Source organism: Nannobrachium achirus (assembly GCF_963921795.1).
Source record: "Nannobrachium achirus genome assembly, chromosome: 1".
Lineage (NCBI taxonomy): Eukaryota > Metazoa > Chordata > Actinopteri > Myctophiformes > Myctophidae > Nannobrachium > Nannobrachium achirus.
Window position 1 is genome coordinate 43,333,700 of NC_137810.1, and position 72,089 is coordinate 43,405,788.

At 43.0% G+C, this 72,089-nt stretch overlaps 1 protein-coding gene and 1 pseudogene across 2 annotated transcripts; one reads left to right on the forward strand and one right to left on the reverse strand.

The window, feature by feature from the left end:
* Positions 1-18,539: 18,539 nt before the first annotated feature.
* LOC308288017 (V-type proton ATPase subunit D-like) lies at positions 18,540-19,286 on the reverse strand (the record flags this gene model as incomplete). The annotated part of the gene is made up of 1 exon (XM_080729363.1): positions 18,540-19,286. The coding sequence occupies one exon, from the start codon at positions 19,284-19,286 to the stop codon at positions 18,540-18,542; it is 747 nt and encodes a 248-aa protein (XP_080585489.1).
* A 3,666-nt stretch (positions 19,287-22,952) lies between these two features.
* Positions 22,953-33,187, forward strand: LOC308288029 (fructose-bisphosphate aldolase B-like; annotated as a pseudogene). Its single transcript has 3 exons — positions 22,953-23,115; positions 23,315-24,088; positions 33,123-33,187. The product of its transcript is annotated as a fructose-bisphosphate aldolase B-like (transcript).
* Positions 33,188-72,089: the final 38,902 nt, after the last annotated feature.

The following is a 72,089-nucleotide window of genomic DNA, read 5'->3' on the forward strand; positions in this document are numbered from 1 at the left end:
ATTTTTATTGCGTACCCCTTCCCCATCTCCTCCCCCCTGTGACAAGCCCTCGAGTTGGTCTCACATTTCATCATCATCATCATCATCATCATCATCATGGTCATTATCATCATATCATCATCATAGCTTGTAAAATAAATTCCAAACAGATTTACGTCCCCTCGCCCCGATGAGGAGAGGCATGAAAAAAAGGATGGGGGAAAAAAAGCAGATGCTCCATTTTTCAAATAAGAAACGGAAGACGAGAAAGAAAGTGGCAAGGCGGCTTGTCAGCGAGCGCCCGCTAATCTATGACGGTGGGGGATTTGAATAAGTCCTCGCCCCACCCCCCTCCTCTCTCTCTCTCCTCCCCTCCCTCCCCCTCAATCCCTCGCTTATCCACCCGCACTCCCAGTCGCCTCTTCCCTTCACACATACACACTCACACACCCACCGTCTTCACCGACTTGGAGAGCCCCCCCACCCGGCCGCTCTCTCTCTAAGTGAGATTAATTTCAACATCATAAATAACTCCTAGCAGAATAGGGGCCCCTTCCGGAGTGCCAGAATCTTCGCCATGTCGTCAAAAACAAATGTATTCATCTGAAGCCGACCGTTTCATCTGGTGACAACACTTCCCCCCTGTTCTTAATCCAATGTTTTTTTTCAGCTGTTGTTTATTTCAAGCAGAACGCTAACAAGGTGCGGAGTGGAGCAGGATCGTATTATTGTGACATAACGTATCTTCTCTCTCACTCCATGAGAGCGCTTAAACTGCGAGGAAGGAAAGGAGGCATTGTGAAAGACTGATAGCATTGAATGAATGAAGAGCTCATTCTTCAATCCTCTTTCTTAACCATCCATCCCCCATCAGCTGCAGTCCACCATTTTGACAATCTCCACTACGGTATATTGTACAGTGGTTCTTAACCTGTGTTTTGGGGGGTCCCCAGGGGGTCCCCAGATGACAGTGAAGTGAAAAAGACTTTTAATACCTTTTGAAACCTAAAGAAAGAAAGAAAGAAAGAAAGAAAGAAAGACCATATCTGTATCAAAAGTAATCAACAAATGTTACTATGAAAACTGGTCAAAAATTGGCCAAACCGTGAAATTATACTATATAAGAAGCAAACATTGTGAAAATAGACGATATACAAGCTCTCACTTTTAGATCGTCAATTTCCACAATATTTATACTGTATGTGGAACCGAGTCAAACTAAGTGAATGCCTCAACTCCTACAATTCCAAGTGCTTGTCAGGGTGGGGGTCCCCAGTTCAAATATGACTATTAACACCTTCTAAGCCAAGGGGAGCCCCTTAATGTTAAAACTAGGGATGCCCCGATCAGGGTTTTTTTGCTCCCGATCCGATACCGATCAAATATTATTGCTTCCGATTCGATCCCGATCTTTCCCGATCCGATCTTTTGGCAAGGCATTAAGAAAAAAAAATTCTATTCATTCTATCACTTAGTGCAGCACTGAATCAACAAATTAAAAACAAAGCTTATGAGTAGTGTATAGTGATATAGGCCTACTAGTGCAGTGTTTCTCAATCATTGTGCAGCGGACCTTTGGTGTGGCCTTTGAAATTTGGCAGTGAAGTCACGATTTAAGGACTTTTAAAACCTGTTTAATATCTCAAAAAATAAAATAAAATAGACCATTACAGCATCAAAAATAATCAACAAACTATATAAAAACTGGTAAAACATTGGCCATTTTTAAAGTTGAAACAAAATAAGTTAAGAACCTGTAGCATCTAGTTGACAGTGCAGAGAGACATAATTAATTGCCTTCCTTTGATCCATTAACAAGGGGCCAATTACTACTTATTGGCATCAGCTGCCAGCTGGACACAGAGTCTGACACAATCACCTTCCCTCTGCAGTGCTCTGTCTGTCTCATTTCTCCAAAAGCCCTTGAATATGATTGAAAATGATTAAGGATTACTGTGATTATGGTAAGCTTACATTTCATATCGCATTCACCTTACCTGTAACTTTCAGTACTCCCAGAAAATATTTTTTTGAAAAAAAAAAAAAAAAAAAAAAAAACTTTTTTTTTTCCCCGATATTTTTTTCCCGATCTCCGATCTTATAAAAACGGCCATATCGGCGGCCGATCCGATCACGTGATCGGGATCGGGCAACACTAGTTAAAACCGTACTATATCGCACATCCCCCCAGGGACTCTCAGCCACGTCGTACATTCCCGGACTTTGTCTTTAAAACCGGAATAAAAGCTTTTGATCCGAAAATCGGCGATCGTCTAACCTTCCCTAGTCACCACTCGTGCACTGATAGCTCATGCAGACCGTGCATGAAGCAGAGGTGACGTCAGCGCCTCTCCTTCTCCAAGGCACCTTCCACCCATCCGTTTACTGTCTACACACTCGAGCTCCTCCTGCAGCCATGCTTGGGGCTATGCTAGCGAAACTTTTCAGTTCTGTTCTTCAGTCACACATGGACTATTTGCGGGGACATTTACGTGAAAGGATCGCGCACGCGAAACGCACGGGGACATCGACGATCGGCCAAAACCCCCATTCTATCCCAACGGAAATCGAGAAAATCATGGTGAGTTACTGGCCTGGGGGGAAAAAAAAAAGAAAAAACAGCGGCGCTGTTCAAGATGGAGGGGCTGCGGGGTCATGTTTATAAACATAATATTATGTCTCAGATCACAATACAATAATAGAAATGTCACGGCTAATCTACCAACCACCATTCTATTTCGGACGTCAACGTGTTAAGGGAGGTCGCGGCCTAAAAAGTTTGTAAATATCTACTATAGTAGGGTATGTGTATTATATACAGTGTGGGATATTTCACTGCCACTGAGTGTGTATGTACCGTACATTGTCAGTCACTGTACACAGAGTGCACAACTGCACATGCATAATATACAGTATGTAGTCAATCAACAGTGAATACAATTAGTGCTGTGCTGTGCTGTGCTGTGCTGTGCTGTGCCGTACCTTGGGACCTAGTGCACTTGTATACCGTGTGACTAAATGGATGTCTCTCAATTATTCAGACGCATTTCATATCAGCTTCTTTTTTTATTAAGCTGTGAGTCAGGATGAAAATTGGGTCATGGGGGTGGGAGGGAAAGGGATTTGTCAGAAGGAGTGTGGGATTTCAGCACCTTTTGACAAGAACTCGGGATACAAAAAAAGTGATGACAAAGTCAAGATTCTTACAGCTACCCTCTCAACCCCCTCCAGGAGGTAAATGTGTTTGAAACCGTGTAAAAAAAAAATGTGTAAAATTACAGAATGGGTTTTGTATCTTCACTGTTGGGTCGGGTGGAAACCTTGTATGTCCAAAACCCTTCCTTTTTAATTATTATTTTATCTTTGTTTTGTCTTTGTCTTTTAAGTAGCGAAAATAGCCAGTCTACAAGGTCGTTGTGACCTTGTAGATCTGCTATTTTCACTACTTGTGTGCAACACTCAGGTTTCTGCCTGATGGCAACGAGGTGACTGTACAGTTTTTACTTTTTTTCTGGTTATATCCGTTATTACAGGCAGGTATTATGCTTGTATTGGATTGAATTGATAGGATATCATTTGAATATGGCGCGCAAAGTCTTAATTTAATATAGTGATAGTGGCGGATCCAGGTGTTGCTATTGATCAAACATTTTGAGTGGATGGTAAAAAAAAGAGTAACAGTTTGATCTACCAGTGGTGTGTTTGAGTTGGTTTCTGTTGAGTACAATAGGTCATAGGCCTACTGTAATATCTCAAGCAGCAACAGCATCCTACTGTACAATAACCTATGTAGCTTATACTTGTAAGCAGACTAGCCCAATCCATTCAAGAGTTTTCAGTGATAGCAAAAATCATAGCGAGTAGGGGTGTAACGACGATACATTTTAATAGCGATTCGATACATATCACGATACATGGTTGACGATACGATACATGGACGATATTGGTTCATTCATGGCGATACGATACGATTCGATTCAATGATTTAAAATCGATTTAGTAACTATTTAGCAAAGACATTAAATCTGTGTGAAAGGTGTGGATAGTGCAGGTTTTTAAGGGAAACATGTATTATTATGGATATAAATAAATAAAAGTAAACAGAGTGATTATCTGCCAAATACATGGACATTGTACATTGACAAACCTCCTTGACATGAACCCAGAGATTACACACATTTATCGATAGACCAGTGTAGCTATATGGAAAGGAAAAGTAATTAAACCCCTCCTTTTCAATTTTTCTTCTTAAAAATACTAAATACAATGCCCAAGTAGGTAGTATCGATACAATCGATTCTTTGCACTGGCGATTCGATACGATACAAAATAAAACGATACGATTCGATTTTAGCTGTTTTCATTTCGATATACTTCGATTTTTTAAGTTAAAAACGATATTTCGATACAGTTACTATATCGTTACACCCCTAATAGCGAGTGTTAATTGTAAGCGCTCCATTATTCATTTCACAGCATCCTCATGTTATGAGGCCCAATATGCAAGAAGGCCACAGCTCATTGGCTACATTATGATTATTTGATGATAATCACCTGATATGTCATTACAATCACCTGTTGGTTACGATACAATACACATGTATTTATGAATCGCTGGGAGCAATTCCAATGTTTTGTCTATTCATTAAAACAAGAACAAGAGAGAATCTGTCCACACAGACATAATAAATAATAAAGACCACAGACTCATTGAGATGAAAACAATACCAGCCACGCTGTCTCGGCTTGGTAATAATCAGACACATACACACAGAGACATACGGTTATAAAAGCTGTTTGGGACTAGAGATTATAATTATATGTAGGAGTTATAATCCCCCATGTCAGACATTTGGGCACATTGAGGCTTTCATATGCCAAGCTCCACAAAGAGCGCATTTGGCTCTTTGTTTACCAGGCTGGATGGATGGCCTCTGGGATGATACTGACTGGTAGAGTGCGGTGCAGGCTGCTTCCAATGGGGATGCAACTGAAACTGGGAGTAAAGTAGAGTTCTCAACAGGCCTGAAAATTAAGGCCCGGCCCCAACTGGGCCCTAACTGGGCCCGGCCTGAGACCCGCCCCGACTAGTTAGAATTAGAGTTCTCAAATTCTGCCGAACCCGACCATACCCGAACCCGACCCGACATTTAGGGTAGGGTAGGGCCTAAAATGTATGCTAATTAGTCAGGCTGGGTAGGGCCTCGGGCTCAATGAAAAAAAAAAATAATATATATATATATATATATATATATATATATATATATTTTATTACTATTACTCTGTGATAGAGTAATGAGAACTCGACCATACCCGAACCCGACCCGACATTTAGGGTTGGGCCTAAAATGTATGGTAACTTGTCGGGCCAGGTAGGGCCTCGGGCCGACGCAGTTAGGGCCCAGTTAGGGCCGGGCCTTAATTTTCAGGCCCGTTGAGAACTCTAGTTAGAATACATTTTTAGGCCCTACCTGGCCCAGAACTCTAGAGTAAAGGCTTTTGGACGGACATCTTGGATTTCGGGGGCCTCCATCTTTTGCGTGGCCAGCGCTATTTTTGAAAAGAGTGGGATTTGAAGAGTATATGTGCCAAATTTCATGCTTGTATCACAAAGTGAACGATTCCCTGCTTAGCTAAATAGAGACAAGGACTGGCAGACACAAGATATTTGCAAGTGTGACCCGCGTCACGGCAACCACACTTGCATCTTCCAATTGCAACTTTCTAGTACTAAACAGCATGATGGCCTCCTCATTGTCAGGCGTTTGTGGCACACGAGCAGGATAAAAAAGGAACACATTATCAAGGATGAACGTAGACATAAAAGGAAGTACATCAAGGTAAAGCAGCCCCCCTCCCCCCATACCCCCGAGCCTCATTACATGCTCTACATGCATTACACCCTTTTTTTTTTACCATGTCCATGATGAAATACCATGATTTACTGTAGACATCCGCTGTGTGTGCTGCGTCCGTAACAACTTGGCTGTTTTTCGCACCCGCAACTAACGACTTTTATTAAGTAGACCTGCTGGCATAACACTTCTGTCATCTGTGGCGCGGAGACGAAGAAAGGTATCCGTATCGTTTTTTTAAGGAGCCCTGACTTATACACAGATCAAAGTGTTGGAGAGATTTAAAGAAAGTGCTTTTATTCAGATTAGCGGCAGTCAAGTCTACAGCTCTTAATCCCATATGAATGCCACCCAGTAAATTGAGATGTGATGTGATTTGATCTGCGGCGCTTTCTTGGGGTGATTATATACACTATTTCATGCATGAGATTTCTCCCAGAATGCACTGCTAGTTGCGCGAGTGTGTGTGTGTGTGTGTGTGTGTGTGTGTGTGTGTGTGTGTGTGTGTGTGTGTGTGTGTGTGTGTGTGTGTGTGTGTGTGTGTGTGTGTGTGTGTGTGTGTGTGTGTGTGTGTGTGTGCGTGTGTGTGTGTGTCTTTGTCTGTGTGTGTGAATCTGTTTTGCTGCACTGTGACATCTGCTTTCTCCCTTGCACGCGCACGAGCACACACAAGCACACACACAAACATTGTACTGTATATGATGGAGCCATACGTACACACATTCAGAGGCTACATTGACTCACACGCACACTCGCATGCACACACACACACACACACACACACACACACACACACACACACACACACACACACACACACACACACACACACACACAGATTCATTACGTCATTGGATTACGAAACGTATTAATACATTACTCGCTTCTTAAGAAGAGCTTCGACCAACAAATAAACAAACTGGGGAGAAAAATTAGACCCTGCAACCGTTGCAAGTCTAAACAGGACTGACCTTCCTTCCTTCCTCCCCTCGCTCTCCCTGCCTACTCGCCCGGGCTGCTGCTGCCTCGGCTAAGCGCCGCTCATGTTCGGGTCTTCAATTTATTCGTCCGTTCGGCCTTGTTTACCCGTTAAGAGGATGAGAATGAACTGCCAAAACGCGTTCTATTCATAAGCCTGTTTATATGTGTAACCCCGGGGGCTGTTTGCATCCAGGATGTGACAATCAGCTGAACGGGGGGGCCTGCGTCTTCATAAGCGGGTGTGAAGTGCATTTAATCAACCCGCGCTATCGCGCTCAGGTTAGGAAAGGAAATTACAGCTATTTGGGATGGGTGCAGTGACATTATTGGCCATGTTGTCCCTGTCAGAGAGCTATCGTACCACTGTAAGGCTACAAATAAATATCGTCGTTGTCGGGTGAAAACCTTGTATGTCCAAAACCGTTTGTAGATCTGCTGTTTTCACTACTTTTGTGCGACGGACTTGTACGATGAAGCAGGGCTTTACTTTGCGAAAGAACGTACACATTTGAAACTTGGAGATACGAGGTTTCCGCCCTACAACGACGATATATTCCTGTACAGGTGCCACTGAGGCAAATCTTTTTGTACATCAAAAATACCCCTTTCCACTACACCAGTTTTGGTGTAGGTCTGCTTATTATATGTAACCTTATCTTGGGCTTGTAAATATTGGTTTTATTTTTGGGGACTGGTGGTTTCTAAAGTGTATCTTATTTTGGCCTTGCTTCCTAATGTTGTTTAAACCAGTTGTTCTCAAACATTTTCATGACAAGGACCCCCAAAGTAACCATCTGAAAATATTTTGTGGCAGGAGGCAAGAGTTGTGTTGTTTCAAAAATATTCCAAATCTTTCTCCAGATGTTTTTTGTAAATAGTCGATCTACATGCAACGCGACTAAAGTCACTTCATTAATGACTTTAGTCAGCTGCAGAAATTTGCTTTTGTAAGGCTGACCCCTGCTGTTGTCGTCTAGCCAAAAGAGGAGCACAATAGGTCAAAAGCAAGGCAAGTTTATTTGTATAGCACATTGACAAGTGCCTTAGCCACATAATCGGGAGTCATCAATCTGTCTGTACACAGACAAATGTGTCTATTGCGCAATTGTTTCAGATATTATGATTTATATACTTTTATTAAGCTGTGCTCCTGGAACAGGAGCTATAGCTCCAACATCCGACTTTGTCCAGCCAAAATCCAATGGGAAAATGCGTTAAAAAATGTCCGTAGCCTATAAAACACAAGTCTGGCACGAACAGCTCAAAGTGTGTTGTCCGGTCAAAAAACGGGGGTAAAAACTCAAAAATGTCCGGGGCCAAAGTTTGTTGTACACCACGGTCCCATGGCCAAGCTTCGCAGGACACGCTGTGATTGGCTAGCGGGACGCTTGATGAAATTAACTCATAAATACCGCCACTCACTTCATATTAGTTGTGATTTTTCATTATGCTTTTCTTATTTTGTTCATGTAATGAGCAATGAAATCACCCAATAAGACCCATGCTGCACTGATGCCTGTATATAGCCACTTCAGCCAGTATAAAGGGAATAGTGGCTTACATGCCAGTCTCCAGGTGTTCTTCAGAAGAGGTGGGACACATTCGGTTAATTAAAGCAGAAATACTATGGTTATAAAAAGGAGTAGCACATACACATACAACGTATACATTTAAGTCTATATGCCACAGACAGACTGGATTTAATCTTAGGTGGAATATAGTCCCCCAGAGAGAGAGAGAGAGAGAGAGAGAGAGAGAGAGAGAGAGAGAGAGAGAGCATCAGACAGAGGGAGGAGGCCTGGTTCCACCCACATCCAACCAGATGGAGCTGATAGAGGTGAAGCTGATGGAGCGGGCTTCCACTCTAGACAGGATATTAGAATGGACGTTTCCTTATTTCCCTCTGCCACGGGCATGGCCTTTCCCCGCTCGTCTTCTCAGGGAGGACAGAGGGAGAGAGACAGGCAGAGAGAGCAGAGAGAGAGATAAAGATGTGAGCCGGGCTGACAGTCCCCTGGAAGGTCGGGGCTTTACATCTAAGGCTAATTCTGCGTGCGTTTGCTTGCGCAGGCGTGACTGTGGGTGTGTGTTTGTCTTTTTGACGGTTTACAGGTCACATTAAGGTTCAAGGTTTTATTTGTCGCATACGGTTGATACTTACGTACAGTGAAATGCTAGGTTGCATTTACTGTACCCCCAGCTATACCGAGCAACAGATTATAGGAAAGGAGAAGGAAGCAGAAAATAATAGAGATGATGTGGATGATGATAATAATACTGAATTAATATGTACATTTCTTTTTGGAAAATGTAGACCGTGTTATGTTTGATATTTATGCTTGATATATTATTATTAATATTATTGTCGTTGTCGGGTGGAAACCTTGTATGTCCAAAACTGTTCATTTTGTATTCATTATTTTAAAAGCGATCTAAACTAGTGAAAATAGCCGATCTACAAGCACACAACGCCTCGCACCGCGAGGCGTTGTGTGCTTGTAGATCTGCTATTTTCACTAGCTTTGTGCGACAGTCTTGTATATTGAGGCAGGGCTTTACTTACACACAAAATACATACACATTTGAAACTTGGAGATACGAGGTTTCTGCCCGACAGTGATGATATATATATTTTTAAATGGTATCCATAGTTGGGGTCCCATTGCTCTGAAGGATGGACGGTGTGTGGAAATGCGGGACTATAGCATATAACAATATAAATAACAGCGGTAACAGCAGCTTCGATAACGGCAAGCAGCAGTAGCAGCACGCTTTGTCACCGAAACATCAAAATATGATGGAGTACGACTCGGAGATGGGACAGAACAATCAGTACACATCTACACAGAACAAATAGCTACGCTCTTTCTCATATCGTTTTCATTGGTTTTGTGAATCCTGCGCACGCCACACTAAGAGCCTCATCCACACCGAACTACCAGACTGGAGCTGTCCAAATGAGAGCAAATGTGGATGGATGGGTTTGAATCACCTCCAAAAGCACACACACACACACACACACACACACACACACATACGCACACGCACACGCACACGCGCACACACACACACACACACACACACACACACACACACACACACACACACACATTGTCATCCTTATCACCATCGATCTTGATTTGAGGCTAGCGTTCGACTGTCTTTCATTTCACAACGCACACGCACACACTCACTCACGCATGCATGCAGGCACGCAAACACACACACACACACACACACACACACACACACACACACACACACACACACACACACACACACACACCCTGAAGCGACGCTGCGGTCCCTCTGGGAGGGGGGACAGACAGACAGAGAGATAGAGAGAGGGAGAGACAGACAGAAAGAACCGGGGCAAGATGAACAGAGAGATAGAAAGAATGGAAGACGGATAGATTGAACGAGAGCAAGACAGAGAGAGAGAGAGAGAGACGTCTCAGCGGCGAGCACCCAGTGCGGTCACACACACATTTATTATTTGTGCAGTCGGCGAGGACATTTCACAGCTGTGTTTGCCTTGGCCCCCAGCGAGAGTATTAGGTGGCAGGGGCCGAGGGTTGCAGATGTGATTACCCATTCACACATCCACCACCACCTCCTTGTCACACCCCCCCACCCCCACCCCACCCCAACCCAGCCCTTACCCTTCTAAAAAAACCAGTTTTTAATACCTCCTCTGACACCATTAATCAACTCCCCCCCCCCCCCCCCACCCCACAAACTCCCAGCATGCCTTTCCCCCCAGGATCGTCATAATTCACGGCGCTCGACTCAAAAGTCTGCCTTATTCGAGTGGCCGTTTTTTCCCCTTAACTACGCGTCATGACAGCTCCCCAATTAGGTGGTCTTGTGGGTGAAGTCAGTGCGCCGTGACTCTGGGAACACGTCCAACAGTGCGGGTCAGTATGGGTAGGGGGGTACGGGGAGGGAAGTGTTGGATGGAAAGACTGACAGGGTTTGGCATTTATTTACGACCCAGTTGGCATCGGATAGAGTGTCTTTGTGCACGGCGCTCGGCCGGGCCCATATGCTCTGAACGCAGTATAGGAACCATACAGTGCCAGCTCCGGCACACACAAACGACCGCCTTGGCTCACGTAGCCGCTGCGCCCGAGGGAGGATTTGGGGGAACGGCTGGGAAGTGGCGGCCGTGTGAAGGGGAGAGTGTTGGGAGGGGGGCTATAGGGGAGGAACGTGGGCTGATGATATCCTTTTAAAATCTGAGCTTTATGAATGATTTCCCCACAGTATAGGGGTTTTGTGGGGCTTAATTTTTATGACACGCGTGCACGACTGCATGTTAATAGAAACACACACACACACACACACACACACACACACACACACACACACACACACACACACTTTAATCGTTTGTTTCACAGGCTTTTTGAGATGATAGTTCCCTATTGGAGTTTTGTGATGGTTTTTGATTTTGGATATCAAAACGTTTGAGTGCTGGTACAGCATTAAAGTCTCCTTTTAATGTTATAAATCAGTGTTTCTCAAATTGGATTCCAGGGACTCTGTGGGTTCCTTTAGGGGGTTCTAAATGGACCCATACAAGTCTGTAACTCTGACAGTGTACAAATGGAACCGAATGGACCCATATAGGGTCCATTCGGTTCCATTTGTACACTGTCAGAGTTAAGGGGAGACCTTGAAATGTAAAAGCTTGAGAAACACATCTATTCCTGTCTCTTTCTCCTACCGTGCATTTGAACATTCCTCCCAACTTCCCCGTTGCTTATCATTGCACATGTGACAGCTGCGTTTTCTATCAAATTCTTTCGAATGATGAAAATGATAAAAAAAAGAACAGCATGACGCATGATCTGTACGTGATATCGTGCGTCTTGCTCACATTGCAAAACCCCACACGGTATAGTTTTGGAGGAAGCACTCCCTGAATGAACTGAGGGACTAAACAGAGCGGCATGGGTGAATACACTATAAGCACTAAAGCATTTTCTTATTCAAAAATGTATTGGATAATTGCCAAGCCACATACTGTACGTTTGTTGCATGTTTATAGGGTCGTGTGTGTGTGTGTGTGTGTGTGTGTGTGTGTGTGTGTGTGTGTGTGTGTGTGTGTGTGTGTGTGTGTGTGTGTGTGTGTGTGTGTGTGTGTGTGTGTGTGTGTGTGTGTGTGTGTGTGTGTGTGTGTGTGTGTGCGCGCGTGCACGCACGCATGTGGGAGAGAGAGAGAGGTTAAGAGGACCAGGTGCAAGCACATGCCCCAGATAGAAATGTACACGTCACTGCGATGCAGCAGGCTGCCATAATTCCACTCTGTTTATACTTGACATGTTCCGTTTCACATAGAAAACACGAGACCCCTCTCTCTCTCCTCTGACAATATTATGGTCATGGTTCTTTAAGTACAACTCGTCATTGAGTGGGCTATTATTGAAATGATTGGGTGCTTAGACCTCAGAGACATTCAGGCGGATGTAATCTCATGTATTTTTTAAAACACTGGGAAGCTCACATCACCGACAAATAGGAGTATAACAACCTTGCACATAGCACCTCCATCCAAGCACCTTAAAGGGGCCACACCATAAAATTCAAAAATGTCTATTTTATTATTCGCAATGTATTTTTCCACACAAGAAAATAAAAAGCAGTAACTCTAAGCCTTGGTTTTCATGTCTGTGATTTTCTGAGTGGGTGTCCGAATGGTTCTCTCCTGAAAAGGGGACTGGTGTGAAGTCACACCATGCAGGGGCCATTTCTATAGTACTGCCCCTCCACTTCAGTTTCCTGTCAACTGAAGAGAAGGGGGGCAGTACTTTTGGGGTGGATTCTATTGAGACTATGGGGTGGGCAGGGTAAAGTGGTGCTAAAATTGGAACGATACTGGGGAGATTAGTATGGTGCCATGCTAAAATTGGAATTTTAGCCCAAAGACAGCGCCCCGTTGCCAACAAAGGGCATTTTGGTATTGCATCTGAAATGGCTTGGAATTAGAGACGGACAGAACATGGTGTGGCCCCTTTAAGCTTCAGGAAGGACTAATGGACAAAATGTCCTGGCACTGCGCAGCTAGGGCTATATCTTCATGGATTAAAGTTCTCAGTCACCACAAATAATAAGCCATTTGGATTCCATAGACGTCAGCATGTCTTCTATGGAAGCATGTCAAGCACCTCGAATAGGCTCACATTTCCGTTTATTCGTTATTTTAAGGTGAAAGAGTATTTGAAGTGGTCAAACTAGAACCCATGAAATACATGTTCAATATTCCAGAAAGTTCCAGACATATTCCAAATATGTCATATACAGTAAGCAAAGGTAAAACCTCAATCTGCAACTGGTAATGGCTGCCAAAAACATCAGAATGTTAATTTTTTTGTTAATTGTTTATGAAACGCTGCGCTAGTGTGTGGGGGCTCCTTTCAGGCTGTTTCACAAATCAATGATTTTTAGAATTAAATCTGGCCTGATTTTTCTTTTAAATTTTGCTTTAATCCACGTATCTTGATTCTTTATCCCCCCCACTCCCACCTTTTTTTGTAAATTATATGAGAAAATCAAAAGCAACAAATAAAGAAACTTAGATCACATATTCTTCTCAAATGCAGGAAACACATTATAGTACAACAGAACAAACACTGATTTCTAGGACCCCCCCCCCCCATGCATTAGGTCCAGTTCATACCATTTATGTTGGGACCGCAATCTAACTCTGAGAGTTTACAAATGTACAGTTTTACACTCATACAGGAACCATTTTGGTTCCTAACTATTCATCATTTCACCATGGGGACCACCCTGGAACCACCTCAAGGACCCCTTTGAGGGTCCCGGGACCCCACATTGAGAACCAGTGCTATGGAAACCCCCTGACCCTATCTGAATAGATGTACGTTATCTTGGCTTAGTGTACAGCCTCTATGTAGTTGAACTTCCGTTAAATTATTTCTGCTCATACAGTATAATATGGTCTCGCATTGTTTTTAGAACATACCGAATGTATATACAGTATAAAACTCCCCCGCAACTGTCTCACAGTCTCTCGTTATATATTGCGTGTTTGGACACCGCGGCCTCCATTTGCACACTGCAGTCTGTGCTATATCCGACAGATCGTAATCCCCCCGTACAGTATATTAGCCTCGGCTCGCTTTATCCTGCGTTGCTTTAACACACTCAGATTTACACTATTAAAGTCAAACCCTTTGTGAGATACAGCCGCACGCACAAGTCACAGCTGCCGCCAAGTACAGGAACGGAAAAATGCGGCGCCCCTTTGCAAACTGTACCGTTGATTTGATTTGTGCCCTTTAAGTGCAACCCACATCTGGTTGGTTTCCCCCCCACTATGGGTGGGGGAGAGGGCCACAGCATCCTCCTTTCAGGGGTCTTTTTCTCTTTTAGGGAAGATGAAAGAAAGACAGAGAAGGAAAGGAGAAAGACAGTAACCATACACAAGAGAGAGAGAGCAATCTGAGAAATACATTTGAGAAGGAGAAATGCACGATGAAAGAGAGACCGAACCAGGAGGGGGGGGGGGGGGGGGGGGGGGTTACCCCACACCTGCTCCGAAACGGATCCGCGGCCCACGTTAGCAGTGCCGACCCCTCTCAGCAGAGCCCTCTGCGCTTCTCTCTCCCGCGGATCGCGACATATGCTAAAGGATGTCGCGCGCCTCGTTACGGTTCACATGTTTTATTCACGCTCGACTGCTCGTTAACTATGTAAATCATGTGTCAGTTCACATGTGCGGACACAGCGGAGCACATATGGATGCACTTTTTACATGCTAATGAGGTCACGTCAGAGTGTACGGGGCTGAGGGGGCTGCAGCAACAGGAACTCTATAGCTGCTACAGTGGAGGAGGAAGGGACGTGTCAATTGGCCGTAGTTTTAATTGGGGCCTCACAGTCTTAGCAAACAATAATGTGGGGTTCACTCATTTGCATTCTCAAGTTTCCTACCAAAAAAAAACACCCAAATGAACCACTTAATCCCTATTAAAGGTAAGTGATATTAAACAAAAAGTTTTAAAAGGTTAAAGCACATTTCTTTCGTGGTAAGTTTGTTCAGTCTTCCTGTCTCTCCAGCTCTTTAATAAACATACATCATACTAAACATACAACAACATACATTTTCAAGTACAGTAGGCGACAGCATTTCAGCCAATCAGGAAAGAGTACCCATTTAACAGCTTCATTTTCTTTGCATTCCAGTTCCAATTGTGTCTGCTCATTTCTTTGTGTCATCACTTCCAATTTCACTTTTTATCCTGTATAAAATAGTTGTTCCGACCTTTTCTGTTTATTAAAAAGCTGGAGAGACATGGAGACTCCTGTTACTGAACAAACACTCAATAGCAATGAATTCTATCAGAGTATAGAGCTATTTAACACTTATTTTAACCAAAGAAAAATCACTTACCCTACCTTTAAATGCATGTTGAAAATAGCTGATCTATAGCAGATCTTGTGTGTGTGTGTGTGTGTGTGTGTGTGTGTGTGTGTGTGTGTGTGTGTGTGTGTGTGTGTGTGTGTGTGTGTGTGTGTGTGTGTGTGTGTGTGTGTGTGTGTGTGTGTTTTTAATGCCTGCCTAATACTGTATTATGACATGCCCAAAACAAGGAGGCCAGGGTTTGTCTGGAGCCCACAGAAGAACTATGAACTTGGAGACATGTAAGCTCGGAACAGCACATGCCATACCCCGCAGGCTAGCTCATGTGTTATGGAATATATGTACGCATGCATGCATGCACACATGGCCTTCGCATATGGAATGCCCATCCATAGGGCATGTTGGGTGCGTATGCATGGATAACGTCAGTGAGGATGCACAGGGCAGGCACGCATGAGCACACACACGGATAGATTGGGGTCAGCAGTCATAACGGAGTTCATTTCGTCGACTAATACTATGATGAAAAATGTCCGTCGACTATATTTTTTTACTGGCGAATTAAAAACTATTAAGCAACAAAACTATGAAGTCAACAAATAAAAACTAGTCTAAAATGAGGAGATGAGTATAGATCTAAAAGACAAGTCATTTCATGTTTGGTTGCGCTCTGAAAAAAAGATCAACAAGCGCTGCAGCGCGTTGTTAGCTTGTAGATCGGCTATTTTCAGTATGCAACTAAGTGTAAAATCAGCCACTACGACGCCATCACTGCCCGCCAAAATACATTTTTGTTGACAAAAACAGCCGTAGATTTACTCAACTAAAATGATATGATATGTAGTCGACTAAAACTAGACTAAAATATGAAACGTTCTATTCAGGTGACTATGACTAAAACTATATCAAAAGGGTTAGGGTTCATGCTGAACTGGTTTCTAAAGGGCCGTTCACACCTAACACGATAACTATAACTTGTCTGACCAGAAGCAGTGATAAACCATATCTCCATCGGAGATACAAATGAATGACCAGAGATGGGGGCATAGCAAAAGCTGAGGCATGGATACCCCACCCTCTCCCGCAGCAAATCCAACCTTGATTACTACTGCACAAGTACAATGATGACTACTGTTACTACTGCACAGTGGAATCACAATGATATATCCAAACAATCAGTTTGAAATTTAACTGGCCAGTTCGAAATCGAAACCTTGGTTGTTGCAAGAAATGTAACTGTGTGAGGAAAAAGTGTTTTTTTTTTTTTTTTTTTTTTTATGAACCCTGCAAGGGCAGCTTGAAACATCCTTGATTTGTTCATTACTTTTACTTGAATTCCATCTTGTCAGAAGGTGTTGACTGCTTTTTGTCACTGGCCTTGGGTTAGGGGTGGGGGGTTTCCCACCCCAAGCTGAGCCGAGGTCACAGAGGTTATTGCAAAGCTTCTCTGACTTTTTCAGAGTGACACAACAACAGGCAATCTGTACCAAGAGTGTTAGAAGCTGAGATAATTTAGATTTGGACAAGAGATTCTGTGAGACAGTCTATAAATGTGTCTGTACAGACTGTGAAATTTTGTCCATCTTTTTACATTTGTTTAGAAGTAAAAGTGGTGTTGTTCATCAACCGTGTCAGACGGTGAAATTGGAACAACGAGGCATACCTTGGTGTCAGTCAGCGGCACAAAGACTCACTCAAGCCATTCGATGGCAGACAAATAGCAGATCCAGGATGGCAAACAACTGTCCTGTGATGCCAACAATCTGAACAGGCTGGTGATGGGAGGCTGGCTCTGTAGTTGGAGTGTAACTGGACAATCTGGAGGTGGTTGCAGAAGGGGATGAGGAGGCTGTGCATTGAAACATTAAGACACAGATAATTGAGAGCAAAAGAAACACATTTCTTTCTAAAACTTAAAGGACATACTTGTTGCTGTCAGGCAGAAACCTCTCCATAATATATATTTTTAGTTTTTTCGTAAATGAATGCCTTACTTGATCATACTACATCAGCGCCACACAAAACCATCAAAATCTGCAAGCTCGAGGTGCGTCTCGAATCAGGTCTCGAAATGCGTCTCGAAACTTGTCTCGAAGCTTGTAGATCTGCTATTTTCAGAGCGCACCACCGAGCACAACCAAACCTAAAATGACTTGTCTTTTAGTTCTACTGGATCTCTTCTCCACTAGTCCAACATTTTAGTTTTTATTTGTTGACAAAATGTAGTCATAGTTTCAGTCATCATACCAGCGAAAAAAGCGGCCGCGGACGCAAACGGCCGGTCGCGGACGCGTCCATTAATGCAGCCGTGGCCGTGGACGCAAACGGCCGGCCGCGGACGCGGAAATCAGCGGCTGTCTCTCCATCATACAGTAGCTTTCTATTCAGTTTTCGTCAGTGAAAAAAGGTGGTCGACAAACCTTTTTCGACCAAATCAACATTGATTTCTACCACTGACATCACCACAGCATCCCCATGATGTCCTGTCAGTTTTGTCTGGTCCTCCGACTACAGCATGCAATGACTGCAAACCATGTGCTGAGTGAGACAAGTATTCACAACCTGTATCCAATCATACACAAATGCACCTATAACAGTTCACATACGGCACACAGGCCACATGTAACCATACTCTGGTTTATAATCATAGTTTATTTAGTAATGAACCGATGCTCTTGCTATCAGCTGGTTGTCGATGTTTCAAGCCACATTTGTAGCTTCAATACAGAAAATGGAATGACAAAACATCACAACGTGTACACAAAAAAAGACGTTTGTTTCTCGTTTGCACAAATGATTCATTCAACGTGGCCTGGAGAGGCACAGAATAAATTGGATGAGGGCTGGCACATGGCGAACGGTGTTGCCATGTCCGCTTATTATAAGCCACTCTGGCCTTGTTTTCCTTGCAGTTGCAGTTTTTTTTTGGGCTTGTTTCTACAGTATACCATTGTTGCTTATTTGGGCTTCCAAATGGTTTGGTTTAAATGCTATAGGCTATTAGCTCATTTTGCTGGGGACCCCCTGTGTGTAGGATCAAGTACTGTGTTCGGCTGCGTAGGTAGGTAGCCGTGTGTGTTTAAGCCCGTAGCCAATCAGGGACCAGCATTTCTGGTAACGTCATCATTCACAGCCAATGAGGGACCAGCATTACTGGTGAAGCCCACATAAATACGAAAACTTCATGGTATGCTATGCTAGCGCACAAGTAGGCCATGTACAGTATGACCTGGCTACTTGTGCACAAGCAGCAAGTTGGCACCTCGACAGAGTGCAGTTCTAGTTATTAGCCTCTTTTAAGGGTTTGTTTTCATATACAGCTAGCTAGTGTGTCAGTCAAACAGCAGGTCCTCATCCATGCCCTCCGTTAGCATGTTGGCAGGCTCAGCAATGGGACCCAGTGCAGCCAGCCGAGCAGCAACCTCCGTCTCTGTCCTCTCTCTCAGCTGCTTCTTCTTCCCCTGGATCTTCTTCAGCCTGTAGAAGTCCTCTCGTTCCCTCTCGTCCATCTCCGTCACGATGTAGCTGAGGGTGCGCTCGATGCGAGGCAGGAGCACATGCTCAATGGCGTTCACACGACGATTGGTAGTCTTTATGGCTTCATCCAGAGAGAGGAACGATGTCTGCAAGGAGGCCAACTCCACCAGCAGCTCAAGAGCTTTGGCATGGCTTCTTTTGGATCTGGAGATCTGCTCTCCTCCTCTAGCCAGACCGGTTAGCTGGTAGTTGTCGCCGCCGTCCTGGTAGAGCTCAAACACGGGTAAGTTGACACCCGCCACGTTGTCCTTCTTGGCTCTGACTTTCACCTGGGCCTTGTTCACATTCTGGAGCACAGTGGCGCTGAAGTCCCCCGCTGCGAATTTGGCTTCGGCTAAAGAGAAGGCGGCTTCGCTCGTCACCTCTCCCATCAGGCTCTTGGCTTCAATCATTTTGCGTAGGACGGTGCGGAAGCGCATGGAGAGAGCATCTGCTTTCTTCTTGAGCAGGTTATGACCAGTCTGGGCACCTTTCAGTCTGGCTTTCATGGTGGTCTGTGCCATTCTAGATGGGAATATGTTGATCCTGTCCTTTCCTGACATTTTGTCTACCTATACTTCGCCAGCTGGTTCCCCTGTAAATAATTAGATTAGAAAGACGAATTGCACTAGGGTCTGATTTACACTGCAGCCAAATCCAGCCTGAATCAGATCTGTGTCACTTCCAGATTGGTATATGATTGGTTTAAATGGTCACATGGTCATATGAAACCAATCATATGCCAATCTGGATGTGACACAGATCTGATTCAGGCTGGATTTGGCTGCAGTGTAAATCAGGCCAGTGACTCTTGCCCAAATATGGAGATCCATCACCGTCAATATGATGTCATATTACTGCCTGGACTCCCAAGTACACTGATATAGGTTAAGGCACTAAGTACTCTGACAACAGGTACTGAAGTAAATGGTAAATGATGCATTTATAAAGCACTTTTTATCCAAAATGCTCTACATAGAGCATATCGGGAGCAATTAGGGGTTCAGCGTCTTGCTCAAGGACACTTCAACACTAACTCTGGGGGAGCCCGGGATCCAACTGGGAACCTCACAGTTCCCATCCGGCCACTCTACCCCTGAGCCACTGCCACCCGACGTCATGCTGATTGGTTGAAACATGCGCTTATATGGAGATCCCCTGCATATGCATGTCTGTCATAGCTGATTGGTTGAAATGCCCATATATGGACATCCCTGAATCTCTCAATATTATTGGTTGAAAAGGAATTGTCCATATGGAGATCCCCAAACTTTCCACACAAACATAACTTGGTGCATCATCATGACATCACACTCGTGTCATAGGCTGACCTCTAAGCCATCGGTTCTCAAAGTTGGGTCCCGGGACCCCAGGGGTCCTTGGGACAGGTCCAGGGTCTCACCAGCAAAAGTAGATTATGTCACATCACAATCATTTTAACCACTTCATTCATTTATAGGTTGGCTATTCAAAAATAGCAGATGTACAAGCCCAATAACATGTTGAACCTGTTACAACTACGAAATATCTTTATTATGTCCAAATCATTTTCTGCTATTTTTGAGCGGTGATCCTGGAAGGAGCTAAGCTCCAACATCTGGCTCTACAAGTTTGTAGATCCACTATTTTCATTACTTTCATGCAACACTCATGATGTTGAAGTAGGGCCTTAATTTACACAAAAGAACATCAAAAAAAGTTTAAATATGGAGATACAAAGCCGCCATTTCAGCCAACTTGAGGACTTGAAGCAGTCTACAGAAACACCCGTTTCAGATGTTATCATGAAATACGATGGCCAGTTTAGGTTTAGGCATAGTTTTACAGAGGTTAGGGTTAGGGTTTGGGTTAGGTTTAGGCATAAGACACACGTTGTCAAAGATAAAAACACAAAAAAGGGGGTTTGGTCAGCTGATGGGTAGCTCAGTGAGTTGAGTAATGTGGCTGCGATCAATACGGTCCGGGTTCGTCTCCCGTGGAGGGGAGATAAATATTCGAGTTAAAATGCGTCGGTGCATGCGCACTAACACTCTGCCATCTCAGTCGGCAGAGCATGGCCATCCTGGCCCATTTCAATGGGCTGATCACAAGTGATAAGTGCCCATAGGATGAGATGATAACGGCAGAAACGGTTGGAAGAAAAACAAAAACAAATGAAATTGTATCATGTTTTAGTCTGGCCTAAGATAACATCCCTTGCTTCATTTATCTTTACTGCCAGGTAAGGAGATCCGCCTCTATCTGGGTGATTTAGGACCATAACTCTTCTGTGGGCAGCTCTTATCATATTCCCGTTGGCTGTGGCCTTGATACCTAAAACCAGTGCAGCTTCTCTCTTGGTCATTTTGGCTTCAAATCCACCTTTATAGCAGTATTGTCCTCCAAAATCCGTTTTGGTCCAGTTGTGGACCACCTTTTTCACCTGGGGTGCCATGTGTTTTACAGTCCTCATCACATAGCGGCCTGTGAACCCTACCGCTGCCAGCAGCAGTCCCACGGCAGCCACTGAACCGGACATGTTTATGTCACGTCTTTACCTCTGTCACCTTTCTAACCTCACTTTATCACCATTCACCCCTCTGTCTGTCATCACCGTGACATCAGAAATGATGTCACGGTGATGACGTTAGATGTCATCGTACAAAGGGCGTCCCTAGTGCGGCTATACTCCGCCTCATGTCACTGACTGAAGACTCCTCCCTCTTTACAGTAAAGGCCTTTGTACACAGGGTCCGATTCCCCGCACTGAAAGACCGAACAATAAATGAACACATGGTGTCTCTATGACCTCATGCACACCGGGTCAGAATTTGTCCACATTCTGACAATATGGTGCGTTTTTTCTGCCAGAAAATCCAACCCTCTGTCCAAAGGCCTGAAGTCCTTCAGATCAGTGGTTCTCAACCTTTTCAGGCCACAACCAAATAAATCGTAATCATATTTTAACTGGGGACCCCCCACCCTGACGAGCACTTGGAGTTGAGGCATTACAGTTTGTATAACATGGTTCTATTGTGAAAATAGCAGATCTATGATCGTTGCGAGGCGCTGTGAGCATGTAGATCGTCTATTTTTGTCATTTTGTCACTTTAGAAATGTGCAGATACCCTCTATTCTCTTAAACTTTATTTTGGTTTGTTTACTGTTGCGAGAGAAAACAATGTTGCGAGAGAAAACAATGTTGCACATAAAGTTAATCATCTGGAGACTCCTGGGGGTCCTGAACCACAGGGTTGAGAACCACTGCTTTAGATCAGGGGTGTTTTTTTCAAAGGATGCCACATTATAAATAATTTAAAACACCAATAAGGGCCAATAATCTCCTGACAAAATGTACTTTCGGTCGGACCATAGCAAAGTCACATAGGCCTACATTTGCATCACAATTTCAATATTTTATTTAAAGTTATACTATGTAACTTTTTTTATAAAACATATCTTAAAATTGTCCTAACTATTAAATCGCTAAAGTTTTAGAACCCCCACTCCGTTAATTTCAGCCCCAAAAGCCTTTTCTTTATATGTTTTCTACTTAGCCGTGACAGGGGCGGGATTTCGCAGCAAAATGACGTCATCTGCATCATCCGTATACGTTGTGTATACGTTGGCCAATCACATTGCAGATCATACACACGTGATACACTACCGGCCAATCACAGTGCATCTTGCGTCTCTGCAGGAAATAGCTTGCTTCAACAGCTTTGTTTACGCTGGTCTAGAAGTCTAGCCTGTAACTCCCCAACGCCGGTCCGCAGAGGGACACGAGATGCGTGGCGAGGCGGGAGAGGCGGACGCGGGGGTCTGAAGGCCCGGTCCGCGGCGAAAAACGGCCGAAAAAAGCAGACGCGACCGCGGTTTGCTATAACGCTACTGACCACTAGTTGAGCAACTTACACAGTATAGCTTTAACTATCATCATCAATATGTAATAGCAAAGCCAATGTCAGGTGTGTGCTCTGAACAAAACACATATAACTCACATTACCAAATGTAACCAATTGTGCAAGGTAAAAATACAGCAAAATAGCCTTTCTTTCACCCCTTCAGAATGAGACAACAGAGAACAAGGAATCCTGACAAATTATTCTATAAAATATTCTTGTTTGACGGTGCTGGAGGGCCATTTCTAATAACATTTTGGAATTAAGTCGTTAAAAATGTGTCCTCTGGCCATATTTTCTGAATTTCTGATCTTTTTGATCCAAGCTAAACTTTCCATAACTATCAAGATGATGACTCCGGTGCAAAGGAAGGATCTCAGTGACATCGCTCAGAGAGTGGTGGCTCCAGGGAATGGCATCCTGGCGGCAGATGAATCCACGGGCACCATGGGCAAACGCCTGCCATTTCCGTGACCTCCTCTTCTCTGTCGACCCCTCCATCTCCGAAAGTGTGGGAGATTAAAGCAAAAATGTAGAAAAAATAAATAAATAACTCTACATCAGCATTTATGTTGTTCTTTTCTAAAGTAACCACCCAAAGTCGCTTTATTGCATGGGGGAAAGAAAAGAAAAACAACTTTATTAGGAAAAACAAAACAATAAAAATGTATGTTCAAGGCTAAATTCACTAGAAATAGTAAATCAAGAGGGTTGAGAACGTCATCCTCTTCCACGAGACTCTCTACGAGAAGTCTGAAACAGGCGTTCTCTTCCCCGAGGTCATAAAGGAAAAAGGCATCGCCGTTGGCATTAAGGTGGGCAAAGGCAGAGTTGCTCTGAACAGAACAGACGCTGAGTCCACCGTGCAAGGCCTCTCGGAGTGCTGTACTGTGTACAAGAAGGACGGTTGTGACTTTGCCAAGTGGCGGTGAGTCCTCAAGATCTCAGATACAGTAGTTGCAGGCCTGGTGCCCGTCCTGGAGCCCGAGATCCTGCATGAAGAAGACCACGACCTGCCGTGCTGCCAGTACGCCATGGAGAAGTTCTGGCCGCGGTGTACAAGGCTCTGACCGACCGTCACGTCTTAACTGGAGGGAATCCAACATGGTGACCGTCGGACAGTCCTGCAACAGGAAGTACACCCCGCTGGAGGTCGCCCTGAGGCGCGCCGTTCCTGCCGCGGTCCCTGGCGTCTGCTTCCTGTCCGGACGGAGACCATTGTGAGGAAGAGGCCTCTCTGAATCTGAACGCCATCAACCAGGTCCCTCTCCACTGTCCCTGGAAATTGACCTTCTCTTTTGGCCGTGCGCTCCAGGCCTCTGCCCTCGCTGCCTGGCAAGGAGAGATGCCAACAAGGAGGTTACATGGAAGGCTTTCTGTAGCAGGGCTAAGATCAATGGCCTGGCCGCCACAGGGAAGTACTTTTAACACTACTGGCAAAGCGGGCCAATTCTCCAAACAGTCCCTCTATAAAGCCAGCTACAGTATAATGTCTATTAATTACTGTGAACATTAAAGCAAAAATGTAGAAACAAACAAAAAAAACTAACTCTAGACCCCAGTATAGGGATACAAGGTTAAAGAGATTAATAATAATACATAAGCATTTATGTTGTTCTTTTCTAAAGTAACCACCCAAAGTCGCTTTATTGCATGGGGGAAAGAAAAGAAAAAACACTTTATTAGGAAAAACAAAACATAAAAATGTATGTTCAAGGCTAAATTCACTAGAAATAGTAAATCAAGAGGGTTGAGAACGTTAGCTGCGGAAAGACATATTGAAGAGGTGGTTTTTGAGGACCGTTTTGAAGGAAGGGAGGGAGGGGGGGGATCTTTGTGTGTTCGTGCCAAAGGGAAGAGGCAGCAACAGAAAAAGCCCTGTTCGGCGCTTGCCTACTGGAGCCAGGTTGTTGAGTGCCTTGTAGGTGATTTTAAATGTTTATTTATACATAGATGAGGTCCCATTGAGATACAAGATCTCTTTTACGAGGGAACCCAATTTTTTAATTCTTTAAGAGGAAGGTGAGTGTTGGTCATGGCGGACTGGTGTGATATGGTCTCTGGAGCGGGTATACTGCTTGGTGAGCAGGTGAAGTCAGAAAATATTGGAGTTTATAGCGAGGACTTTGGAGGTGGATCAGTGTTTACTTTTTTCATTTCAAAGCCCCTCAGTTTGATAGGCTTCAGACTCCCATGACATACAATTGTCTGGACTAGGACCCTGATCTACAATATAAAATCCTAACTCCACGAGTGTACAAATGGAGCCATGTGCCCAATTGGTTCCATTTGTGCACATTTGTGGGCTGTTCACACTAAGCACTATAAGATAACTATATCTGTATCGTTCACCATTGTATTTTTTAGTGGGTATGAACTCTACCATCCACTTGACTTGTTTTTATAGTTACAGTAGTTATAGTTATATAGCTATAGTGCTCAGTGTGAACGGGTCCCGGCCCGGGACCCCACTTTGAGAACCACTGCGGTGGAGGATGCTATTATAGTAATAAAGCCGGGACATAATGAATGCGTGGAGATGTTCATGTCCAGACATTACGGAGGATAGGTTGAATACGATGAATTCAATGGAGGAGGTGAGTGAGGAAAAGAGGGAGGGGGGAGGATTTGGGAAAAAGAGAGGTGGTTGAGGAGGAGATTGCCAGTTCAGAGTGTATTATGTCGATTTTGATTGAAAAAAAAAAAGAAAACTCATTTTGCTTTTAGTGAATGGAGTGGTGATGGTTTCCATTGGTTAGAGGAATTTGCTGATGGTGGAGAAAAACTGAGTGGAATTTGTTCCTTACGGATGCCGTAACCGTGTTGTAGTTTACTGAGGATGTATAGATATGTTTTATTTTTCCAAATCCTTCTGAGACATTTTTGTATTTTAGGAGGAGTGTTGCCCCTAGTCAGTGAAGAGAGACATGAAACGGGGAGGGAGAGAGAGTTGGGGAGTGACATGCATCAAAGGTCTGCCGGGATTGATATATTAAGGTGATAGGCTGACTTTGTAATTGTCTTAATGTGGCTGTTGAGATTCATGTCCGATAGTTCATGACTACCCCAATATTTCTGGCTTGGGTTGTGCGTTTTATCATCACTGATTGAGGCTGAGCACTGCTTTTTAATTGTTCTTCCTTGGCTCAAAGAATATATACTTCAGTTTTGTCTTTTCAAATGAAGGAAATTCTGGCACATCCAATCGTTGATTTGTTCAGTGAATTTACAAAGCACATTTAGTAGAATTCAAAGTACTTTGCAAAAGTTATTTTTTAAATAGCTAAATTATTAAAGGGTTATTATTAGGGGTGTAAGGACATAGTAACTGAATCGAAAAATCGATTTTAATTTGCAATGATCTACTATATCAATATGCAAAAGCATATATCGCACCGTTTTGGTTTTGTATCGTATCGGTATCGTTTTACAATGCAGATAATCAGTATCGAATGGTTTTGCAGTGAAAATAATTAGGGAGTCTTACTGGTGTTATTATATATTTTTTTCCCTCTGGCACTCTGGGTAGCTTTTCATGATTCACAGTTTAATAAACATCCTTCTCTTTCTGACCTTGTCTGTGACCCGTGGTAGGTATAGGTCCCTGTAGAGGGCCACGTTTCTGATGTGCTCCTTCCATGTGACACCTAGTGCCATTCGTAGCATTCTTGCGTAGATGACTCAGCATAGAAAGTCAGAATTCTGAGCTGTTTGCTGCTCACAGGATTGTGTGTGAGTGTGCGTGTGTGTGTGTGGGGGGGCTTTTGTCCCATATACTGTAAGAAAGGTTGTTCCAAGGAAAAAAGGGTGGAAACCACTTGTTCTCTCTGAATGTTGTTCTCCATTATTTTCCCAATACTATGTGATTTTATTCAACAGTAGAATGAAGTATAGGGTAGACTTTATACAACAGTAGAATGAAGTGCTGTATACTGTAGTTTGCCACCCCCATCGCCAGTGCAGTCAAACTAAATAACAAAGCAGTCAGACAGCATGTTTTTCTTTGCATTGCTTATCATTTCATTGCTGTGCATGTGTTGTGCATTCATAGCCGGGCAGGTGATGGCTCTGTGTGCGCTTAACCTTCACACTCGGCAACAGCAGTCTATTCCAGACATCTCAAAACAGACCCATAGGGTTATTCATCTGGAGGCCTTGACAAGCTGAATGGCTTTAAAACCATTATTTGCTTACTCTAGCCAAAGTGTCACACTGTTGGCATACATTGGTAACCGCTAAGGCAATATTGACTCAGAATAACTGCGTGCAAAACTGCAATTTCCATTCATAACTACATTTTCTTTTTCGCCCTGAAAACGCACCGCTTTATTTAAGAGACCCTATTTTGTGACAGACTCCAGTTCCCACACTACTGAAAACATAATGGGTTTCATTGCGCCTGAATAATTTTCAATAAACCTCATCCTGCCATCCTTGTTGCACGGCCGGTCACATCTGCCAGAGTCTCGTATATGGCGCGCCTCCATCTTGCCTTGCGTGACCCTTTCTTAAAGTACAGGCTCTGAGTTTTTTTTTTCCTTTTTCCCCCCTTTCCCGGCATAAAAATAGTCCCTGCTAAATTCTACACTCCACTGCACGGGTTTTCTCTTTGTTCTCCTCCCGTCTCTTCCCCGCTAACACTAACACGTTTTTCTCACACCCGTCATTGCACATTGCACCGACAGTGTGCCAGAAATCTGCCCAAAGGTGTGTGTGTACCAACCAACCAACCAACCCAACCAACCAGCCAGCATGTCTGTTTACCACTGCTTCCAAAACTCATGCTGCAGTCACCAAGAGAAGCTCAGAGTGTGAACGCCAGGTAGAAAAGTCCTCTCATTGAGATTCCCTACGACATGAGAAACTCTGGATTATTTACTTAGGTAAAAGTAGCGATACCACAATATAAAAGATCACACCCTGTGTGAAGTGAATGACTTTTATGAGTTAATTTATGAGTTAAGGCCCTACGAAGCTTGGCCAATGCCAATGCCACATAATGACGGACATACGGGCATACAGACCCCCAGTAATACCATGGTCAGTACACCAGTTACTAGTGGTTTTGGCTCTTTGGGCAGGTGCCAAGAGCTTCTGGCTAAAGGAAATCATCGTCTCCATAAAGCTTGTCAACCTATGCAAGCCCAAAGTGCCCTGGGTAGATGGCTCTGTTGACTCTGAACTTGATAAAACACATGTGGAGCAAAACCAGCATTGCATTGTATTGTATTGCATTGTATTGTTTTTTTTTTTATCAAGTTCAGATTATTCTAGACCAAGTACTGAGTGCATACATTATATTAACAAAACATTTCAGACATATCAGTTTTGAATATTTCACTGCATGCATAATGTATCCTATAGATATAGGGGCGGTGGAGCACCGCTCAACAACACAATTGATAGCAACATCTCACTTCACTATAGTCGTGTTCCATGCAGTGAATCATAACGTGAATTAACTCCAGGGAATATTACACATTGATGCTGTGTTTGTAGGCCTACTTCATCTAAATCAGACTTGTGCCATGTTGTTATGCATTATGAATGAATGGGATTTTAATTAATTTGATTGGTACATTGTTCCTCCTCCGTGATATTCATCTGTCCGTATTTGATACTGATTAAGCTTTCCTCAAGAACACAATGTTTTCACAAAAGACTTGAGTGGTGGTAATTCATAAAAGCACTTAACTTGGCACTTTTTCATGACAATGAATGATTAACCACCCTCTACACTTAGTCCTTGGTTCAGACTGGCAGGCCATCCAGATTTCCTATAGAGACTGGAGTCTGATTGGTTTTATGCAGTCTGAACGACGGTTAAAAACTCAAACTTTCCTTTTCTACCCTGGATTTGAACCCGGTTTTCTGTGCAAGCCTGCTTCTTAAGGGGAATCTTGACCATCAGGTCAATATTTGTGTCAAATCCTATAGGCCTAGGTTAGACATGACCTTTGACATGACATGATCTAAATGTCTCAATAGAAGAGCAGGGAGACAAAATACAACCACCCCAATTGTATACGTTATATTGTATTAACACACTCTAGGATGAAGATGGGATACAATTACATTTTATTCATGAAAAAGTTACATATTGCCGCTTTAAGGAATGTGATTCAAATCTGATTTGCAAAAAAAATGATATTTTTTTGTTTTGTTGTTCAGGCTTGATTTAGACCACAAATCTGATTTGGGCTGCCAGTTTGAAGATAGCCTTTGTTGACCTCCAGAGTCTTCTGGTAGGTGTAGGTCCGAGACCCGACATTACCCGGGATCCGACCCGGCACCGAGCTGTGTCTGGATCCATTCACAAGAAGTGACTTAGATGCCGGGTCGGAGCCGCTACCGTATGTCTCGGGTCCCGGGTCTCTGACAGTGAGATCGTGGAGCCGAGGATGGGAAAGAGAGCACTCATATGCCTTGATGGTGAAATAAAGTTGGTTAGAACTCGGTACTGGGGCACTTATATTTATTTATATCAAAGATTGTTGATATTAACGTAACGTACGCGTTGGTTAATGGTTCACAATGGAGTTGTCATAGCGTGTTGTCACTGGTATGCTCTGCAAAGCATAATGGAAACTCCAAAGCAGATAATAAAACATGCGACAGAAAATGATGATTAGCATTGGATAGCCAAAGAAGAAGGATTAAAGAAACCATGGATTTATTTTTATTTACAAACTGTCCGCATTGACTGTAAAGGACAACGTTTCGTTTAGGTAAGAAAGAAGTCATACAACTCTTAATAATAACGTTGGCATTCGGTCATTTCGGGGCTGCAGGTTTTGTACGGGTACGGTGCTACGGTCCGACATCCATCATATTTCTAATTATAGCCGATTCCATTCGGATCGGTTCCGACATCTCTCGGTGCTGCTTGGGTATTGGATCTCATATTCCCAATAATAGGCGGGTCCATTTGGGTCCGGGTCCATTTTTCGCGGGTCCATTTGGTAAGTCAAATTGGACCTATGAAGACCTCTACCTCCAGTCATACTCACTTTTTCCTCTCAATGTGACGTGTTGCGAGCTTGTATATCAGCTATTTTTTGCAGTACAAAATGTTGGCCTCCAGAATATAGATAGATAGATGAGTACAGGGACAATGGGCTCATGTGGTTGACCGTGGATATACACACTACAGTAAGAGTGGACTCTTCAGTTTAGGAATGTCTTTCTACACACATCTTGTTTTCATCCAGCAGATCAAAGCACATCGCCACTGTCGGGCTGAAACCATGTCCAAAACTGTTTCTTTTCTGTATTCATTTTCAAAAGTATAGCAAAAGTAGCAGATCTACAAGTCCAAAACGCATTGCTTTGCTCAGCGTTCAGGTCTTCTATTCTAGAGCGCAAATTTAAAGAAAAAACACAAAAAGTTACAATATGGAGATAAAAGCCAGACAGCAACAACGTGACTCTGATGCAGCTTCACTACCTCTAGATCTGTCTATACGTTTTGAACAACAGTGGACGCTTTGCTCCCCAGAGCAGGCGTCCTACCTGACCTCAGGTCCTGAGGTCAGGACGCACGCACAGACGCACGCACGCACGCGCGTTAGCTTTGTTTGCTGGTAAGGAAGCCACTTCCGGGTTCTCTTTGAAGCTGCTGTTCTCATTCACTGCCCCAGTGGCCTCGGGAACCCAGGCTTTTCATTCTCCTTGGGCTCAAAACAAACAAACAAAAAAAGAAAAGCCTGGGCTAACATGTTGCCAAGAAGTGCGAGTCAACCGTAACCTACCAGAGTTCAGGGGGCGTCGCTCCAAATGTTGTGACGTCGGGGCATAGGGTAGGAGGAGGGGAGAGGTTGTATTCAGCCGGGAGATTTGAATCCACCCCTCTTCGCCATTTTTGGTTTTCTTCCTGCCATTTTTTGTTTTTATACTTGCATGTCTATTATAAATGTTGTGTTATTTTAATTTACTGATTGTTTGTGTAGATTGTTCTTAACTGCATATTGTGTTGTTCTTTTACCCTGCTCTGTAAAGCACTTTGTGACTATGGAAAATGTGCTATACAAATAAATTAGTTATAATTAGACCAAGCGTCTCTACCGACAGGCTACTGGCACAGTAAATACATACTGTGTGTGTGTGTGTGTGTGTGTGTGTGTGTGTGTGTGTGTGTGTGTGTGTGTGTGTGTGTGTGTGTGTGTGTGTGTGTGTGCGTGTCTCAGGTGAATGCGGTGCAGTTGTACGGGAAGTCTCACAGGGACACCCTGGTGTGTTGCAGACACCCAGCAAGCACCAAGGACTCCCCCCAAACCACCGAACCAAGGTTGTTATAGTTTTGGATTATTCGTTATATTTTAGTTTTAATTCGTTTTGACTTTTAATTTATTCATTTATTTATCATACTTTAGGTTATAATTGTCAGGTGCAGGATTCAACAAGTTTAGAGTAAAGGTGTTTGCATATTGGTGCGTTTTTTTTGGTGCGTTTTGTAAATCCGAAATCAGAAAAACAAGAAAAGAAAAAAAAAAATGTTTCAGGCCAAGGAGAGAGAGAAACCTACATGGTAAAAAAAAAGCCGACCTTGTTTCAAAAATAAATAATGAAGACAAAATAACGGGCGGCACTGTGCAAACGTGATTGAGATAACGTGAGCTCGATTCATTTTATTTACATACTGCGAAATTCTATTCGAAAAAAATAAATAAAAAAACACCAGTCTGCAAGGACCTTTAGTAGGCCTATTGTGTAATAAAAAGTACCATTAAAATATATAGGGTAACTAGAAAAACTAAACATTTTTTTGGGCATTTTGTCTATAATTTAATTTAGTTAGAAAACACTAAAACATTAGTTTTAAAAGTAATCTTTTTATTTTCTTATTATAGTTTTTATTTAGTTCAGAAATGTTTTTATTTCGTTAGTTTTCGTTAACTATAATGACCTTGCCCTGAAACCAGTGAATACCGTCCAGCGAGCACTGATGACTGCCTATCAACGGTTGACTACAACCCAGAAACCAGCACTGATGACCGCCCATCAACCGTTGACTACCACGCAGAAACCAGCTACGACCGCCCGGCGCCTGGCGACTACCAGCTTGACTCCGCCCCCCAACCTGAGTTTCAGTCCTGGCCCGGTCCCACTGTGGATGATCCACATTCACATTCACTTTATTGTCATTTATAACTTGTGCCAGCAAAGCACGCAAGTAGGGTGATGAGTGCTGTCTGTATGTGGCACCAATTAGCCAATGAGGGAGCAGCTTTGGCAAAATTAGCCAATGAGGGAGGAGGGCCTACCTTTGAACTCAACCTGTATGTATGTACCAGTATGTGTCAACATTTAGCCATGTGCATACAGACACAGGGCAAGCATATTACTCAACTAGAAAAGATGCAATTAGAAATTGCAAGTCTGGTTGCTGACGTGACTATATTCTGCAGTAAGCTAACTGTCATGTGAAGCTCGACCAATTGATTCCTTATTGATTCCCACTCCCATTGATTCCCTACTGATTCCCACTCCTATTGATTCCCTACTGATTCCCTATCCTGGGCAGATGTTTGTCTGTCTGCCAATTTCCAATGGCAGCGGAAAAGTTACCCTAGTAAATAAGGTTTCCCCAGGACTAATGTGTTGCCCTGTTGGGCACCCAACCACACTTCACCCTTTTGGACTTGAGAGGGACACGCACATTTTGTGTATCTTCCTTGTGGGATGCCAACAGTTCCCGCCTGATGTTGTGTGGGAGTCCAGACTGCTCCAGACCGTACTGAATAACCGCTAGCTTACATAACGTTTTCAGGCTAGGACTCAAGTCTAAGACATACAGGTCATCAGGTGTGTTGTTGTCTCCTCCAAAGAGGATGATACGATCTCCCACCATGCAACAGCACATCCCATGCATTGGACCCGGTCCTTTCCCCTTGGTCTCAACCTTCTTCCAGGAGAAGGTCTCTGGACTGAATTTCCACAGATCATTGAGGTTACTATCTACTGTCCCATTTACATCCCGATTGTAGCCACCGAATATGTACAGCTCTCCATTGTAGGTAAAGGCTGAATGATCACAGCGTTTTTCTGGAAGAAGCTGTGCAGGGGGTGTGTTCATCCAGCAGTTGGTCTCTGTGTCAAACACTCTGATGGTGTTGTAGTAGGAATAACACTCCGAGCCCCCAAATACAAACATCTTTGTTCCGATGATGGTGGCAGAGTGAAAAAATGAAGCAGGAGGTGTTCTTCCTTTGGTGTTAATAAAAGACCAGACCATAGTGGTGGTGTCCAACTTGTACATGTCATTAGTCCATTTAGACTTGGTGTGTCCTCCATGAATATACATGACCTTCCCCAAGGCACAGGCTGAATGGTAGGCCTTCACCTCTGGAACAGACCCTGAATCCTGGGGTTTGAACCATCTGTGGGCGTCGACATCAAATGCATAAAGCATACTGTACCAAGGATACCCTCCCCAGAGGTAGACAGTATCTTCAATCAGCACAGCTGAGTGGCCCCGGCTCCTGGGGAAAACCTCCAGGTGACATTGTCCTCTTCCAGGTGTCACTGGGGTCACCTTCTTCCAGAGCAAAGACACTGTGTTGAAGACAAAAACACCAATCTGATTCTTGCCCATCATTTTGACGTGTCCTCCAAACGAATACAGCTTGTTTCCCACAGCAACGGCAGCATGATGACAGCCTCTTTCATATAGTACGACGTCGAGATGAGTGGTCCACTGGAACATTTCACAACACCAGCAGCTATATTGTAGAATAAAGAGGATTCACTCAATGTTGCTCTGAAGAAGAATGCATGTCTATATCTGTGTCCGGTGGCTTATATGTCTGCAGTCAGTGACATCACGGTAAGTTTGACCAATCTACGAGCGCTTTTTTCGAACCGGCACGAAACTTTTGGAATCACCATATGCAGAGCTGATTGTTGACATCAGGTGTTTCGGAGGAAACTGGCGCAAGCGCTGACTCATTGTGACATCACTTCATAAAAGGCTCTGACGTCATCACGTACGCCACATGAGTCAACAAAAAATGCCATGGTTACGTATTGAATGTCATCAGTATGACTTGTTCTGATGTTCATATATGGGCTTAAATGGACACAGGCAAACATATGGCCTGTGTGTCCATATATGACATAACGTATAATGGGGCTTGCATTAAAGGGGGAACCGGCACTGTGTCTGCAACACAGTCGGAGGCACAGACAGATACAGAGATCTCCATAATGGGAATAAAGGGACACAGGCAAACAGATACAGAGATCTCCATATATGGGCATAAAATGGATGCAGACAGACAGATACAGATATCTCCATATATGAGCATAAATGAACACAAGCAAACAGATGGTCAATACGGGTCCTACAGAGATCTCCATATATGGGCATAAAATGGACGCTTAGAGACAGATATCTCTCAGAGATTGCGTTAGACCGGGAATTGCCGGATTTGACCGATTTTTTATGGCCAAGACCGAAAAATAAAATTCCTCCTGGACATCCTGACCGATTGAAAAACCAATGGTCATTTATCATTATCGCCGTCTGCTCCTCATGCGCAGGCTGCCTGCCTCTCTCTCTCTCTCTCTCTCTCTCTCTCTCTCTCTCTCTCTCTCTCTCTCTCTCTCTCTCGCTCTTTCTCTCTCTCTCTCTCTCTCTCTCTCTCTCTCTCTCTCTCTCTCTCTCTCTCGCTCGCTCGCCCGCGCGCTCCCCCGTTCTCTCTCTCTCTCTTTCTCTCTCTCGCTCGCTCATTTCAGTGTCAGTTTGCGATGCACGCACAGCATGTAAAGCCATGGGAATTAAGGAATGCACGCACGGTCAGCAATCAACCCATAAACAAACATTATACACTTGATTGAAGTTATGAGGAGAGGAGATGGAGTGGAGACAGTAGGAAGAACAACGCCTTTTCAACTCTCCCAAAGTTGCATAACATGGACGCACTGTCACCACTCGACAGTGAGTATTGGATTAATTGCTGGCCAGATGAATATCAACCTTTTCATTATTCTGAAGTCAAGACATGGTATTGTATTGTTGGCATGAAACATGATGCAACAGAAAGACGTTGTTGTGAAAGCAGTGTGCGTGTGCCACATGCAGACAGCCTGCGCGAACAGCGCGATTAGTCCAATATAATTAATTCCCTTATGCAAGATTGAAGCGTTTTTTTCTTTTTAGCCTATACTTTTTCATTCAATTCGTTTTCAGTCCCAACTATGCAGTAGGCCTAATACTTTAACTGTTGCTATTGGCTGTTTGTGCACCTGCTTGTAATGTATGCATTAAAATGATTATGTCCGGTATATTCTTCAGATGTCCGGTAAATTTTAATCATGCCGGTCACGGTGACCGGCAGTTAAAAATCCTAGCGCAATCACTGATCTCCATATATGGGCATAAATGGACACACACAAACAGATGGTCAAAATGGATCCTATGACAACAGACAGATACAGAGATCTCCATATATGGGCATAAAATGGATGCAGACAGACAGATACAGATATCTCCATATATGAGCATAATTGGACACAGGCAAACAGATGGTCAATACGGGTCCTACAGAGATCTCCATATATGGGCATAAAATGGACGCTTAGAGACAGATATCTCCATATATGGGCATGAATGGACACAGGCAAACAGATGGTCAAAACGGGTCCTACAGAGATCTCCATATATGGGCATAAAATGAACGTAGACAGACAGATATCTCCATATACAGTATGGGCATAAATGGACACACGCAAACAGATGGTCAAAACGGATCCTATGACAACATATAATGGGGTTTGCATTAAAGGGCGGGGCATTCATTCCCTATTTACATTGTTCCCCAGTTGGCCAGTTCGCCGGCTAGACGCTTCTAGTTTCTAATAATAGCCCTCCATTTGGCTCGGTATCGGATCTCATATTCCCAATAATAGAAATCCAGCAGATCAAAGCACATCGCCACTGTCGGGCTGAAACCATGTCCAAAACTGTTTCTTTTCTGTATTCATTTTCAAAAGTATAGCAAAAGTAGCAGATCTACAAGTTCAAAACGCATTGCTTTGCTCAGCGTTCAGGTCTTCCATTCTAGAGCGCTAATTTAAAGAAAAAACAAAAAGTTACAATATGGAGATAAAAGCCAGACAGCAACAACGTGACTCTGATGCAGCTTCACTACCTCTAGATCTGTCTTTACGTTTTGAACAACAGTGGACGCTTTGCTCCCCAGAGCAGGCGTCCTACCTGACCTCAGGTCCTGAGGTCAGGACGCACGCACGGACGCACGCACGTGCACGCACGTGCACGCACGCATGCACGCACGTTAGCTTTGTTTGCTGGTAAGGAAGCCACTTCCGGGTTCTCTTTGAAACTGCTGTTCCTATTAACTCATTCACTGCCCCAGTGGCCTCGCCTCGGGAACCCAGGATATGAATTCTCCTTGGGCTCAAAACAAACAAACAAAAAAAGAAAAGCCTCGGCTAACGTGTTGCCAAGAAGTGCGAGTCAACCGTAACCTACCAGAGTTCAGGGGGCGTCGCTCCAAATGTTGTGACGTCGGGGCATAGGGTAGGAGGAGGGGAGAGGTTGTATTCAGCCGGGAGATTTGAATCTACCCCTCTTCGCCATTTCTTTGTTTTCTTCCTGCCATTTTTTGTTTTTATACTTGCATGTCTATTTTCCATTTTTGTGTTATTTTTATTCACTGATTGTTTGTGTAGATTGTTCTAAAATGCATATTGTGTTGTTCTTTTACCCTGCTCTGTAAAGCACTTTGTGACTATGTCTGGAAAATGTGCTATGCAAATAAATGAGTTATCATTAGACCAAATTCAGCACCTCTACCGACAGGCTACTTGCCCAGTAAATACATACTGTACATAATGTGTGTGTGCGTGTGCGTCTCAGGTGAATGCGGTGCAGTTGTACGGAAGTCTCGCAGGGAGGCGGTTGGCTTTCTGAGGGAGGTCCCTCCCGCCTTCACCTTGGTGTGTTGCAGACAGCCAGCAAGCACCAAGGACTCCCCAGCACCCGCTGACTACCACCCAGCACCCGCTGAATACCACCTTGAAACCACTGACCTACCACCGAACCAAGGTTATTATAGTTTTGCATTATTCGTTATATTTTTGTTTTAGTTTGTTTTAGGGTAGCTCAGTCGGTAGAGCTCTCGCCTTTGTACCGCAAGGTTATGGGTTCGATGGGCACCGCCAACTCAGCGTATGAGTAGCACGGCTTGATTGATTGATTGATTGATTGAAGACTTTATTAGAAGTTTGCATAGGAAAAGGAACAGTTTCATGACGGTACAGTTCACTGGTACAAGGTCTACTAAAAGGAGATCCATGAAAAGACTAAGCTTATTTCCACTGGAAACCATTGAAGTATCTCATATAACATTGAATGACAGACAAATAGAACACAGTACTATGTAGTAGATATGTAAAGAAAAACAAAAAAGAAAACAGTAAGTCTAAACAAACAGTATATACAAAGAAGGGGCAGGGGAGGGTAGGGTTGGGCTAGGTTCATTTTTTTACCAGTTGCGAACGGCTGCTGCCTGTAAGTGGCAAGTCGTGCGGCAAGTACTGGGAGCTGATGGTAGGTGTGGTGCTCCACCTCAGCAGTCCATCTCCCAGGGGTCTAGCGCATTGTAACGGGGACAGACACCCGCGTGTTACCGGCTGATACTGACAATAAGCCACTCCCGACTTACTTTGTTTTGACTTTTAATTTATTAATTTATTTATCATACTTTGGCTTGACGACCCTGTTTCGAAAATAAATAATGAAGACAAAATAACGGGCGGCACTGTGCAAACGTGATTGAGATAACGTGAGCTCGATTTATTTTATTTACCTGCTGCGAAATTCTATTCAAAAAAAAAAAAAAGCCACACCAGTCTGCAAGGACCTTTAGTAGGTCTATTGTGTAATAAAAGGTACCATTAAAATATATAGGGTAACTAGAAAAGCTAAAACGTTTTGGGCATTTTGTCTATAATTTAAAGTTATACTATGTAACTTTTTTTATAAAAACATATCTTAAAATTGTCCTAACTGTTAAATCGCTAAAGTTTTAGAACCCCCACTCCGTTAATTTCAGCCCCAAAAGCCTTTTCTTTATGTTTTCTACTTAGCCGTGACAGGGGCGGGATTTCGCGGCAAAATGACGTCATCTGCATCATCCGTATACGTTGTGTATACGTTGGCCAATCACATTGCAGATCATACACACATGATACACTACCGGCCAATCACGTCTCTTCAGGAAATAGCTTGCTTCAACAGCTTTGTTTATGCTGGTCTAGAAGTCTAGCCTGTAAACTCCCCAACGCCGGTCCGCAGAGGGACAAGAGACACCTCCACGGATGCGTGGCGAGGCGGGCGAACCGGCGAGGCGGACGCGGTGGTCTGAAGGCCCGGTCCACGGCGAAAAAGGGCCGAAAAAAGCAGACACGACCGCGGTTTGCTATAACGCTACTGACCACTAGTTGAGCAACTTATACAGTATAACTTTAATTTAGTTAGTTTTGTAAAACAATTATCTTTTTATTTTCTTATTATAGTTTTTATTTGGTTCAGAAATGTTTTTATATTGTTAGTTTTCGTTAACTATAATGACCTTGCCCTGAAACCAGTGAATACCGTCCAGCGAGCACCGATGACCGCCTATCAACGGTTGACTACAACCCAGAAACCAGCACTAATGGAGAACCGCCCAGCAACCGTTGACTACCATGCAGAAACCAGCTACGACCGCCCGGCCTGACTCCGCCCCCCAGCCTGAGTTTCAGTCCTGGCCCGGTCCCACTGTGGATGAGGTGAGTACTGAGCACGCAGATTCACATCCACATTCACATTCACTTTATTGTCATTTATAACTTGTGCCAGCAAAGCACGCAAGTAGGGTGATGAGTGCTGTCTGTATGTGGCACCAATTAGCCAATGAGGGAGCAGCTTTAGCAAAATTAGCCAATGAGGGAGCAGGGCCTGCCTTTGAACTCAACCTGTATGTATGTGTCAACATTTAGCCATGTGCATACAGACACAGGGCAAGCATATTACTCAACTAGAAAAGATGCAATTAGAAATTGCAAGTCTGGTTGCTGACGTGACTATATTCTGCAGTAAGCTAACTGTCATGTGAAGCTCGACCAATTGATTCCTTATTGATTCCCACTCCCATTGAATCCCTACTGATTCCCCATTGATTCCCTATCCCGGGCAGATGTCTGTCTGTCAATTTCCAATGGCAGCGGAAAATAAATGGTAAATGGTGCATTTATATAGCGCTTTTATCCAAAGCGCTTTACATAGATTGTGCATTACATTCACCCATTCACGCACACATTCATACACCGGTGGCAGAGGAAACCATGCAAGGCACCAACCTACTCACCGGGAGCAATTAGGGGTTCAGAGTCTTGCCCAAGGACCCTTCGACATTAACTCAGGGGGAGCCCGGGTTCGAACTGGGAACCCTTCGGGAACCCTTCGTGCTCTAATAACGGTTTCTCTACCCCTGAGCTATGCCGCCCCTAGTAAAAGTTACCCTAGCAAATAAGGTTTCCCCAGGACTAAATAAGGTTTCCCCAGGACTAATGTGTTGCTCTGTAATGTGTTGCAACCACACTAATGAAAGTGCAGTGTTCAAAAAGTTATTACACATTCACTTTTCACTGTCAATTAACGGTCTGATGATGTGAACCTGTGTAAAATAAAGTTACTCAGCGTGCTAGTGCTCGTTTTGAGGATCTTGTATCCCTTCACCCTTTTGGACTTGAGAGGGACACGCACATTTTGTGTATCTTCCTTGTGGGATGCCAACAGTTCCCGCCTGATGTTGTGTGGGAGTCCAGACTGCTCCAGACCGTACTGAATAACCGCTAGCTTACATAACGTTTTCAGGCTAGGACTCAAGTCTAAGACATACAGGTGATCAGGTGTTTTGTCTGACTTGTCTCCTCCAAAGAGGATGATACGATCTCCCACCATGCAACAGCACATCCCATGCATTGGACCCGGTCCTTTCCCCTTGGTCTCAACCTTCTTCCAGGAGAAGGTCTCTGAACTGAATTTCCACAGATCATTGAGGTATGTACTGTCCCAATTTACATCCCAATCGTAGCCAAGGAATATGTACAGCTCTCCATTGTAGGTAAAGGCTGAATGATCACAGCGCTTTTCTGGAAGAAGCTGTGCAAGGGGTGTGTTCATCCAGCAGTTGGTCTCTGTGTCAAACACTCGGATGGTGTTGTAGTAGGAATAACGGGCCAAGCCCCCAAATACAAACATCTTTGTTCCGATGATGGTGGCAGAGTGAAAACATGAAGCAGGAGGTGTTCTTCCTTTGGTGTTAATAAAAGACCAGACCATAGTGGTGGTGTCCAACTTGTACATGTCATTAGTCCATTTAGACTGGGTGTCTCCTCCATGAATATACATGACCTTCCCCAAGGCACAGGCTGAATGGTAGGCCTTCGCCTCCGGAACAGACCCTGAATCCTGGGGTTTGAACCATCTGTGGGCATCGACATCAAATGCATAAAGCACACTGTACCAAGGATACCCTCCCCAGAGGTAGACAGTATCTTCAATCAGCACAGCTGAGTGGCCCCGGCTCCTGGGGAAAACCTCCAGGTGAAATTGTCCTCTTCCATGTGTCACTGGAGTCACCTTCTTCCAGAGCAAAGACACTGTGTTGAAGACAAAAACACCAATCTGATTCTTGCCCATCATTTTGACGTGTCCTCCAAACGAATACAGCTTGTTTCCCACGGCAACAGCAGCATGATGACAGCCTCTTTCATTTAGTACGACGTCGAGATGAGCGGTCCACTGGAACATTTCACAACACCAGCAGCAATATCATAGAATAAAGAGGATTCACTCAATGTTGCTCTGAAGAAGAATGCAGGTCTACTATATCTGTGTCCTGTGGCTTATATGTCAGCAGTCACTGACATCACGGGTAAGTTTGACCAATCTGTTGTTCTTCCTATTATGGTAAATTGATCACTGTGGAAAGCCCAGCACAGTCTCTTCATCAGTGTTAGCTGACAAGTTATGGTGTCCTGACACTGGAGGGCGCTGTTCGCTATCCTTTGGGTCACCAATTATTTCCGGTTTCCAGTGGACGTCACCTGACACATCGATGACTTACAGTAAGCGGAACAAAAAAATAATTTCCCTTTTCTCAGGAATTAAAAGAAACTAGAGTACAGATCTCCGCCAGGTCAGGTAGGTTATTGTGGCCTCCTGATGGTTCTAAAATAGGCCACGCAAATTGCAGGCTGCGTTCATGATTTGAAGCATTTTGTTCAAAACAGTCCAATCCTGCAAACTTTGGAATACGATGTTTGCCAATCGGGATCGAATACGAAATAGGCCTAATCCGTCTTGATCATATCATTATAGAGATACTGTATACTCATTTGTGTGATTTTTGGATGCAATTTGAAGGAGTAATATCAAGGCATGTTTTTTACATAAGTCGGCCTCCTGGTGGCGCTTTAAAAGGCAGATGTGAAAAATGCAGGGCAAAGGATTTTCATTGGCCTCTAGGGAGTGTGCATACATAGTTTTACACTAATCGGTGGAGTTATAGGTAAAAACACAAATCGGACTTTATGAGTTGTGTGGTGCACAACTGAAGGCTTTATGAGTTGTGTGCCTCATTTAACCATTTCCACTCTCATCTTGTAATTCATCAATGAAAAGTGAGCAAGCACTGTCCTGATGCATTGCACAAAATAAACGTCTGGAACCTGGAAACCTGGAAAGCTTGAGCTGTTCGTGGAAATAATTTAAAAAGCGATATAAACTAGAGGGACAGAGTGTCGTTCTGCCGGTGTTGTGCTGCTGTTAACCCGAACCATGACCATGATGTTTCATATGATCATATTTAGACTCAACGTACATAATAAGCTCAGTGCACAATTTGATTATGTGGTCAGTTATAGTTTACTAATATGTGAACAAACTTGCTACATTAGGAACAGCTGCCAGTTTCATATCCAGGACTTGACCTCGAGAGCAGGCAGGCGCGACAGATGCCCTCCGTTACTTAACAAGACAGCTGTCTATAAGCGCCCTCTCATAATGTTAATATGAAAGGGCTCCTCATAATATGAATATAATAAAATGATTCCATTGCATTGTAGCGACGTGTGACTCGAGTGGACTCCTGGTGGGAGAGTCCCGAGTCCCTTGGTCTGAGACAGAGTCAAGTCCAAGTCAAATTAACACATCGGGTGCCCACGTGGTGTCTACAAGTAAATTTCTTTGATGTCGCTGGAGGCCCACGACGCGTTTGACGCGTTGTACAGTAAACTATACTGTACTGTAGCTACTGCACTTGGCTACCGCGGTGATGAAACAAACTCCATTTCCCAACATGCAGCGCGCAATTACGTCACCCGGACGTGCTGTGTGTCTCGTTGACTTCCTGTCTAGCGGCTGCACAAAAACGCTGTTTTCTCCTAATCTAGCTTTTAAATCACTTTCATTTCAAAACGGCAGCCTCTTCTACCTGCCGTAACACAAACACTGTGGCTTAGAAATGATAAAAAAACGGTCCTGACTGAAAGAAAAGATTTTCGCGAAATAAACAGGACATACTCGGATTACTTTTCTCGCCAGTACTCTCGCCGGTAGGTAAAATGGCGCGTTTGACGCGTTGCCATGGGCACCAGCAAATTAGACGTCAGAGATCACATGGGCATCCGATGTGTTAAGGGCGAGAAATGAAAATGTGGACTTGAGACCGTCGAGTACTACAGCACTAATATAGAAAAGTGTGATGCATCGCAATGCATCATAGAATCAAATCGAATCGTTATCTGGTGAATTGTAATCGAATTGAATCGGGAGAGTGGTGCCAATGCACACCTCTACCCTTATGGGTCTGTAACTCAGAGAGTGTACAAATGGTTCCATTTGTACACTCTATGAGTTAAATTAACATTGATTGATTACTTTACAAATTGTGGTCTCAGAGTAGCCTAATGCATGTCAAACTGGGGGTCCTTGAAATTAAAATGGTTGAGAATCACTGCTAGAGCCGTGAAAATCTTCTCTAATGGGGGTGTATCTTTTCAAATGGGGATCCGCGGGCTAATAAGTGTCAATTTGGGGGTCCTTGACATGAAAAGGTTTGAGGACCACTGCATTAAAATATGTGATTCTGGTTTCTTTCTAAATCTGCCATAAAACAAACATCTACTGTATCAGGAAACCACAAGGGGAGGAAAATGTAAATTCCCATCAAAACATCTCCTTTTGAAGGGAATTTACATTTCCCTCCCCTTGTGGTTTTCTGATACAGTAGATGTTTTACTATTTTTCTTTTTTTTCTCACAAAACACAAAACAATTTACGCATTGTAGCTTTAAGCCCTATTGTTTAGTTGAATGAATCATCAAACGACGGTGATACATGAAGATAGCCGATCGCGTTGCATCACTTCCACATCTTAAGATTTTTGCCAGTAATGACGTGCCCAAAAAAGGGGACGCCGTGTTGAGAGTGGTTAATCGTTTGATCTATGGGGTGGGATTGCAACACTTGCTAAAAATAATTCCCTGGGAAACATGGAGAAACCTCATACTACTAGGGCAATAAAGCATCTTTATTTCCCACCCGTCATCGTGGTCTTGACACGTCTGTTAATGTTTCAGCGTTATTTTTGGCATGCCGTGTAGCAGCATAGCAGGACAATACAGCAGACTGTTGCTTTGTGCACTTTAGTGACGCTTTCACTCCAGGTGGAGTCCGTTTGTTTGGCTAACCAACCGGCAGGTGTTGTTTGGTTTTTATTTGTATGGGAAAATTCTGGTTTAGAGTGTGGTGGTGGTGACATCAATGACCAAAATACGACATGGTTTTCTCCACCATTGTTTATTCCACCATTGTGTTTATTCTTATCAAACCTAATGGACAGTTACAGGCTACTTCCCATACTTTGATTTTGCCTAGTTGAAATTTGCTATCCTACTGTACTAAATTAACTAAACTCTGCCAGGTCATGGTACATTTCTATCCTCACAGGATGAAATTGCACACAGGCATTGACCATTGGCATATATACTGTGTCTTTTACGTAGTAAAAAAAAAAAAAAAAAAAAGAAAGTAGACTTAGTCAAACAATTCAGGTCATATATTCTAGAATCCTTTTACAGGCATATATATACAGTATATATACAGTATATATATATATATATTGGCGCTTGGCTTATTTGGGGTTAAAGCTGGAAATATGTACTACAAAATGCCAACAGGCTTTTATGATCTATAGACCGATGGAGAGACAGAAAGGTTTGGGGGGGACTTATAGGAATTAGTTTTCAAGCCAGTAGCAGATTCTGTAAATTAGTCAAACAATTATCCTCTTTCCATTATTGTGCAAGATTTTATCTAGTTAATAAAACCACAATTTTCTACATTAATGATATTCCCTACATTACAGTGATACGGAAAAAAATGAAAATCTTTAAAGCTCACGGTGAACCTTTTGAGCTTTAGATCAGCAATTTCAGCCATTTACGAACATTTTGGAAAATTCTTTGTAAAATTGTTGAATGCCCAAAATAGGGATAAGCCCATGTGTAACTTTGTATGGACACATGCATGTTTTTAGATATTTATGGATCTATTCTTATCTAGAGGTTCTCAAAGTGGGGTCCAGCTACGGTAAATTTGTAATACAGCATCAGAATCATTTTAACCACTGTATGTATTTTATATGTTGGCTATTCAGAAATAGCACATAGACAAGCTCACGGCGTGTCATTTGTGCCACGCTGCGAGCTTGTGGGGGTCCCTGGCACCAAATGATTTCAAATGCTGGCCAAATAAATATCAATTTCAGGGTCCTTGACATGAAAATGTTTGGGAAACACTGTTCTAGAGGAACTTAGAATAAACGCAAACACGTCATGTCTTCTTAAAGGACAACTTTGTTTTTTTACAACAAGGGTTCACATTTTAAATTGTAATTGGAGAAAAGAAAAGATAAGTGTTAAAATGTTTTCATTTACTTATTTCTACCGTTTAATAGCAATTTTAATGATCTTGATTTCAGTGGTTGTGGGTATGCATCCAAGTGGCTAAATATGTCTTTTTAGACACAATAAGCCGTCATTTCTTTACAGTAACACTAATAGCCCCCATAAGTCACATCTGCCCAAGAATGATTGTGGTGCATCTTGGGAATGGGCTTATTGTGTCTAAAAAGACACATTTTGCCACCTACACGCATGCCCCCAACCACTGAAATCAAAGTCATTAAAATGGCAAAAACGATAGAAAGGACTAAATGAAAACATTTTAACACATCTTTTCTATTCTCCAATTACATCTAAAATATGAACCCTTGTAAAAAAGCAAAGTTGTCCTAATGTACAATGTACATTAGTTGCCTGTAATAAGGGTGACCTTGTGAATTCACACTTACATGTCACATGTATCTTATCCGTGTTTAGGATTGAGAGCATGTGCGTTTGTGTGGTTTTTGTCTTTGGCAGCGGGTGGGGGTCTTACTGGACCCCCACCAAAACAAAACAGCACAAAAAAAGGCGCCACAATTAGCAGCATGTGGTAGCAAAATGCAGCTGCCCCACTAATGAGATTTTAAAATGGGACATAATGCCCCCTTAAATGGCCCCTCCATGGAGAATTATATGCTTCATATGCTTATTTAGAGCAAGAGTGTGCGTGCGTGCGTGCATGGGTGCATGCGTGCTCACACGCGTTGCATGTATGAATTGTATTTGTCAAAATGTGCATGAATGCTTACATACGTGTGTATGTGTGTGCGTTCGTGTGTACTGTATGTGTTTGAGTGTGCATCCATGCAGTACTGAGTATGTTCTGCATTCTGCATGCCATGTGCGTGCATGTGTGCCTGCGTGTGTATGTGCATGTGGTGTGTGTGTGTTTGTGTGTGTGTGTATGCATGCCCTGTGTCTGTGCGTTTGCATGTAGTGTAATCTGTGCGTATGCATGTGTGCATGTGGTGTAGCTGTGTGTGCGTATGCATGGCTTGCGTGTTGGGGAGGATATTGCGTGCTGTCTACACACTGGGTTATCAGGCAACAACAATAGCCCTACAGCTGTCCAGAACCTTAGCAGCCCATACTGTCTGTCTGTACATCAGCCCCTTCAATCTGACACACAGCAGCTCACAGCCAATTACATTACTATACCAACAGCTCTGTTTCTATAAACACTGGATCCATGATAGAGGGCCGGAAGGAGGGGCCGGGGTGGGGGGGAGGCATTCTGTGAAATTATTCATTGTCTCTTCTTATCGCAAAAGCTGTGAAAGTCTCATATAATTCCTTCCATCCAACAAGGAGTTATACTATCGTTTATGTCTTTAAACCCAGTGATTCTCGACTTGTGGGCGGCGAGGGAGTTATTTATTGCAAGTCGGCCCCTCAAATAATATGGCAAAACACCAAGATAGGTAGGTAGTTTCAGGTAGTTTACTTTACTTTAATATACATTTTTATTTATTTTTTATTTTTTTTGTATTCATGCAGTTTAGTTTTTTTTAACACAGATCACATTTAACATTGAGTTTTAAGGTCTAAACTCTTGATACTAGTATGTAGCTGCATACGGCCCACCCACCTGACCCTTTAAAGGACAACTTTGTTTTTTTGACAACAAGGCATTTATTGCTTTTATATTTTTTCGCTGAAGATTGGGAGAGAATCTGCAGTTCTAACTGCAACAGGGAGTTCGTTCCACTGTTTGGGAGCCAGAAGAGAGAAGCGTCTGGGATGTGTGGTGGAGTGTTAATGGTACACTAGTAACATACTGTACTTTAGATGGTGCTAGGATTCACGTAAAGCATATCGTCGCTGTCGGGTGAAAACCTTGTATCTCCAAGTTTCAAATTTGTATGTTCTTTCGCAAAGTAAAGCCCTGCTTCATCGTGCAAGGCACGGCACAAAAGTATTGAAAACAGCAGATCTACAAGCACACAACGCCTCGCGGTGCGAGGCGTTGTGTGCTTGTAGATCGGCTGTGGACATACAAGGTTTTCACCCGACAGCGACAATATATTATCATAACACTTTATATAAGTGAAGAAGATCAAAAAGGAAATATCCCTAATGAGTATTCCAGTGCTCGTTGAGACTTCATCCTTTGAATCGATATGGGCTGGGGACGGCTCATGTTTAGTGGCTGCAGTCAGAATATGCATGCATGCGTGCGTTGGGAGGGGGTTTAGCATGCATGTTGGGTACGCGACACTGTCCCCACGCCGACCTGAACCTTCAGTCACTTGGTTCAGCACTTTATCAAGCAGAGCGGCGCGCGCAGCACAGCAGTAATTGCAGAGATAACACTTTAAATACATTCACTGTAAAACGAATGCATGGAGGAGGAAAACACACAGGCAAGACAGTCAATCAATGCTGTCTTTAGTCAAGGAGGGGAGGGAGAGAGAGAGGGAGAGAGAGAGAGAGAGGGAGAGAGAGAGGGAGGGAGAGGTCTTCTTGTTACACATGCATCGTCGCTGTAGTACAGAAACCTCGTATCTCCGTAATTCAACTTATATGTTTTTCCCCCCTGTAAATTAATGCCCTACTTCGTACTTCAGTGTCAGACAAAAGTAACCCACATATATGGCTTGATGTGGCACGTTGTGAGCTTGTAGATCTGCTATTTTGGGTATTTAAAAAAAAAAAAAAAAAAACATATATACAGATGTGCCATTTCAAAACTTCACACCTACTGCCATTGTCAAGACAGTAGATTTCAGTAGATTGGCAGAACATTGAGCGCTATTTTTATGACCTCTTACTTCAAAGTTTAAATCTACCTATGAAGGTGGATTCAGTTTTTCACAGGGAATGGAGTGGTTTCTTGTCATTTGCTCGTTTCTGCAAAAAAATACGCTCCATTTAGAAAGGTAAAACAGGGAAAGAAACCTGCAGTGGAAAAAATGCATTTGCAGTACCTTTTCAGGAAAAGGGCAGTAAATACTGAAGAGTTGAAACTCCACATCTGTATAGTGAAAGTGGTAATTATGTGGGTTTTATAGATATTTAACCAATGGAAAGTATTAACATTGAGCTTGTGACTACATAATTAATAGATCCATTGGGAAAGGTTATTCTTTCCCATTTCCTGTGGAAGCGTTGCTGTGTTGGACATACAGGGTTTCCCACCTCGTGCGTCAGCGACGACATACAATAAACAGCATTTATCTCTTGATTGGAGGTCCTGTTGTTAACAAGCTGAGAGGAATGGTTATTTAAGGGAACAACCAACTGCAACCAGCTGGGGACGAGAGAGAGAGAGAGAGAGAGAGAGAAAGGTTACATTATACAGAGAGAGGGAGAGAGAGAGAGAGAGAGAGAGAGAGGAGTATGATGATGAAGAGGATGATAGAAGCAGGTGTGCATAGAAAGGGACTGAATTTTCTCATTGTCATGTGTTTAGCATGTACTGTGTGTATTAGGGATGTGAATCTTGACCACTGAGGCGATACGATACGCATCACGATACACTCCCAGCGATACGATATAATTGCGATACATTGAAATCTTGCCGATACGATACATCACGATACACCCCTGACCCCGATACGATGCAATATGATTCACGATATTTTGCGATACACCCCTGGTGCTTACGATGCGATACGATTCACGATTCGGTGCGATTCAACACAATGCAAAGGATTTATATTAAAGCCCATGTAAATTTCCCCCCCAAAAAATTACTAAAAATGCATTACATTTAATTTCCAAACATTTTATTGTTTCACTGTAGTACTAGGCTCTGTCTAACAATCCAACTTATTGAAATCTGGGAGAACACTCCTTGCTGGCTGGTAGAATTGTTTGATTAATACTATATCATTATATCATTATTATATATCATTACATCCTCAACAGGTGGTCAGGGACCCCTAGGGTCCTCAGAGTTATGTGAGGCGGCCAAATATTAATAGTTCGTTTTTACAGTAACCAATTGAACCCTAGCAAGTAGCAACCCTATGGGGGAACATTAGCCAATACATTAACACTTATTGAGGGTTTAAGAGATAATAATTCATGGATTATAATGAATAACATAAATCCATCATATTAATAGAAAAGATAATGTGTGAACAAATAAACACAACATAGTAATGTATTAATGTCACTGATGAAATAGTGCTGTCAAACAAGTCTCTGACAAGTTTTAATCTGCAACAGTTTTATATAATAGCCTACAGTAGTCTAAAATAGCCTACAGTGGGGGTCCCTGCTTGATCTCTCTCTTCTCAGTTAAGGATCCTTGACCTGTATTATTATTATATTGTATGAATATAATCTAGGATTTTGCCATTTCTAGCCAAAATGTTTCAAAACGTAGATATTTGAGTCACAACGCGTCGCGTTGTGAGCTTGTAGGTCTGCTATTTAGGTGCGTGCGCGACACCGTCGAGCTGCCAAGTATAAATCAAGCTCCAGCCTCTCTTTGCAGAGGGAACAGCAGCAGCAGAAGAGTGTTCTGCCTGCTACAGTAACAAGTTGTGAAACAGTGTCAAATACTTTGTTTTAATCGCTAGCTGCACGCCCAGTATCGTTGTTGTAGTTCATACGTGTGTGTAGTTAAAGCGTGGAAGCTTCTGCTTTGTTTAAATCAATTCCGTCGCAGACTCGACAAGAAGAACAAACGGGTGTGGAATGTGGATCATAATATCACGCAGCGTGCTCCAGTCCAGTGACACAACAACGGATCACATCAGCGAACATTGGACAGGGATGTTATAAAGCTAAACGTGATACTAATCTTGCATGTTTAACCAGTGGGCTCACGAGTCGCTACAAGTGCTTTTTGGGGGGAGGGCTGATGGGGCATTCAATGCGCCTCGGAAACACAGTATAGAATGAAATACTATTATGCAAAAACCGATCCAACCGTGGAATGTACCGATCCAAACACTCACGATACGATACATCACGATTCCAGACGTCAATTGTACCGATCCACCCTGAATGAACCGATTCACTCGTATCGCGCACGTTTGTATCGCGATTACGATCCGTACCGGTATATCTTCGCATCCCTAGTGTGTATGTGCGTGTACTGCTTGTGTGCGTGTGTCTATCTGTGAGAAAGACAATACTATAGCAGGTGAGTGCTCGCTGCATCCCCACTGCACCCAGAAGACGGAGCAGAAATACGGACATGAGAATTTTTGTGGAGTGCATGCAAATGAGTGTGGTGGGTATGTGACGTGTGTGTTGTCAGCCTTCTGCCTTTGTGTGTGTGCATGTGCATGTGTGTGTGTGTGTGTGTGTGTGTGTGTGTGTGTGTGTGTGTGTGTATGTGTGTGTGTGTGTGTGTGTGTGTGTGTGTGTGTCGTCGCAGCTATCTGTGCATATATCTCAATGTGTCAGTGTGTGCCTCAGACTGTGTCTCAGACAAGTAATCACTGTATCCGTCCAATGAAACAGGACACTGTGAGGGCGTGTATCTATGCATGTATGCGACACACACACACACACACACACACACACACACACACACACACACACACACACACACACACACACACACACACAGATAGAGACAGAGGGAGAGACACACAGAGAGAGAGAGGGAGAGAGGGTCTGGTGTGTGAGGACATCTTTTGTATGAGATATGTATGCTCTTTGTGGGGGGAAATTGAAAGACATTACCATGAGAATGGCCGGACGGCGGCTGCTCCGCGGCGTCACGTGAAGCATTACTCAAAAAGAGCATAGATCGTCGCCGTCGGGAAGGAACCTCCTATCTCCGTATTCTAACTTTTTGTGTTTTTGTTTTCGTAAATCAACGGCCCTACTCGATCACACTACAGCGTCTCACAAAAGGCTCACAAAAGGCTCGAAACGCGGCGACAAGGCGCCGCGCTTCGAGCTTGTCGATCTGCTTACTTTCGATGCTCTTTGAGTTTGAACTTTTTTTTTTTTTTTTTTTTTTTTTACATATGAGGTTTCCACCCGACAGAGGCGAGATGTTAAGTGACAGCCAGCCCATTCACAGCCCCACGCTGCTGCTCCAAAGGCCCTGCCAATAATATGTAGAGAGAGAGAGAGAGAGAGAGAGAGAGAGAGAGAGAGAGAGAGAGAGAGAGAGGCTTCTTTACAGCCCTTCATAGTGGTGTTGGTGGTGGACCCACTTATACACAAACTTAAATCCACAAGTGTTCATTTAAAGATCCGTAACGTTCCCAGTGAGTAAATAGTCGGCAATTGGTCTAAAAGTGAAAGATTTTTAGACGTCTGAGCTTAGACTAAACATTGATTAGATGTTATTTCAACAGCTATATATAGACGGGCTGTATATAGACGGTCTAATCTAAACTTAGACGCCTAAAAAATGATAATTTTTATACCAATTTTAGACTAGCGTTTAGACCATAGAGTTATAATAAGAATAGAGAGGACACCAGATATCCCCGCCCGTCCACTTGCATTGAGTTGCTCACCCAGCGCATGAGGCGTTTTCACCCCTCCTTCCGGCTAGTAAAACCGTGACGTAGTGGGTCTACTGTGACGCGTTTTGCGTCATAATTTGTGTTCATGGACGCGCTTTCATGAACGAGCACTTCCGGTATGAACGCGCGTCAATACAAAGAAGCCTAGACGCGCGTTCATGTGAGTAGACCCAACTGCAGTACCTCAAAACGGCCACCATGTCCATTTGGTTTCAGGGCGCCCCCAGGGTTCTGGGGGCTTGGTTTAGACGTATATTAGACGTCTAATGCTCAGTGGTTTGTTTTTGCCTCTGGGTCACCACCTCCTTTTATGGTGTAGAAAACAAGAACTCGGTTTGACTCCTCCCCTTTCTTAGTCCACTTCCCCCCGGGTGCTCCTGTGTGTTTATCCCTACTAACAACAATGCTACATATTTAGGACTAGTTAGCGAGAGGTGCTGACAGATACTGTCTCGAGAGATTTAAAAAAGCTGTGTGTACCGAGTCCTGCCGGATGTCTCTGAAACACTCACATTTTTCAACATTCACTAGCCAAAATTGGCCAGTTGGTTTCTCACCACAATTAAAATAATAACAACTTGTTTTTGAGTGCTGACGTTTGTAACGTTCTGTTCTTTTGAGAGCTGCAGTCCCTTTTTTTGTGCTAAGTGCAAAAATAATTGTCCCTCATCATTCTGACGAGATCACCAGATGAAAAGTGGAGCAAAAATAGCCTATCTACAACCTCAGAACATGTTGTGAGGTTTTACATTGGCAAAACAATAAAAAAATAAATGGTCACCCTATTCATGCAATGCCTCCTGTCAACCATTAGTGCCCTACCCCATTGGTTCTCAACCTATGGGTCAGGACCCACAGGGGGGTGCCCATGAGGGGGGGTCCCCAGATGACAGTGAAGTGACTTTTAAGACCTTTTTAATAATAATATTTAAAATAAATATCCAATTAATCAACAAACTATACTATAAAGAACTGGTCAGACATTGGTTAAATTGTCAAATATCTAAGAGGCAAAAATGGTGAAAATAGCCATCTATTTTCACAATTCTGAACTGTGGAACCAAGTCAAACTAAATGTAATGGCTACACTCTTACATTCCAAGTGCTTGTCAGGATGGGGTGTCGCAGCCTGAAAAGGCGGGGAACCACTGCTATACCCAACCACAGAATATAAATTCAATAATAATATTAATGTTGTCCCCAATCCTTTGGGGTAATTTCGTCACTGTAAATTTGCACTTACATGAAGTTTGTGCTCTGCGTTTATTTACCCATCCTAACTATTATATCGTCTCTATTATATTGTCTCTGTCGGGTGGAATTCCAAAACTTACACTATTCAAAATTCAAAAGCAGCAAAAGTAGCAGATCTACAAGCTCAAAACGCCTCGCTTGTGGATCTGCTACTTTTGATGCTTCCGCGTGACGCTGTAGCATGATCAAGCAGGGCATTAATTAAAGGACAACTTTGTTTTTTTTACAACAAGGGTTCATATTTTAGATTGTAATTAAAGAATATAAAAGATGAGCGTTAAAATGATTTCATTTACTTCTTTCTATTGTTTTAGAGATTCTTATTTCAGTGGTTGGGGCATGCGTACAAGTGGCTAAATATGTCATTTTACACAGAATAAGCCCATTCCCAAGATACAATGCAACCTTTAATGGTTGGATGTGACATATGGGGGCTAGAAGTGTTACTGTAAATAGCAATAAAGAAACTGCTGGCTTATTGTGTCTAAAAATACATATTTAGCCACTTGTACGCATGCCCCCATGCGTACGCATGCCCCACATTTTAACACGGTAAACGTGATAAAACAATAGAACGAAGCAAATGAAAACATTTTAACACTCACCTTTTCTTTTCCCTAATTACAATCTAAAATATGAACCCTTGTTGTAAAAAAACAAAGTTGTTCTTTAACTCTCCCCACGCTTTGAACGTTAACGTTCGCCCCATTTTTTACAGAACCTCGATGCCAATACGGCGCTCGTTCGGTTCGTTCGTCTGATGACTGTAAGCTGATGAGGGGTCGCGCGGCCGTCTACTGTAAACACATTTTCTGCGGTGATGGTGTAAAAAATCCATTATGCGTTAGATCAACGGAGAACAATTCACTTCCTTGTTGATTTCCTCTGGCTGTAAGGCTCTGTGGCCAGTGACTGGTCTTCTTCTTCTTCAACACATAACAGGCAAATTCACATTCATTCTCGCATGACGCCGCCCTCTGCTGCCTGGCAGACCAAAGTGCACTATTGCACAATAAAAAAAAAAAAAAAAAAAATGTCTGTCTATCTACTATAACGTCGCAAAGGTAAGCCGCTTTTTGATGGCACCAGACCCAATAAATAAATAAATAATCTGGCAGTAGTAGAGTTAACGAGAAAAAAAACAGACACAAAAAACGCAAAGCGTTAAAACCCACTACTCTATTTTGGCCCAACAGCAACAATAGAGTAGTGGGTGCTATTAATACAGCACACAGGGAGCAGTTAGAGGGTTAAGTGTCTTGCTCAGGGACACTTTGACACATACTGTAGAATATAGGCCCGCCGGGGGCGAGGATTGAGGAACCAGGGACCTTCTGATTCCTAGACTGCCTGACAGCTATAAGGGCCTGCAGCCCTAATAGCCTACGGCTATGGCTCTTCTATTTCTCAATAGAAGAACAGGTACACCAACTACAGCCACTGCAATGGTGTTCGTTATCGCTGCTGTCGGGCATAAACCTATTATCTCCATATTTTAACTTTTTGTGTTTTTTTTTTTAATATATATATTTTTTGTAAATTAACACCCTACTTGATCATACTGCAGCCGAGCATCACTCAAAAGCATATCCGCAAGCTCGAAATGCGGTCCAAAGCTCAGATTGTATTAACACACTCTTCAACGTACAGATTGGGCCAAATAACATTTTATTCACTAAAGAACCGTATCGTTGTTGTCGGGTGGAAACCTTGTATGTCCAAGACCGTCTGTTTTGTATTTATCATTTTAAAAATGAACTAAACTAGTGAAAATAGCTGATCTACAAGCGAGGCGTTGTGTGCTTGTAGATCGGCTGTTCTCACTACTTTTGTGCGACAGCCTTGTATGATGAAACAGGGCTTTACTTGGTGAAAAAAACATACAAACTTGAAACTTGGAGATACGAGGTTTCTGCCCGACAGTGACGATATGGATTGCAGCATGCACAGCATGCAGTGTTCATTCATACACTCTCTGACAGTAATTCATATACTGTTGGGTGGAAACCTGTCCCAAAACCCAAACTGTTACTTTTCAGGATTCAAATTTTCAATTCAAAGAGCTAAAATTTCAGATATACAAAGCTTGCAATACTTTTGATGCTTTTGTGTGACACTTTGGTATGATCAAGTAGGCCATTCATTTAAGAAAAAAAGTTACATGTACCGGTATATGGAGATAAGAGGTTTCTGCCCCACAGTCAGCAACAACGTGGATAAGTGAACAGCAGTTTTACTCTGTACTCCTTTACCCAGAACACCCCTGTTCTTTATACCAACAGCTTGTCCTTTTTTAGCCTCTTTTTATTTGTACATACAGAAAACTATGTAGTGTGTTCTTTGCTTTGATGTGCACCTTTTTTTCTTCCCTGCGTCTTTGCGTATGTGTGTGTATAGTGTGTGTGTATGTGTGTGTGTTTCAGTGTGTGTGTGTGTGTGTGTGTGCGCGCCTGCGTGCCTGTGGGTATCCCTAATTAGAGAGAGCGGTTAGGGCCCAGCTCTTGTTTTTAAGATCCCATTTCAAAGCTCCAAGAACACAAGAGGGGCTTATTTTGGGTCAGGAACGTGTTGGTTTTTCCCTAAACTCAGCTGTGCGGCATGCTTCACACACACACACACACACACACACACACACACACACACACACACACACACACACACACACACACACGTTTGTATTAATATACTCCTGAGGACATTAACATTTTAGGACGTATACTGTGATTTAATGCCATTTTAAGAGTTTCTTCCCATTTTTTTTAAACCTTTAGCCAAAAATAGCTGATCCACGGTGAGCTTGTTGTAGATCAGCTATTTTCGGTGCACATACAACACCGGCGCGGATCTTATACGTATAAATCAGGCTGTCTCCGATCTTAACCCATAAATAATCTTAAAGGGATAGTTCATCCTCAAAATGACTTTTGTTCTACTGATGATTACTCACCCCCTGGAGACATGAGTTCAACAATATTTTTTTGTTTTTGTTGCATTGCTAAGACAATTATTTGATTGTAATAAATGTAGTATTCTGTGGGTTTTATAGAAACGCATTTGGAGACCCAAAATTCCATCCGGAAAAAAAAGAAAAATCCCCATGGAGTGAGTAATTGAAAGATTGAAAGTCATTTTGGGGGTGAACTACTCCTTTAACCTCCCAAATCTCTAATCATATTCACAACCCCAACCTGAATCTTTTCCTAATCGTAAACCGAACAACACTCTTTATGTTGTTTGGGTTTCTTTTACCACTAAAACAACCATTTCTCCTGTGAGGACCTGGAACAATGTCTGTCAAATTCTGCTATAGGCCTACTTGTGGGGTCATTTGGCCCTCACAAGTATAGTAAATCAACTACACAACACGCACACAAGCACACACGCACGCACACGCACGCACGCACACACGCACGCACGCACACACACACACACACACACACACAAACACACACACACAGAGCGAACAACACACTATACGACTGACAAACAGGCTGAGCGCCTGAGACTGATATGTCAGCTGGAATAGTGGCTGTTAAATGGCGGAGCAGCGCAGGGCTAAAATGGTTTGGCATATTCAGCTGTGTCCGTGTGACACATTTAATGATGATGCTAATTGATTTAGTGTGACTGTTGTTTAGCTGGCTCGGCTGCCTTTGAAGAAAAGGAGGAGGCTGATTTAAGAGGGAGGGGGGAGAGAGAGAGAATAGAACGCCATGAATACCTAAAAACCGACACTATTATGGGCTTTTATTTGTAAACCGGTAGGATTTATTTTATTTTTTGAGTCCAACATCGCCCCCCTGTGGGCTGGCAGGACTCTACATGGAAGGCTCATTAGCACCATCATCATGCCTACAGATGGGGAAGGAAGGCTTGTTTCGAAATCAGGTCAACTGAAATTTATATATTTTAATAATAATTCAAAGCAGCCTTCTAATTGTGTCTTGGGGGGGATTGTGTTGCCTTATGTACACACAGTATAGCGGTTACACCCATGCACTGCTTGTATGTGTGGTTTAGCCCTGGCTTTTACTTTTAACCCTTTAAGAACTGAGGCTGAGCTAAAAAGAGTCATACAAATCCTAACCGTTTTCTGAAAGTCTGTGTTGCTCTATATCGGTGGTTCTCAAATCTTTTTCATGTCAAAAGGACCTCCAAAATTATACGAATTTGGTCGCGGACCATATCTCTGAAATATTTAGTTCCAGGGACCACCAGAAGCAAGGATTTGAGTTAAACATGTTCGCTTAAAATATTATATTCAAAGATTTGCACAAATCTTCATGATTTTTCAAAAACAGCAGATCTACAAGCTCCTAGCACGGCACAAAGTGACGTTGTGCTGTGAGCTTGTTGCGACCGTAGGTTGCATTTAGTATGAAAACCTGCAGATCATGTGCGTGTGTGCGTCACGCTCCATATATGGCCAAGATCCCTGATGTCATCAATATTAAGCCCATATCTGGGAATGCCCATATATGGACATATTGTGTCTCTATTGTTTCAGCTTCTCGCCCTTTGGCCGTCTTACTGGTATATATGCTATGTTTTAATAGCCGAAGTATAAAATAATGGTTAAAGTGTTTAAAATGATTATTAACTAATTATGCAGGGGACCCACTTTGAGAACCAATGTACTATGCTGTATATTGTACCTGTACATTTATATAGCTAAAATCTACAATGACACAGATGCTTTGAAAGGGTTAAAAAGCCCATAGGCCATGTGTCTCTGTGTCCTTATAGTTTTCTATTTCTTAATCTTGCCTCCACATGTAGCCTAGTACTACTACGGCACCGCAATGTCAAACGCATGGATGCAAGCGTGACACACGCCGCTCACAACCTATCATTTGACTTTTTGTTTTGCCGGACGGACACACCCTGGATTTGAACAGAGCTTCTGTGTGTGTGTGTGTGTGTGTGTGTGTGTGTGTGTGTGTGTGTGTGTGTGTGTGTGTGTGTGTGTGTGTGTGTGTGTGTGTGTGTGTGTGTGTGTGTGTGTGTGTGTGTGTGTGTGCGCGCGCGCACACACATACAGGGTGTGGCTGAACGATGTGGAGTCACGGTTCAGTGTCAGGATAAAAAGTATCACTTTATCAGCGGTGGACACAAGTAGCCTATATCGTCTCTCTCTTCTCTCTCAGAAACCTCTTATCTCCATATGCCAACCTTTTGTGTTTTTCCGTACATTAATGCTCTAATTGCGTTGTGTGTTGCGAGCTTGTAAATCTGCAATTTTTATCCAAAGAGATTTGGTGTAGACAGGGGAAAAAAGCAGTCCAAGTACAGAGCCAACTGAGGTCCAGTGTCATAAGTTAAAATCTGTGCGATATGGTTATTGTGAGTATTTTTTATGGCAATAAAGATAATAACAATTATCATCACATGATCCCTATCTATAAAGGGAACAAGTTTTCTATGGTAGTAATCTGGTGCCTGGTAAAAGAAAAGTGTTAAAACAAACAATACCAGCACAATAAAAATAAAAAGTGTTTCAGCTAAAAGTCATCATCAATCTTGGACCAAAACCTAAACCGTGAAACATGTAAATGTTAAAAAACACTTCTTCTTCGTCTGTTTGCTTTTCAATTTAATATTTCTTGGCTACAGGGTTTGTGCATGTTTTGTTATGTTTAAGATCAGGAACATGCTTGAAGTTTTTTTTAGAAAAAGCCTAATTCCATATTGTTTTTGTTTAAATTATGATTTGAACAGATACTTGATTGAAACTGAGGTGCTGGGGAAAACTATGCATCTTAAAATAGTGTGAAATATGTTTTAATACAGCCTTTGAAAGCCTGCATAAACCATGTGGTTAACTTTTGTTTAATGTGTGAAACCTTCATCATAATGGGCATGTTAATTCCTTATGTATTTTCCAAAGAACACGTCTGCTGTTTTCTTAACAGACTGATTTAAAGTCTACATGTTTGCTGTTATATAATTTTCTTTTAAGACCAAACAAGTTTTGAGGACTGAATCGAATGGACATAATCAACAGCTGGATGCTGGAAATAAGCTTGCAAATGACTGTGATGGTAATGATAAGAGCTTTTGTCACTGCTTCCATAAATATTGGTTTACCTCGACTTTCTTAATTTCATTTCCCCAATCTATTGCCATATATCAAAGCATTTGCTGGACATTTTGGTTACATTTTTTTGTGCATTCATGGAGTTCTTCTGGTCACTTCACTGGCTGTTTATAGCTATGAATGAATGACTAGCCTACAGCCCCCTGCGGGGGCCTGGCCCCTTTGTGTGTGTGCCTGTTAGTCCCCCTTGGTGTGAAGCAGACAGACTGTGATGTTGCTCTCTCTGGAAGTGCCCCCGGACTGGGAGTGCGCTGCTTGGTGACGCCCATTTGTGATGTAAATTGCATCACAGGACAAAGCCGCCTACAGGCCAAAATTTGGGAAAATATTTTAAACATTCGGGGATTATGAGAAGTAGAGACACATCTGAAGGTGATAAAGTTGATGTTGGGCAAGGTACATGCGTTATTGATTTTTGTATTATGTTTTTTAGACAATTGAACAACTGCTGAACGTGGAGTTACAGACGGACAAACGGACAAACATACACACTATTTTTTGGGGCGATTCTAATTAAGGTTGTGGGATGTGACTTAACACACAGGCGACACCTGTCCATTGAACTCAATGGTGGGTAGGGGGAGGGGGGCTCGTTCTTATTACTGTAATGACACTGCAGTAAAGCCTGGGTTATATACTTGATTGTACTTTGTGCACAAAGCGCAATGAAGTATATAACTCAGGCTTGTAGTGGGGGCACGGTGCCGCTAGAAGGTCTTGGGTTCGATTCCCGCCGGGGGGTGCTGTGGGCGCTGGGGCGTGTTCCCTCCTCTGCATCATCGGTGACCATACCCTACGTGCGGTTGGCGAAAGGGCCTTTCTGTGTGGAGTTTGCATGTTCATCCCATGTCTCCTATAGGGCAGATACCCTCACAAAAACATGCAGTAATCCTGGTCTCTTTAATGCGTCCCCCTGGCCAGCCGGGGCGCCTGATGGAGGGGAAAGGAACTGGTTCCACGCGCTACGTCCAACCGGGGAAGCTCCAACCAAAAAATAACCTCTGGGAACTCAGATTAGGTGATAAGAACCACCCTGCTCACTCCACATTTACTGAAGGAAGCATGAGTTCAGTTCGGGGCTCTTACTAGGCGTGGCAGAGGGAGCACAGGGCCCAGGATTACAGCTTAGGCAATTGGCACTGGGTGAAAAATGGGTTACAAAATCGTGGGATAAGATCTACAGTACAACTTCAAACACGTTATTCTGCAAGCTTGTAGATTTTCTATTTTTCGGTGCACAACAACAGCCGTGTGCGACGAAGCATAAATCAGGCATAACACATTGTTATTACATGTTTGACACACGGTAGCCACAGGCGGACATCACGCACCATGATGTATAATGGATGAGGTTGATAAAAAGGAATTTATTCCTTGACATTCGGTGCCGTCATTGTCCAACAAAAGAACACGGCTCATTATGGCTGATACGATGTACAACAGTATAGGGCCTAAACTCACTTGGTGTACCGTGTATTACATTACATTGGTGAATAAACATATTCACCAAACATACATATAGGCCTACATACAAACCTTTATACAGATTATTGAATTGTATTACCCTGGGCTATACATATAGATACAAGGTAAAGCCCACTGTTTAATACTAAGTCAAATACAGTATATATATTGTCGTTGTCGGGTGGAATCCTTGTATGTCCAAAACCGATCGTTTTGTATTTATCGTTTTAAAAATGATCTAAACTAGTGAAAATAGCCGATCTACAAGCACACAACGCCTCGCACCGTGAGGCGTTGTGTGCTTGTAGATCAGCTATTTTCACTAGTTTTGTGCAATAGTAGTCTTGTGTGATGAACCAGGGCTTTACTTTACAGGAAAACATACAAATTTGAAACTTGGGAGAGACGAGGATTCTGCCCGACAGTGACTATATATATATATTATATATATATTTTTTTTTATGTTTGTGTGACAGTGTAGGAGAAATAGCGAGTCGCCTGTAGACTTTCCATTCCACTTTAACACAGACATGGAATAATCTTGGTTTGATTCTAAACCATCCCTTTTAATGGAAATTTCCACTGAGAGACACATCATCCCTCATGCAGCCTGACTGTGCTCCATGCATCAGGCGGGGCCCACATCCACGCCACTGAGCTCTGACTGTTAAGGGCGTTTCCTTTCAGCTCGGTGGTGATGCAGAGGGAGCTGCTGCCCTCTAGTGGAGAATGCTATGGTAGCAGCTAACGTGGTAGCAATGCAATGACCCTCACCACATCTCATTTTGAATAGTGTCTAAACCAGGGGTCTTCAACGTTTTCAGGCCAAGGACCTTTTAGTTGAGAAAGAGATGAAGCAGGGACCCCACAACCTTTTCATAGATTCCATATAGTTTCATCGTTTGACAGCACAATCATCAGTGTACAGTATTATGGATTCATGTTAATGCGTGTTTTCAAATATCTAACCACTTGAACGGTCAATAATGAATAAACTTGACCTTTCACTCTGTACTTAGTCTGCTCTTCTACCCCTCTACACCAAAGCTCTTTGCCGAAAATTGCCGATCTACTGCGAGGCGTTGTGAGCTTGTAGATCTGCTATTTTTGGCCTAAAGTTATCAGAATATGGACGCTAGGGTTCAAGTGGTTAATATAAAAAAAGGGGAATTTCTATCACACAAAGATTTGAAAGACCCCCTGTAGTAACTCTGAGGGGTCCCAGACCACCAGTTGAAGGCCCTTGTCTAAACGATTTACTGTTTATAATGTTGTTTTTCTATTTCATATCTCATACGTCTCTGTTGGATACATTATTTTCGCTTCATTCATAATTTATTTCTCTGTGTCTGAGTGCTCGAGAGCACAACCGAGTGAAATATAATTATATTGTCTCTGTCAGGTGGAAACCTCATTATGTTCAAAACTGTTTCTTTTCAGGATTAAAATTCATGAAAACAGCAAAAGTAGCAGATCTACAAGCTGCGAGATAAGAGGTTTCTGCCCGACAGCAAAGATATGATGAGAACATGCAACAGAGTCTTCAGTCGAACCCAGGACATTGCGATTATCTTGTCGACAGTCATCCACAGGCCCTTGACTGACACCTTTAAAGATGAAGTGCCATGATTTCCCCCCCCCCCCCCCCCCCTAAAACATGATTATCAGGTATTATGATTATACTAGGAGGAAGATTTCTTCCAAAAAAGTGTAAAGGAAGAGTTAAAATTAGGTTTTTATGTGGTCACTCACACCCACCAGTTCATTAAGTATGCCTGGTTGTCATGGTGGGCGCTGAGTCTGGTGACCCAGCTGAAGTTAGCCACACCCACGTGTGTTGGGTGAATGGTGAAAGGGGAGGGGATGATTAACTCCAGATAGAGTGATGTTTTTGGATTGGCACTTTTGACCCACAAGGTGGCAGCCTTGAGGAAGAAACCCAAAATATAAAGGGAATACATAATTGCTCATAACAACCACACCAGGGGGTCTAATGAAGTACTGTCAACCTCCTAGACACGAGACCCAGAAAAAGTACAAAACTATGGCACCGCCTCTTTAACCACTTAAACCCTTCTACTGTACATGGCAGAAATAGCCACTGATTGGTTATTTTCCTTCTTTGAAAGTTTGCGAAAACATAAATGTGAATTTTCTTTTGCAGAAACACCTCACAGTTACAAAATGTGTTTAATTCACACTGTGACTCCTATGATGAAAGACTCTGGGAGTGACAGATGTTACCTCAACCGTCCTCCACCTGCCCTACACCTCACCCCATCAAACATGTTGTCCAAAACTGTTTGTTTTGTACCTAAAAAATATTCCTCAAAAACGCCTCCCGGTGTGAGGCGTTGTGTGCTTGTAGATCTGCTATTTTCACTAGTTTTGCGCGACACTCTTGTACGATGAAGCAGGGCTTTACTTTACGAAAAAAAAAAAAAACACACATTCGAAACTTGGAGATACAAGGTTTCTGCCCGACAGTGACGATATTATACACCACCCAACCAACCAGCCAGCCATATTGTCTGCTCTGTGAGGAGCAGCAGAGCTTGAGGGTGGGGGTGGGGGTGGGGTGGGCTTGGAGGAGGGGGGTTAGAAGGAGACAGATGAGCGGTGATGCATGCCGCAGTGTGCATGCATACACCTCAACCTTCTGTCTCCTTCAGCCTGACAGGGCCAGAGTTACAGTAAATGATTGTCCACGCCATGGCACACCACCGCCCGCAAAGCCATTTGGCCCCCGACCTCCGTCTCTCTTCCTGCCCTACCATGGACCCACGATTGTTGCAGAATCAATCTACAAGCGTTGTAAGCTTGTAGATCTGCTATTTTTCAAATTCTTCAACATGGAAACGATTGACAATAGGCAAAATAATTGCGATTATCTCAAATAATTGCGATTATCTCAAATAATTGCGATTAGACGATCATGTAATATTTGTGACAGGCCTACAAGTAACATTGGTGGATTTCTTAATAGTGGAGGCCTAGCTCCACTAGAGTAGAATAAAGTGCATAAACAGTGGCTAATGTGCATAATCAATTCATGTAATGTATGTTAAGAGAGGAGCAGAGGATGGATGGATGAGAACAGATGTGTAGAAGTGGTTCTCAACCTTATCAGGCCGCGACTCCCAAAAAGCACTAAGAGTTGAGGCATTACATTTTGTATAACACGGTTCTATTGTGAAAATAGCAGATCTACATGCTCACAATGCGTTGCGAGGCGTTTTATAGACCGGCTATTTTCACAATTACTGCCTCTAATATTTGACAATTTGGCCAATGTTTAATTTGTCATTTTAGAGGTATTAAAAGTCCTTAAATTGTCACTTTAGAAATGTGCAGATACCCTCTATACACTTTAACTTTATGTTGATGACCCACAGGTGTAGAGGAGGATGAGGGATGAGAACAGATGTGTGGAGAGGAGAGGAGGAGGTGCAAAGGGTTCCTGACCTGCAGACGACCCACATCACCAGGTCAGCTGTGTCAAATTTCTAACTTGCTGCCTCTGGAGCTGTGTGTGTGTGTGTGTGTGTGTGTGTGTGTGTGTGTGTGTGTGTGTGTGTGTGTGTGTGTGTGTGTGTGTGTGTGTGTGTGTGTGTGTGTGTGTGTGTGTGTGTGTGTGTGTGTGTGTGTGTGTGTGTGTGTGTGTGTGTGTGTGTGTGTCTTGCCCTTTCACAATTTATCGGTTCAAAAGTTGCCCCAATCTAACCCACACAGCCAATTAGACAAACAGTTAGACATTGTGTCTGTCTGTCTGACAGACAGACAGACAGACAGACAGACAGACAGACAGACAGACAGACAGACAGACAGACAGACAGACAGACAGACAGACAGACAGACAGACAGACAGACAGACAGACAGACAGACAGACAGACAGACAGACATGGAGTCAGCCAATGGGGACAGATTTACGAGCGTACCAGGGCCATAGAGAAGCATTCAACCCTGAGATGGTCATCCTCTCAGCCCATCAGAGGAGCACCGGGCAGATGGGTGGAGGCTGGGGGTGGGGTGGGGTGGGGTGGGGGTGACACATGCTCCTCCTCAAGCTGATGAAGCCTCCAGTCCCATTGACTCTCAAATGTAATCAAAATGGATGAAAAGGAAAAAAAAAGACCACCGCTGGGCTGGCTCTATGGCTCCCTGCAGAGGTCTGCGTTCAACCACCAATCCCGTCTGGTTCCCGGGACTCATACAGTACAGTGCTGTTAGTGGGGGCAGCATTCAACGTGACACCAGTAATGGGGCCAGTATATCGTTGGCGTTGCTGTCGAGTGGAAAACGTGTATATGTCCAAAAGCGTTTGTTTTGTATTTGTCCTTTTAAAAATGATTTAAACTAGTGAAAATAGCCGATCTTCAAGCACACAACGCCTCACACGTCACACCGCGAGGCGTTGTGTGCTTGTACGTAGATCTGCTATTTTCACTAGTTTTGTGTGACAGTCTTGTATGATGAAGCAGGACTCTGCTTTACAAAAAAACGTAATATGAAACTCGACAGTGACGATATACCTTTTGTAATATTTTTAATGTAATATTTAAATGTAATTTTAATTTCATTTGATTTCAAACCTTTGTTTATGACTGAAAAGCACTGAAGTTATACCCACATTTGCAGTGACGTCGACGGGAAAAAAGTTAAAACAACAGCAGCCAGCAAACAACAGACAGCAAGACATGAAAACAATAACTATAGGTACTAAAATATATGAAAAATAAATACTAAGTACTAAGGTTAAAAAATATTACAAACAGATGGCGCATATGATCATGGATTTGAACTGTGCCAAACGATGGCTTCGAAGAAAAAAACTGTGTGTAGAAATGTAACCAAATGGACCCGTAAGGGTTCATTTGGTTACATTTCTACACACTCTGAGTTACAAATGGATAAATGAACACTAAGGATTTTACTGTGCAGTGTATATAGTATAATGTGACATTTTGTGTGAACCCATTAACTACAGTGGGACCTTATTCGGACAAGGATAAATGCTATGCTGTAGTGTTAGGTGGATAAATTCAATTATTTCCCCTCGTGATGGACTGCCGTTCAAGCGACTCACGTGAACGTCTGGCACACGCTGCCATTCAGCTGGCCAAATGGAACTGTAATGACACGGTTATTGTTGCACAAATAGGTGTGCGAAAGTAATGCACAATAAACCTGGAAAACAAATTGGATCCCTGGAACTCCATCTCATATCTTATAGTATATCGTCACTGTCGGGCAGAAACCTCGTATCTCCAAGTTTAAATTGTGTATGTTTTTTCGCTAAGTAAAGCCCTGCTTCTTCATACAAGGCCGTCGCACAAAACTTGTGAAAACAGCAGATCTTCAAGCACACAACGCCTCGCACCGCGAGGCGTTGTTTGCTTGTAGATCGGCTGTTTTCTCTAGTTTAGTTCATTTTTGGAGCGGTGAAAGCGCTCCCAATAGACAGGTATGTCCGTGGGTATGTCCGTGGCTGGGTGGCTGGGTGGGTGGCTGGCTGGCTGGCTGGCTGGCCGTGTCCGTAGCCTGGCAATACCTTGAGTGGCCACACACAACACACTAGTTAAAGGAGGGGCGCTGTTTTGTGCAGGCCAGGCACACTCACCACTCACTCACAGGCACAGTTTACAGTTTACAGTTTAGGCATTTAGCAACACACACAGGGTATAGCTGCTCAGATTCACCGCTCCACTTCGAACCGAGGTTTGATTTTTTAAATGATAAATACAAAACGAACGCCTTTGGACATACAAGGTTTCCACCCGACAACGACGATATGTATTTATCCTCGTTGGCGTCGGGCAGAAACCTCTTATCTCTTTTGTTTTTTTCCTCGTAAATTAACGCCCTACTTGATCATACGACAGTGTCACACAAAAGCATCAAAAGTAGCAGATCTACAAGCCTTATTTGAGCTTGTAGATCTGCTTCTTCGGCTATTTTTGAATTTGAATCCTGACAGAGAGTTTTTGGACATATGAGGTTTCCACGATGCGATATTATGTAGCTATGTACATAATTCAATTCTACAAACATACATACATACATACATACCGTACATACATACATACTGTACACACTGTAAATGCCTGCTACACACCGATTTCACGGGGGATAAATTGCACATGATATTTATTTATTTATGGCCGGTCAGTCCATGTGCAGAAGCCCAGGTCAGCCATTTCAAGGTCCTTACATCTGTTTATATTGCCATTTTTTATTGGGTGATAGAATTTATCTACCACTGTTTCTAACTATGAATGGCTTATACATTATGCATACAGGTACCTCATACCTGACCAGCCCAGGCCCAGAGGGCCAAGCCAGATGTTAGTTGTTTTTATACCGTCTTTTATATTGTTATGGTCTTCCTTTTTTTTCTAGTGTTACCCTACGACTTTATTCTGAACTTGGGCTCTACCCTTGCCCGTGTCTTTGTTTAATCCTTCTGAATTGCTGATTATTTCTCAGGATTGATGAGGATCAATCTGTCTGTCTGTTTGTATTTTTGTGGCAGTTTTTAATTTCACTAAGCTACTGATATAGGCTATTAATACAGTATGACTCCTGTGTTTGAGGGGGAGTAGATGATGGCATCAGTTTGTGTTCATTCTTTTTGCTGCCCTTGATACAGTATATATCGTCGTTGTCGGGTGGAAACCTTGTATGTCGAAGACCGTTCGTTTTGTTATTTATCATTTTTAATGAACTAAACTAGTGCGAGGCGTTGTGTGCTTGTAGATTGGCTGTTTTCACTACTTTTGTGCGACAGCCTTGAATGATGAAGTAGGGCTTTACTTGGTGAAAAAACCTACAAACCTGAAACTTGGAGATACAAGCTTTAATTCTGCCCGACAGTGACAATATATATATTTTTTACATTAACTATAGACTACAGTGTTCTCATCCTTATAGAAGGCCTCGCCTACTGGAACAACCAGTATTTAGCACTAGTATTTACTTTAAAAGTCTAAATTAAATTGTAAATATGTTTGAATCCACTACAGCAAGCACCTTTATACAGCATTACACATTCTACAGCCAGGGGTAATCAACATGTACATGGCAAGACTTGGATATTGACAAAATGTCCACCACAAGCCTGATGACCCCTGTCTACAGCTGCTCCCAGTGGGACTGTTTCCTGTTGCTGTCATCATACCACAAACACTGTTATGTGTCATGTCTCTCACTAGATGGCGTGAGAGTGCTTGTAATGAGCAAAGGCACCTTTGCCCAAGCTCACATGTTCCACTCATGCTCAGAGATTTTGCCTTTGCTTTTAATGAGTGGCATAGCATATAGATGATACTTGAGGGGGACCCCTGGCTGAAAGTATAGTTTCTAGGAACTGTGGTGGAAATTCACAAAGGACTAGATACCCAACGTGTATCAAGGAGAAGACAAACTCCGAACAAGTTAAAGTCAAACGGAAAAAGTTTAATCCAAGCTGATCATGATCAGGGTCAGAAGCAAAAATGGCAAATGACAGTTAAAACAAATGAACAGTCCTATTTATTATCTCAAGGTGGAACATATGAACATTCTAAATGGGAAAAGCATTCTGGGTATAATGATAGATGTAGTATGGGGTCAACAAAGATCACCAGCAATGCCGATTAATACGGAAGGGAGTAAAGGAAGGACTCGGGGGATGGCAGGATATCGCAGGGTTACATATCGTCGTTGTCGGGTGAAAGCCTTGTATGTCCAAAACCGTTCGTTTTGCATTTATCATTTAAAAAATGATTTAGACTAGTGAAAACAGCCGATCTACAAACACACAACACCTCGCATCGCGAGGCGTTGTGTGCTTGTAGATCTGCTGTTTTCACTACTTTTGTGTGACGACCTTGTATGATGAAGCAGGGCTTTACTTTGCGAAAGAAAGTACAAATTTGAAACTTGGAGATACGAGGTTTCCACCTGACAACGACGATATCTTTTCATCTGAGGAACGGCTAGGAGTTGCACTGAACCTTGACAACTTCGATGGTCATGAAATACAATGTGTTTGTCTCCTTTTTGGAGGAGTTCAAGTTGATCTAGATCTAGGGAGGATGGACAGATAAGGCACATTTCCGGTGACATTCCCCATTTCAGTGTCTCAGCTAACCCTATGCTGACACATGTATCATATTTTGCCAGTACAGAACCAACTGGACCCTTTTGGGGGTCTGTAACTCCAGTGTAAAATGGAACCAAATTGTAGGCCTACTACACTCTCAGAGTTAAATGAAAGCTTACATCTATTTAGTTTTTGATTCACATATTTTACAGTGGGGTCCTAGATATTTTATAAAAAACAAAATGTATCAAATAGGGGTCTGTGGTGGACTAATGCATCAAACCGTGGGCCCTTCAAATAAAAAATGGTTGACAACATTGTAGCTATTGTAGCTATAAATCACTGTGCTGTAGGCCAGTGGTTCTCAACCTTTTCAGGCCGCGACCCCCAAAATATTCATATGTTATTAACTGGGGACCCCTCCCACCCTGACGAGCACTAAGAGTTGAGGCATTACATTGTGTATAACATGGTTCTATTGTGAAAATATCAGATCTATGCGAGGCGTTGTGAGCATGTAGATCTGCTATTTTCCCAATGTCTGCCTCTAATATTTGACAATTTTGGCTAATGTTTAATTTGTCATTTTAGAGGTATTAAAAAGTCCTTAAATTTTCACTTTAGAAATGTGCAGATACCCTCTATATACACTTAAACTGTTTGTTGCTTTGTTTACTGTTTAGTGAGAAAACAACATTGCACATTAAGTTAATCATCTGGGGACCCCCCAAAATAATTTGGGGACCCCCCTGCCGACCTAATTTCATATCCAAGTCCGTTGTAATTTTCCTCTCCATGCCGTCTTTAGCTGTTCTGACCTGCAATGCGTTGTTAGTGAACAGCAGCCCCCTGTGTATTTAAAGCAGTCTAAAGACGGAGAATATGCCAGGCTGTTATTGCAGAGCTCACCGATGTATATCTTTAGCCGTGTGTTCAGAACAGCCTGAATATGTGATGGCTCTGTTAACACATTGCTGAGGTGTTCATTAGCACAGTGTGTGCAGACAAAGCGTGAGGCCGTGTCTGTTTTTTTAAGGGGTAACCGGAACACTCGCCGTCTCGCCCCCAAAATACACTCACCCCTCATTTTTTTTACGCAGAACGCTCTTCTACAGCGGTTCTTGTATTCTTGTATTACTGAGGTTAAGGTTAGGAATACCGTTTGTTTAGGGTTAGGTATAGTTTTATACTGGGTTAAGGATAGGAATACGTTTAGGGTTAGGCATAGTTTTACTGAGGTTGCGAGGTCAGGAATACCTGGTGGTTCCCAGATCGCCGGATTCACACGGGGCGACCGTGGTTTGAGGCGAGCGTTCCTTGTATTCTTTTGAGGTTGTCAACATTTTTAAACATACGTTGCACAAAATCCTAACACATTTTCCTGATCATTACATTACGTCCCACATGTAGAACATCATCAGTGTGAACTCTGTGAAGTACTGTACACTGTTAAATGTAACCACATGAAACCTACAGTAGCATTCCTATGCTAGGCATCCTGTCATTATGTGCAAACATTAGGATGAAAATATCCGATATGAGCCAATATATATGTAAACATTAGGATGAAAATAGCCGATATGACAACGTGTCACAATGTGGCATGATGTGAGCTTGCAGATTGAATATTTTCACATACAGTGAAGAATATATGGTTTGAGCAGTTGGGTGGCTGTCAGTGGGTGGGGGGCTCAGCTTTTTCAGATGTAAGAAGAGGGAAAAAAGGTTGGGAACCACTAGCATTAGCACATCAATCTCTCGGGGCTGTACCTATCATTTGTATGCTTTGATCTTTTTGGAGGATATAATTGCCTGTGCATTTGGTAGCCTACTAACCTTTTTTTTTTAAATGTCATTGTGGTTGCTTTTTTTTGTTTGTTTTTTTGTCAAAATGGATAGGCCTATATTCATTTTAATTAATAAAAACTAATCATCTCAGATCAATAAGGATAGGTTTACTGCCAATGCCATGCAATTAAAGGATAAAGGACTGTTACTGTTATTTTTAAAAGTAGCCTATAGGCTATAAATTAGTTACTTTATTAGTATAACATTTGACTAGGTGATTGTTATCTCAGGTGACCCATGATAAACTTACAGATACAGTGGGTAAAGCATTTCACATGAACAGCTACAGTATGTTGGTGAATTGAATATAATACAGTAGGACCATAATGGACTCCATGTCTTTTTTGTGTTATCCTTTTAGCCTTAATGTATTGCTGTACCACGTGCTGTTTACATTTCTGACTAAAAGTATTCAATCAATCAATCAATAAAAAATAAAAAAAAGGAGAGATGAGCCCAATTACTGTAGTTTTTTTCTTCTTTTTTTCCTATTGATTGTGGAAGGGTTTTTAGTTAACTAGTATCCTTGTGTGCAGCCAGTGTGCAGCCAGGCAGCCATAGAGCCAGGGACCCTTGGAGGTTGTTAGGCATTCACTGACTCCTTGCTCAAGGACACTTCATCAGGGCAGATGTAGCCTGGTTCTAGACCAAGCTGCCATTGCAAAACAAATACAATAAAATAAAAATCCCTCTGTGCAGTGATATTGTCTGGCCACGCTATAGGGCAGATGGGACTTGAACCATGGTTTCTGTGCACCAAGATCTTGAGCCCCAAATATGGATATGACTGACGTCTGACATCATAGATGACCACATGAGACTCACACAATATGTCCATATATGGGCATTCCAAGCTATGGGCTTAATATTGATGACATCAGGGGTCTCCATATATGGGCATACAAGCGACAAGGACGGAATGTGATGCCACCATGTGATATCACAAGGTCTTACTGGTACAGTAGTTAACTGTGACCTATACGGTCACACCAAATGCTATTGTGGAGTGGATCTATTCAATTCTCCCTCAGTGTCCAGGGAGGCCCCCTGGTCTCAGGTAGTGTCTTCCCAGTAAAAACAGTAGATCTTTCAGTTAACTGCACACAGTGACTTGTCACAGCTGATGCTTGCAGCTCTCTAGATGGGTACAACAGGTGTTTTAGTGGACTGACGGCTCCTCTTTTACTGGTGGCGAGGGAGCCGGAGGGGCTTGGGAACCGAGCGAGGCCAGCTCCCCAAAGCACCTGAGGCAAGTCTGAGCGAGGGCCTGCACTCATATATCTGCCATGGTTCACACGGGCCCCCCTGCTGTGTGTGTGTGTGTGTGTGTGTGTGTGTGTGTGTGTGTGTGTGTGTGTGTGTGTGTGTGTGTGTGGGGGGGGGATTTGTCTCTTTCAGTGCCCATGTGTCTCTGTCTGTGTGCCTAGTGTGCGTGCATGCGTGTGAGCATGTGTGAGTGTTTTGAATGCACACCCGTTTGTGAGTTTCTCTGTCCGGCCGTGTGTGTGTGTGTGTGTGTGTGTGTGTGTGTGTGTGAGAGAGAGAGAGAGAGTATCTGCCTGTGGGCCTGATTATCTTTGTATGCCTTTCTGTCTGTCTGTCTGCGGAGAGATATCTGAATGGCTGTCTATCTGTGTGCTTGTGCTCTGCATTAGGCGTGTGTGTGTGTGTGTGTGTGTGTGTGTGTGTGTGTGTGTGTGTGTGTGTGTGTGTGTGTGTGTGTGTGTGTGTGTGTGTGTGTGTGTGTGTGTGTGTGTGTGTGTGTGTGTGTGTGTGTGTGTGTGTGTGTGCGCGCGCGCGCGCACGTGCGTGTGTGTTTGTGTGTGCATGTCTATTTGTCTTTGAGTATGTCTGGCATGAAAGCAGCAGAGAAAAACAGATCAAACAGCGTCTGATTGTCCTGCAACACCACTGCGTTGTGAGCATGTAGATCGGCTATTTTCACAATGTTCGCCTCTTGCTTACTTAATATTTAACGGTTTGGCCAGTTTGGTTGTGAAAGTCCTTAAATTGTCACTTTATGTGCAGATACCCTGTATACACTTATACTGCATGTTGGTTCGTTTACCGTTGAGTGACACAAAAATGCCATTAAGCTAATCATCTGGGGACCCCACAAAATAATTTGGGGACCCCATTTGGGGTCCCGACCCCAAGTTTGAGAACCACTGGTGTAATGTATCATAAAGGAATGATTGACAGTGAGTTAAGGTAATTTGAAACAACAATGTATGAGTAAAGGTAAAATAAATCCATATTTAGATAAAAAATT